Source organism: Gobio gobio (assembly GCF_949357685.1).
Source record: "Gobio gobio genome assembly, chromosome: 3".
NCBI classification, from domain to species: Eukaryota; Metazoa; Chordata; class Actinopteri; order Cypriniformes; family Gobionidae; genus Gobio; species Gobio gobio.
This window is the reverse complement of record NC_137099.1, coordinates 58,189,204-58,254,803: the sequence shown is the minus strand read 5'-3', so window position 1 is coordinate 58,254,803 and position 65,600 is coordinate 58,189,204. Positions and strand designations below refer to the sequence as shown.

General features: G+C 39.1%; 3 protein-coding genes across 5 annotated transcripts; 2 read left to right on the top strand and 1 right to left on the bottom strand.

The window, feature by feature from the left end:
* Window positions 1-20,641: 20,641 nt before the first annotated feature.
* On the bottom strand, window positions 20,642-29,381 carry LOC307123137 (uncharacterized protein). 2 transcript variants are annotated; one of them, XR_013816133.1, is made up of 4 exons: window positions 29,297-29,381; window positions 28,169-28,254; window positions 21,869-21,961; window positions 20,642-21,161 (listed from the first exon to the last, which is right to left on the bottom strand). XR_013816133.1 is itself a non-coding variant. In XM_079811545.1 (3 exons), the coding sequence occupies exons 1-3, from the start codon at window positions 24,296-24,298 to the stop codon at window positions 20,859-20,861; spliced, it is 465 nt and encodes a 154-aa protein (XP_079667671.1). In that variant the 5' UTR covers window positions 24,299-24,353; the 3' UTR covers window positions 20,642-20,858. The 2 variants fall into 2 exon arrangements, 1 of the variants encoding a protein (XP_079667671.1); XM_079811545.1 differs by lacking the exons at window positions 28,169-28,254; window positions 29,297-29,381 and adding an exon at window positions 24,230-24,353.
* Window positions 29,382-32,616: 3,235 nt separating this feature from the next.
* Window positions 32,617-35,850, top strand: LOC307124206 (uncharacterized protein; the record flags this gene model as incomplete). The annotated part of the gene is made up of 6 exons (XM_079813254.1): window positions 32,617-32,638; window positions 32,918-33,223; window positions 33,297-33,467; window positions 34,733-34,846; window positions 34,958-35,007; window positions 35,151-35,850. The coding sequence occupies 6 exons, from the start codon at window positions 32,617-32,619 to the stop codon at window positions 35,277-35,279; spliced, it is 792 nt and encodes a 263-aa protein (XP_079669380.1). The 3' UTR covers window positions 35,280-35,850.
* A 2,539-nt stretch (window positions 35,851-38,389) lies between these two features.
* LOC307122948 (CMRF35-like molecule 9) lies at window positions 38,390-45,115 on the top strand. Of its 2 annotated transcripts, none has more exons than XM_079811291.1 (6): window positions 38,390-38,580; window positions 42,629-42,928; window positions 43,156-43,311; window positions 44,085-44,192; window positions 44,295-44,338; window positions 44,450-45,115. In XM_079811291.1, exons 1-6 carry the CDS (start codon window positions 38,538-38,540, stop codon window positions 44,603-44,605), a joined length of 807 nt encoding a protein of 268 aa, XP_079667417.1. In that variant the 5' UTR covers window positions 38,390-38,537; the 3' UTR covers window positions 44,606-45,115. The 2 variants fall into 2 exon arrangements, with proteins under 2 accessions (XP_079667417.1, XP_079667418.1); XM_079811292.1 differs by having other exon boundaries at window positions 38,405-38,580; window positions 42,729-42,928; window positions 44,450-45,111.
* The last annotated feature ends 20,485 nt before the right edge of the window (window positions 45,116-65,600 follow it).

Below are 65,600 nucleotides of genomic sequence, written 5' to 3'. Positions count from 1 at the left end.
AATTAAGTGATGATTGGCCATTAGTGACGAAAACCTGATGATAATGAGTAGAATCACTGAAGGAAAGAGAAAAAGAAAAACACAAGAACTACGACTGACTATAAAAAAGACATTAAATCTCTGAAGATCTCAGCAGAGGAGGATTAAACAACTCCACAAACAGCATTACCAGCTTCACACATCACTAACCAGACTGACTTTATTTCTGTCAGACGTCTCTTATTGAGAATTAACAAATGTTTTGTTTGATTTTGTTGTGAAAATTGTTAGTTTTTAATGGGACCATCATGGTGATCAGTGTTTTCTTTAGTTGGGCAGTTTGATGACTTTTTAACATTAGTGTTTCTCTGGCTGCTGTAACTGAGTTTGCTATAGCAAGAGTAAACACAATCAGATGCTGTCGGCTGCTCGATGATGAGAATATGATCATTGTATAATGATTTAATTCATTGATTTTATGACTGAGTATGAGCAATATACTATTCACTTTTTTTATTGTGATTTTAGAAAAGATCCAACACTGTTTTAATCAGAAAAGCTGAATAAGTTTTGCAACCGATTGTACACTAATCGTTTCTAACTCCTGCGAGATGAACTCACACACAGACATCAAGAATCTGCCTATGAATCTCAACAATGGTGACATGCTTCATGCCACAATGCATTCTGGGAGCCATAGATGAGTTTTGCGTGATGCACCCAGAATGCATTGTGGCATGAAGCATGTCACCATTGTTGAGATTCATAGGCAGATTCTTGATATGTGTGTGTGAGTAAAGCTCGCAGGAGTTAGAAGTGCTTATTGTGTGATGTGTTATTAAACCGCAGTACAAATTTTACGTAAAAAATGTTTGATAATTTTTTAGTTTCTCTGATGATAACATTGCTGGATCTTCTGCCCTAGAATCACAATGCTCCTATAATCAATGACTTTCAGGGGATCAGCAAATAAGGCACTATATGATGATAACAACTGTATCATAAACAACAAGCGTCAAGATTTTCTTGCCATTTTCACCGTAACAAACAGTTACAGCAGCCAGAGAAAAACTTATGTTGGCAAGTCAAGGGTCAAGAGCCCAATTAAAGCAAACACTAATCACAATAATGGTAACTTCAAACAACTTTAATTTTCAATAAAACATCAACATCTAAACCTCAATAAGAGCTTCTGTAGTCATCTGATAGAAATAAAGTCTGTCTGGTTAGTAATGTGTGAAGCTGGTAATGCTGTTTGTGGAGTTGTTTAATCCTCCTCTGCTGAGATCTTCAGAGATTGAATGTCTTTTTAATAGTCAGTCGTAGTTCTTGTGTTTTTCTTTTTCTCTTTCCTTCAGTGATTCTGCTCATTATCATCAGGTGTTCACCACTAATGGTCAATTATCACTTAATTAATCTCTTAATTATCTCATTAACTTTAACACTGATTCAGTGTTACTTTAACACTCTGTAGAGTGGGACCAAATGTTCTCTGAGCAGTGTTAATTTAACTCTGGGGATTTTACTGTGTATTGAGAATTAACAGAGGTTTAGATGTTGATGTTTTATTGAAAATGTTTGGTCGCTATTATGTTGATCAGTGTTTCCTTTAGTTGGACGGTGGTTTGCAATACAGATGATGTCTTATTTACAACATGACAATGGGCCCTGTCATACACCGTGTTTTTTGCTAGTTTCAGCCTGACACAATTATCATTTTCACGTCCAGCGCCCACGTTGTCCAAATAGCAAATGTACTCGCGCCCATCTGTTCGCCCATGCTCGTGCTGGTCTGAAAACCAGGTGTGTTCAGGCGCATTGTTTGAGCGTTGCTATTTTGAGGCAACTGAAAACAGAAGTATTTTTTGTTATTTAAAGGGTGTAGTAATATGTGCCTATAGGCGGGAGCACACCGAGCGATTATTACACACACAGGGATGCGCAGCAGCACACAAACTTTTTTTAATATGAAAAATAAAAGGATTCCTCTCCTATGAAGCGTTCTGTCTTTCGCTCGCAAATTCCGGCATGTGAATAGCGAATCTGCCATGGTGCGAGCACGACTGTCTTTTAAAGGGAATGAGAAATGAGACTCTGATTGGTTTATTGCATGTTACGCTCAAAACACACCCATGACTCATTAAGAGACAATGTGCAACCCTTTTGGACCATGCTCCTGGCACGCAGAACGTTTTTTCAGTCTAGCAAAAGTGCACCGGCACCATGTGCTTCAGACCATGAGCTCAGATCTTTAAAACAGGGCCAATTGTGTAGCTGCCACACTGGACTACGGCGTCTTCTGAGGCAGTGGAGGAACCATAGGAGGCTGGTTTGAGCGACTTTATTCCGTGCTGTCATTTCCAAAGGTTTCAAAACACCACTTAAACCACATGAAATCTGATCAGAGCTGTCAGACTGAAACGGATTTCCAGAAATGCATGTGATGTTTCATGTGATGTTTGGCAGGTCAGACTTGCTAAATCTGATCAGATTTCAATCAGATATGCACAAAAATCGGATTTGGACTGACAGTCTGAACATAGCCTTAGTGCCAGGATGAAAAAACTGTGTTAGATAACGTAATATCAGTTTAGTTCTTTTCTATCTGTATTTTTTGTCCCACATACTGGATGTCACCATGTTATATTCATTGATCTCCATCAAAATAATTAATTATTAAAATATCAGGCATAAAACTGAGAATGACATCTCCCTTGTGTTTGATATATGTTATGTTGTTTACTCATTCAGCAGGAATTGGGATTTCAGCAACAGATGGGACTGAGATACATGGATACAGTGGAAAACACATCATCATCCCTTGTTCTCATAAATGGGCATCAACCAACAAAAAGTATTTCTGCAGAGATCCATGTAGAGACAGCAGAGATATTTTAGTTAAATCTGACTGGTCTCCTGAAGGGAGATACACACTGAAGGATTCTGGGACAGGAACCTTCACCGTGAACATCACTGATCTACAGGAGTCAGATGCTGGGATTTACTGGTGTGGAGTGCAGAGAGCTGGTGTAGACACATATCACAAAGTCAATCTGATAGTATTGAAAGGTTAGAATGATGTATAGCAGGGGTTTTCAAACCTGTCCTGGAGGATCCCCAGCACTGCACATTTTGTATATGTCTCCCTCATCTAACACACCTGATTCAACTCACAAGCTCATTATTAGAGACCTGCAAGACCTGAAGTGGGTGTGTCAAATACGGGAGACATACAAAATGTGCAAGGGGGTGCTCCAGGACAGGTTTGAAAACTACTGATGTGTAATATTTGGTGTAGATTTACTGAAGTGTAAAATACTCATCTACATCTTAATAACTATTACACACTTACAACACATATCTCCAAAACCAGGGGCAAATTGTGATTCTCAATCCACCATAACAATGAGTTCATTCTCGACATCTCCATCACCTGACAACATCATAACTAACACATCTTCAACAACAGGTAACACTGAGCTAATCACGATGTGTGTTTAACTGTGTATCTGAACAGATTAGGGAGTGATGTTGTTCCTCTTTTTCATTTAAAGAGTTTCACGGGTGGCAACCCTAACACACACACACACACACACACACACACACACACACACACACACACACACACACACACACACACACACACACACACACACACACACACACACACACACACACACACACACACACACACACACACACACACACACACACACACACACACACACACACACACACACACACACACACACACACACACACACTGTTCTCTACCTGTCCTGCCTATTTACTAGTATACAATGTGCCTGACAAAACAAGCTTGTAATAATGTCTACTGCTTTTATCCAGAGCCACTGTCCTGCAAAGTTTAGCTGCAACTTGCCTCAACACACCTGCCACTTTTGTCTCCTTAAATGCTCGTTTTTTTGGGTCAACAGCTTATAAAAAGTTATTTCTGAGGTTTTTTTTAGCTTATTTGCTGTACACTTTGTCACATATCAGCTTTTAGACATTGTTCTGTTTTTTCTTATAAGTCAGAAACGACAAGGAGGCGCTTCACCCAATACAAAGTCAATGAAGAGCGTTGGATTGTACTGCTTGCACCCCCCCACACACACACACACACACACACACACCACCACCAACAACATTATAACCATATATTAATTATCAAAGCTCTTCAAGCAGTCTCTGTTAATTCCGATAAACATATGTGTATTTATCATTGCTATGGTTAGCATAAGTAGCCTTTAGCATCGCATATAAATATATAATTCTGCCTCATATGATGATCAGAATCCCCATCGGATCACAAGGAAGTTATTTCAAACACTCACTGATGTCTGACAGCGGGTTTGAGCTGAACATTGTTTAAAATGTTGAGGTTAGCAGGCAGGATAACATGAGAAATGAGCAGCAGTGTTGACCCTCTCCTGACTCAAGTAAACTCTGCCTTTGTTCATGACCTCTCCTCAAGCCCCCGGCGGGCCATAAGGCCTTGATTGGCTTGTTCAGGTGTGTTTAATTGGGGCTGGAGCTAAACTCTGCAGGGCAGTGGCCCTCGAGGAGCAGGACTGAACATGTCTGGTTTACAGCGTACACAGACTGTCTCTGTATGTTTTAGGTTCCCTAATGTTCACAGCCGTCACTCTGTCTGTGATGGTGATCATATCTGGGGTGTTTCTCTGTATATGGAATATGCGCATTAAAAAGTCACACAGTTCCAGAGGTAAGTACAAATACACTACATTTTTTAAACACAATCTAGCCTTTAGTCTAGCTACTAAAGTGTTTCCCTGTTTCCAACTTAAGTTTATGCTGAAATCCAAGACACCACATGTCCCACAGAGGTAAGACAGAAACCTATTTTTATAGTTTTTAGGTGTAGTTATACAATAGTGTGGGTTTTTTTGTCAAGATGCATGTTGACTAAATTCAAGCATTAAAGAGAAAACAGTGTCTTCACTTTTATCTTTTTACACAGTCATTTCCCACATATAATTGAATGAGGAAATGAAAAACAAAAGAAGACAGCCCCAACAGACTAGCATGTTGACTATGCTCTCCTTTCTTGTGGCTAGCAAATTTCTCAATGACTCTCTGATTAAAGTCAGTCATCTCAGTAGTGTCATGACGTTTGCATTGTTCAGTCAGATATTTGAGGTCTCTTACCCCCGTTGTTGTCCACAAAACTTCAGTACCGACACTTTGAAATAAAAGGCAGGGAAAGCAATAAAGGGCATTGCTAACAACACATCCAGCCAGCCACCTCCGTTTCTCATAACAAGCGTGTGAAGCTCCGAGTGCAGCTGCGTCCTGTCACTGGCTTGCTGCTGGATTTGTAAATCGCCTTGGTCCAGTTCGGGATCTTCCCTACGAACGCCTTATGAAAGAATTTGGTTTAACTTCTGCCATCTCTACGAAAGTGATCATCCTAACAAGGTTTTGGCGGAGTCGGAGTGACTGTGTCGCCCGCGCACTTTCAATTTAGTGGCCAAGAGCGGAAAGCTGAATGACAGGTGACGAGAACCAATCAGATTGGATAAAATAACACGCATCCAATTCTGATTCGCCAGGGATGCGGCGACCTGCGTCCGGAGGAGGATCTTTAAGAACCAATTAGAGACAAGCTTCAGGTCACATGCTGCCCGTATATTTTTAGACTCAGATAGACATCCATTTGTCCGGCGTCCCTCACACATGAAACTGCATGAAACATATTGAAGAACATATAAAATAGTTAACCGATAGAAGCCAGTTTTTATTAAATGCTGAGGCTCTTACTAACAGCCAGCACAACGTATGAGTAAACTATTTTATTTTTATTTCACTTTTATATCATTTTTGTATACATGTATATTTCTGGAATTGTGATGGGGGCGGCGCCTCAGCGCCCTCTATTGACCAGCCGCTACTGCTCCAAACCATTGCACAAAGCTCGGAAGACGACACAGCACAGGAAAACAAAATAGCAATGCAACTGTCGGCTTTGTAGGTGACTGTCAGCAAAGTCTTTTAGCTACCAAATAGTTACAATGCTATGTAATGCTAGAAAACCCATCCTTGGTCAATTCTATTGCACTTTTCCCAAGTAGAATACATGAAATCAAAACTTTCTACGAAACTGTAATAGGGAAATGTACAGATATTTCCCTCTAGTGGACATTTGTGTAGAATATTTATTTATTGATATATAGTGAACTGACTTAACAGTAAAATATATTGTATATTGTACTATGAAATGCCAAATACACTAATTTCTGTAATACAAAACCATAATCCGTTTGTTTCTTTATTAACATTATAATAAACCATCACTGAATCCACAGACTGCTGGTGATTACGAGGAGGTCACAAATGTCACCATTTATTCTACTGTCAATAAAAGTCCTGCAGCCAATGAAATCCAAGATCCTCCCCTATACTCCACCATCACCTTCTGATCAGAGACCAGCTGCAAACAAACTGCAAACTCCAGTGGTGATAAGAGTAGAGTCATTTACAGATGCAGCCATTAGCATACATTTATTGGGTCAGAAGACAAACAAAACCAATGACGCCGTGCATTTTCCAAATGCTGCTCTTTAACGTGCTCATATCAGTATCATAGACTGTGTCAAATGTGTGTTTGCTGTAAATAGTTGAGGTATCATGTCTGAATGTGGTTTTGTCATGTGAAATAAAATATACCTTTCGGACTGTTGAATGTCTCAGTGTCTTATTCAAACAGTAAGGCTCAGTAAAGAGGTACTCATGCATACTCTTCAGGCATTCCCAATATCCAAAGCTCATTCAAATTACAACAGCAAGCACCAAGACTTACTGTACCTTAGATGTGTGTAAAAAGGTTAACATGTACATGTGAAGCGTGAAATCAAGAGGAAGTAATTTCTCTATTTAAAGACATCCGTGAATAGTGTGACGCCACTATGGTACTCGTTTAGCAGCTCTTACTTACATTGCACGGAAACCAGGCTTGCATTTTTAGCAGGCAGTATTTGAAGTTTAGCTCATTCTGTATTCGTGATGACTGAAAGTACTAAATTGCTTGGAGACTGATGAAAATGAAGACCTTTCATGTGCTGTGGATCTGGATCTTTCTCTCAGGTCAGTTTTTGTTTCATACCTTGACTTTTGTTCTACAGTACGGTCAAATATAATTTGTAAGTACTTTTAAATGCACAGATCTCAGTTTGAACTCATTGCAAATCACCATTTTATTAAGGAGCATGTGCACAATGCCAACTCTAATCCAATGTGCACATATTTAGTACCTGTTATTCCAAAAACTGAAAAAAAAAAGAAAAAATATATCAATTATTGCCTTAGTTTGACTGAAATGAAACTTTTAAAGTGCGTAAACTGTTTATTTTATCGACCTGAATGATCAACTTAAAATACTGATCTGGCATCAGCTTTTCAGCACAAATTCTGAATACTCTCATTAACAGCAACCATTATACTGATCTCTGGGTAATAACTACACACGTGACAAGTGTGAGAAACAAAGGATGTAGCTCTTTTTCTGTCAGACAGGAGAGTGTTTCTAAAGTGCATAAAAGACTAAAAGAGCATAAATTTTTTGTTGCAGACTAGAACACTAGTAAGTGCTTTGCTTTGTTTGTCTATCCACATAATTCATAATTCAATATATCACAACAAATCAGAACATATTTGCCATTTAATAGCAATGTGAAACAGGACTAGTGAAATTTCACTGTGGGCGGGGCTACCCAGCAAGATGCTGTAGAGGGAAAAAACCTAAATGAGCGACTAGGACTGTGTTTAAAGGATTAGTTCACTTCAAAATGAAAGTTTCCTGACAATTTACTCACCCCCATCTCATCCAAGATGTTCATGTCTTTCTTTCTTCAATCGAAAAGAAATAACGTTTTTTGAGGAAATCAAGTTAATCGTAATCACATCGGAAAGGTCACGCTAGACGTAGGCAGAAGTACCGCCCCTGTGTTTACAAAGCGCATATGCTAAGACTAATACAATTTTCTTTTAGCAAAAAAGGGTTAAACAACGATGTCGGACTATTTTGAAGTTGAAGATTGAGTGTTTTTTGTAAAGGGGATTTGTATTAGTCCTCGCACGTTCGCTTGGGGCGGTCTACGTCTAGTGTGACCTCTGCAATGTGAGTACACAATCTGTGGCGCGTCGCAGAGCAGCGCAAGATGAGCAATTTAGGTTAAAACCATAGACTGTAAAAAAATATGGACGTAGTGTCCGTGACGTCACCCATAGGATTCTGAAGAGCAGTTTTGAAATGTAAAGTCGGGTCGAGCTGGCCGTTGCCATCTTGGAAGCGCGTAATCGTGCATCACTCCCGGATAATAGAAAATGGGCAAAGAGGCGGGACGTGGGCGGAGCTGAGGTGACATGATGACTAACAGACAGCAGATAAATGGCTATCCACCTGTCACTCAAAGTGGCCATGCCCTTAATTATGCAGAACTTTAAGGCTTTATATAAAATGAAAAAGAATGAGTTATAAACACCCCCCCCCCCCCCCACAGTTGTCATAAAGGGCAAAATTAGCCATATAGACCAAAACCACAATTTGTACCAAGTTGTATGTTTTAATCTGCTGTAAAGTTGGGCATTTTAACATGGAGCTCAATGAGATTCTGCTCCCGCTGGAACCTGTCCCTAGCGGCCAGTCGATGAATTGCAGTTTAAGTCACTTCTGTATTGGCTTCAAGAGAAACTGCGGGAGGTTGGAATGTTTTCCTCAAAAAAAGAAAGAAAGACACCTTGGATGAGATGGGGTTGAGTAAAACATCAGGACATTGTCATTTTGAAGTGAACTAATCCTTTAACTCAACTTTTAGACTTGCCCTCACAAACTTTCCTAAGCATCTCCCCTTGTGGGAATCCCCATTGCCATTTTGAAGTGCGTTCAACTTCATCAAGTGGATGAGGGAAGTTTATTTGTACAGACCCTTGACCAAGGGAGTGAGCCTACTTGATATGTACACTTCAGGCAGATTCATAGACCACAGTGCAACACAATTGTGACATCACGACAGATCACGCTTCATTTACCCCCACCTTAACTGGCGCAAAATACAGTACATCACAGATCACATTAGGTCATCTGTAATGTATTAGCTTGTTTTACACTCTTCGACCACCAGGTGGTATTGTGAGCAAATGAAGCCTCGAGAAATGAACCCTTCTGTGAACCACTTGGCTGAAAGGCTTCATTAGGCTTCATCTCACCACCACTAATAATCAATAATGTAAAAATAACGCATCACCCACATAATTAGCAATTAGGTTTTGAATTCAAACATTGATTCAGGCCACCACATGACATTTACATTACTATCTAAACATAACCAACACATGATCACATTTTCTCTGTATTTGCTATAACAAAGATACCTTGAAAAACACCAAATTAAAGCAAAAATACTAAAACGAATATTAAAAAGTCAAGGGTCTAGAGCACAACTAAAGCAAACACTGATCTCCGTAATCGTGACTTCAGTGATTCTGCTTGTTAACAACAAGTCTCTTTACTAATACTCAATCATCACTCAATTAATCACTTAAGTATCTCATTAATTTTAACTCTCTTGTCAATGGAGTCAGAGCAGAGTTAAAGATGAGGTATGCAGGATTGGCAGTGGTTCAAATTCAAAATATTGGAGTATAGGCCTATATTGTTTCCCCCGCCCCCTCCTCCCCCTTTGAAGCTGGGCATACATTGTGCGATTTTTGTCCGATTTCGAGCCGAATTCTGACTCGTGCGACTCTTTTTTGGGTCGGGCCGATTTTCAGCTTTATCGTGAGGTGTTCATGCAGTGTACAGGGGAAACGAGACGCGATAAACCTCTCTCGATCGGTAATGAATTTCTGGCATGTCAGAAATTCTGGTCACTCCTCGTGAGGTTATCGAACAGCTGAAGCAGAGCTATGAACTGATTGCCCTATTTCTCATCACTGCGCCTGCGCGAAAGCAGAAGTTGAACCATTTCATCTTTAATGCAGCAAGAAAGAAAACGAAAAGAGGAAGATCTTTAAGTTCTGTAGACAGTTATCAAATAGCAGCAATTTAGCAAACTGTTGCTTGCCTCCAGTTCATGTTGCAAAATGGATAATCTAAGACGTTCAAACCACCGTGTTTAGCCTATTAGTGCCTCTTTTATTAATTTAACTTTGAACATTAATTTACTATTATTTAATATTTACTTAATTTTATTATTATGGAAAAACGTAAACCATTGTCCATCATTTGAAAAAAGAAAAGAATGACAAAATGTCACGGCGCAATATAGATTTTTTTTCTTTTCGTTTTAAATCATGAAGGCAAGTCAGTGAATATCAGGTAAAAACGCAATGTGCGCGAAAGTCGGTGAAAGTGAAAGTAAAATCTGACGAGCTTCCGGCGCATATTCTCACAGAGACAAGATACATCTTCTTTAACATATGCTGATAACATAGCCTATAACTGTCTTAATTTATATTCTTAATATTCTCTTGTGGCCCATATTGTGAAGCAAATTAGAAGAGAAATATAGGCCCATTTCATGTTAAACAAGTTGTTTTTTAAATAAAGCTGCTCTTACTTTCTGATAATACTGATATTATTGTAGTGTTCTGACATATTATAGACTGATAATTATTTTAATTAAAGGCCTATAATTCCTTGTTTAATTGGGCAAAATGTATTTAAATAATGAGGAGTAAGCTAATCTATCTATTCTTTTATTATGCAGCGTGTCGTTTATGCATTGATGCGTTATAAAATTAGCGCGGGGGCAAATTAAATGTAATATCAATTTAATAATAAAAGTAGGCCTACCCTAATAATAATGTTCATTTATATACATAAATTGTAAATGCTAAATGCTCTTGATATCGATAGTTGATGCATTTGATAGGCTATCCCTCTATTAAAGTTTTTTTCACGCATATTACACTCGCACAGTGTGAGCAGGCAAGTCACGCTCGACAATCGGACCGCACAGTGTGAGCACATAAATCGTGAGCTTTGTCTTTTCATCGCATGTGATCTACTCGTACAGTGTGAGTAGGTAACCTTGCTGAAATCGCACAGAAATCGCACAGTGTATGCCCAGCTTTAGGGCGGGTAGAATCTGCAATCTCTGACCCAGTTTGTTTGCTGGCTATATGGTTGCAATACAATGTGTTCTCCGCCAACTGGAAACCTGTGGTGTCGAAATACTATTGGATAAACTGACAATGTGCCTTATCGCACAGACCAAAACAAAAACAGACATTCCGACATGGAACGCACGTTTCAAAGTAGAATAACTGGCCGTAGCATTGTTTTTCAGAGAAACAAGTGGGTGAAGTGAAGTGATCCAGGAATGTGGTTGGGAACCCCTGATTTCACAGATAAGGCTTAAACTAGTCCCAGACTAAAATGCATGTTTGAGCTGTTTTAACTGAAAGCAACTTGCACTGTGCACTGTGTCGGAGGTAAAAGCGGGGCTCAGGCAGCTCCTCCACACACACAGCTCAGACACCCGACAGCTGAAGAAAAGGTGTTACAGTTACTTTTTTCATTGTTTTTCTATGTAAACATGCACTAGACGGACATGATTGAGCATTGCACTTGTGCATGGCAAACACACGTCTCTAGAAAAATAGATTTGGCTGCAGATATGGCCTGGGGCATCTATGCCTTTGTTCGTATGAACATCTGACTGCTAAGGTTTGTGTTTTTCATCAATAGTGTGCAACTTTACTTTACTTTAAGAAGGTCAGGGATACTATTGTGTGCACACCCTTTTTCCTTTGATAGCAACAGCACTAGAGATGACATAAACAAAACCTCATGATCATGTTCTCCAGCATTATTGTAGATGTTCCAAAGAGCATCCAGAGTTTTGGTGAAAACGCATACTCTTAAATCTCACAGTATATTCAAATTTTTTTTTTTTAGACAACTAATATTTTATTTCATCTATCAGAATTTAGGGATTTCGCAACGGATGGGACTGAGATACATGGATACAGTGGAAAACACATCATCATCCCTTGTTCTCATAAATGGGCTTCAACCAACAAAAAGTATTTCTGCAGAGATCCATGTGGAGACAGAGATATTTTAGTTAAATCTGACCTGTCAACTAAAGGGAGATACACACTGAAGGATTCTGGGACAGGAACCTTCACCGTGAACTTCACTGATTTACAGGAGACAGACGCTGGGATTTACTGGTGTGGAGTGCAGAGATCTGGTTTAGACACATATCACAAAGTCAATCTGAAAGTATCTAAAGGTATCTATTTGGTTTCATTTTAATGAAGTTGAAAAATCCTCATCGACATGTTAATAAATATTATACACAAACACGCAACAATGCAAACAGACACATTCTTAGCCCTCTGGTGCTCTTTGGTCAATTTCAACCAATCATTTTTTACGTTTGTTTATCTTTAAAAAAATCTTCATTAGAATGGTATGACACTTGGTGACTTTTGTGGCTATGTGAACACAAAAATAATAAAAAATAGCATGATTCGAAAAGGTTAAATGGTCTAAAAAATAGTCAAAATAGTCACACTTTTACTCCTTACGGTCAAAAATGGCCACCTTAGAGATGAATGGGAAATAAATAGATAGATGTTCAATCTAAAATTCAGCCATGTTGCACAAAAAGCACAGCAATGAAGGGTAATTGAGAAAAAAAATTATGGATGAATTCTATTGTAATTTTTTTGGAAACAAGTGGATTACTGCATATTACTCAGTACCACAAAATTCCCCTCAAAATACAAAAATATATTACATTAATTTGAAAAATTTAACATACATATATATATATATATTTTTCTTTTTTGCATGTTCTCTGAGGTCAATTTATAATGTTATCAAGATTTTTACATCAAAAAACATCCTAATTTAGTAGTAATATGCTCAACCCTCTCTTTCGATCAATCTGCTTAGATAGCATTAGGAGACTTGGAATTAAAAGTCCAATGATTGGGTAACAGTTTTGCATATTAAAATACTTTCAACATTCCCACTTAAAACGTGTGTAATTGTTTTGAAAACTACAGATTTTGAAAATTATCTTGTTACATATTGAAACATTTGCAAACAATATGAAACATTTATGCATATTTTATAATCTTGGTTGTGAAAAATAAAGTTTAAGTAGGCCAACTTGGAGTTACCACAGCTGACAGAATAACTTGTGGCATTTCATGTAAATAGAATTATGAATGAATTGATCATTGTTTGTCACACTGTTGTTCTTAAAGGCTATTCATTTTCGATAAAGTGAAAAACATACACATTGTTGTTCGTGTTTTAAATAAAATGAAACATGTTGTAATGTCTGACAAAACAGATGTCGCTCACTGAAGCTTTTATTCAGGATTACAGCGAATGGCTTCGATCAAAACAATAACAAAAGCAGCTTTCGATACATGCTTTCTTCTGTATCCAGGAATCCCGACATTAAAATGCCGAAGCAAAGGAAAGAACGGCAAATCACAACTATTCAGTTTGACTGGCTCTATAAAGTATAAATACTCAGTACATATCAAATGAGACAAAGCAATAGTGACACATGGTAAAAACACTGTTACTTACACTTGTGTGTTGCGACATTGCTGTCCGTCCAAATATAGCTGACACTTCATCATCTTTTATTTTCAGTCTCTGAAAAGTTTGCGTCAAACCGTCTTGTTTAAAAACAAAACCACTGTAAAAAATGAAGCGAACAAACGAACAGCCTTATATATGCAATCTGACAGGAACTTTGTTAAAAACAAAGTTAATCTACACTGTCTTAATGTTAGGATCACAAGGAAGGCAATGAAAAGACTGTTTTTCCACAACTTAGCACTTCAAAACGTCTTGTAATCCTAGGAAGCGTTTCTTTGGATTTGTTGCTGCACAACAAAAGTGGTTCCCCTATGATTAAGACCAAGAACCACTTTAAGTGCCATATAGCACCATTTTTTTAGAGTGTGGAGTTATCCTGTGTTTGCGTTGGTTTCAATAATAGCTGTTTTTGGATCTGAAACTTACAGGATATTTTTTATAGTACAATGATCTCTTGTATGTCAAAGGATCAAGAAAAATGTGATTTCTCAATTCATGACGCCTTCAATGAAAAAAAAAAAAGTGTGTTTCGTCCATTTTTGACTAGAGAAGAGTGACTCCTAAATGAGGATTTGCCCAGCAGTAAGTTCTCAATCCTCCTCAACAAAAAGTTAATTCTCCTCACCTGATGATGCTGTAAAATATAACACCTGATCTTTGTTTCTGGCTTTCTTTGCAATAAATTATGTTTTTTTGGTAATAATGTTACAAAGACCAAAGCCTCACATATAAAAGCAGAGAGTCAAACTGCCCAACTAAAGCAAAACTGATCACCATAATGGTGACCAAACATTTTCAATAAAACATCAACATCTAAACCTCCTTCTTCAGCGATTTTGCTTGTTATTACCAGGTGTTCATCACCAATTCTCAATTATCACTTAATTAATAATCTCATTAACTTTAACACTGCTTCAGTGTTACTTTAACACTATGTAGAGTGGGACCATATGTGCTCTGAGCAGTGTTGATTTAACACTGGGTTTTTTTTCTGTGTGGTGACATCATAACCTCATATTCAACAACAGGCAACACTGAGCTACTTTGGGAATTGCATGTATTTATCTGTATCAGATTATGGGATGATTTAAAGGTTCTGTCGTTTCAATGTTTCTTTGCAGTATCTCTCTTATTCCCAACATTAATGTTTTGTTTTGTTTTTCTCACACGCAGATCCAAATGAAAGCATCACCACATCGACACAACCACACAAAGACATACAAACTTCCACAGATTTACACACAACTACACCAGCAGTGCTTTCAGAATCTCCGTCTACCACAGCAAGCAGAACTGACAGATATTTGAGCCCTGATTCCCACATACTTTCACCCTCAGTAACAGGTAACAACATCATTAGAGTCTTATTTTATTATTAAATTTTCGTAAACATTAAAGCTACACTGTGTGATATTTTCCCCCATATGGCGGTGAAAAGGTATATGACCATCCAGTGAATTTTAGTTTCTGTTCCTCTCAATTCCGATTTCGTTTTAACTCCTACGGTGGCCGATTTAGTCCAAGATTAACATGGCTTCCAGTTCGACCTCGTCCACATTCGACACTGCCTTAAAAGGAGCGGAGCTGCCGCTGCTGCTGCTAACAAGCGGTGTCGGATTACAAAAGTGTGTGCGCAGCTTTAGCACTGCAGTGCGCTCTGTATAACAATTGTTAATATGCCGATCGGTCTGATCGGCATATTAACAATTGTTATACAGAGCGCACTGCAGTTTTGATACATATTTCCATCAACATACATTACAAGCAAATATTTTCTATAAACGAATAAACATTGTTGATAACAAAATAACTGAATGATTATTCAAATAGGTGAGCATTACGCTAGTGTATGTTGACACAAAAATACTTCTGAGGTGACATCAACTGAATTACGCGATGACACACTCTGAAACACATCTACAATGACAATAACTATTATTACTTACGGAGTTATTAACGCACAGAAATACCACACAAGGAAAAACAGACTTTTGAGGAATAAACAAGGCCAGGGAAACTCCGTATAACTCTGTTATTGGACACTGCTGAGATGAAAACTCTCTGCGCATGCACCAGACAAGTCTGAACAAGTCTGCACATGCGCGAGGCAGGGAATTTTGTACAGTGCCATCGAGTGTTAAAATGCGAAAGGCGAAGCTTGAATTTACGGGTATGTCCCTCTTTGGCTAATGTACTTTCAAGATGGAGGGGCAACATAGCGACCTGCATTTGAACCCCTACCCGCATGTATTTTAAATGGCATATTATAGACTTACGAGAATACTTTATTACTTGAAAGAAGTAAATATACATTAATGAGCACATATATTTTTGAAAGAACTAAGTGATTTTAGCTAAGAATAAACTAAAAAAGTTACACAGTGTAGCTTTAAGGAATAGTTGGCCCAAAATGAGAAATGATGCATACAATGGCTATCTGACTTTAATGATACAAAAAATCTATTCCTCAGCACGCCCGGATGCTATAGTATCCATTCTATATGCTCTCGGTGGTCTGGTCATAGCAGTGATCATATTTGTAGTTGGATTGGTCACTGTTCATCAGTACAGGAAAAAGATATCAGCAAGTACAGGTACATGCATAACCAAACCATGTCTACAATCTACAATTAATTTAAAACAATTGAAAGGTTTGACCAATGTCATTTTAAAATACAACTGAATAATGCTTTAAATATTTCCATAGGCTATGTGACGCCTGTCAACAAGCCTAATGAAAGCAGAGATGAGCAGGTGAGTGATGCCAAAGATTTTGTAAGTCGCTCACTGCCATTAAAAAAAAATATCCTAAATACTTAAAGGAACTGTATAAGAAATGTATTTCAATTAATCATAAAATGCCCCTGATATGTCACTAGATATTAAGAAATCATGTTCATTTCAAATACTTATATCACTGACAACATTTGTCCGGCCAGGATATTGTCATTTAAAAGTGAAGTTGCAGCCCTCAACTGATGTTGATGTTGACATGTTGTGTTTTGGCCTGAAGCGCCACCCTCCACCTATCTACCAATCACGAAGTCAGTAGTGTTTCGGCATCGGGGTTGCCAGCTCTGCTCTAGTTACCACAGCTGCAGCTACAAACTTTTAGCTGCCTACGTTCCTGCTGGATACTGCAGCCTATCTGGCAACCTCAAGTCAGAGGGGGGGGGGGGGGGGGGGATACCCCGCTCTATAGTAATTTGAAAGTGATTGCAGTACCAGTTTTGACCACAATCCTACATACAGTTCCTTTAAGCAGACATATTACTACAGCACTTTTTTTTTCTTGATGCAGGAAGATTGTGTGTACGAGAATAATCTTCCTAACACAGACATGAGCACTCAGATGAAACCTATCAACAGAACTGAAGTCCAAAAGAGCCAAGAACATTCAATCTATGCGAATGTACACCTCAACATGGGCCAGTCACATGGAAAACTCTAATCAGTATTAAAGGTCATGAACTGCATTTTTTAATGTATAATGTTCTCTGAGGTCCACTTATAACGTTATCAAGATTTTTACATCACAAAACATCTTAGTAATAAAGTAGTGAGCTATTTTTTATCCTGTTTTTGACCCTCTCTTTGCTGCATTCAAGACTTGGAAGTAAACTCCCACTGCAATGGTTGGGTAAATAGTTTTGCATATTAAAATAATGAACATCTCGCAAAATTAGTAAATGAGTAAATACCACAAATGTTTCGTTAAAAAATTTTAGGATCACAAGGAAGGCAATGCAAAGACTGTGTTTATCCACAATTTAGCACTTTAAAACATCTTGTAATCCTTAGGATTCTAGGCGTTTCTATGATTTTGTTGCTGGAGTAATCCTGTGTTTGTGTCTGTCGAATTTACTACCACATACATGCATGAATCAGTGTGCGGGGCTAAAGAGGCAATTATGTAGAAGTAGGCTTTGATCTTCTTCTGCAGAGGCAGTCTTTCATCACACTATGATGTCATAATGTGACAGATTCCAAAACGAGTTGTTTTGGGTGCTTGGTTTCAATAATATATATATATATATATATATATATATATATATATATATATATATATATATATATTGATATATATATATATATATATATATATATATATATATATATATATATATATATATATATATATATATATATATATATTGATATACATATATTTATATATATATATATATATATAATATATATATATATATATATATATATATATATATATATATATATATATATATATATATATATATATATATATATATATATATATATATATATATATATATATATATATATATATATATTGATATACATATATTTATATATATATATATTTATATATATATATATATATATATATATATATATATATATATATATATATATATATATATATATATATATATATATATATATATATATATATATATTGGACTAATGAGAAAATTTTTACAGGATATTTTTATAGAACAATGACATCTTACATGTCAAAATATCAATGGAAAATTGATTTCTGCCCCACTTTATATTAGGTGGCCTTAAGCACTATGTACTTACATCAAAAAATAAGTACAATGTACTTACTGTGTTCAAATTGTATTGCAAAACACATTTGCTGATATTGAGGTGGGATACGGGTAGAGTTAGGTACAGGTGTGGTGGTATGGGTAAGTTTAAGGGTAGAGTTAGGTGTAAGGGAAGTGTCAACTGTGTAGTTACAAATGTAACTACAGAAAATAATTACAGATGTAATTACATGCAGGTATTTTTTAAAATATAAGTACAATGTAAAAACATGTATGTACACAATAAGTGCATTGTATCAAATGATTAATTCAAATATTAGTACATAGTAGTTAAGGCCACCTAATATAAAGTGGGTCCTGATTTCTCAATTCATGACCCATTTAAGCAAGGATATTCAGACAACCAGTGAAAACCTAATATGTATAAGATCAAAATCACAGGACCAAGGTATTCAGGAAGATCAAAACTTCCTCATATGTCCACAAGGGGTGCCAAGTTGGATTTTGTATCTCATTTTATATCAATTTTGCCAGCTTTATGTTTATAGTTTGTATAATCATATTTTGCATGGATTTTCTAAAATATTTCTTCATATTAAAAATACTTCTATATGCAAATATTGCCAATATGCCACTGAAATGAATCACTGTGACTTCATAATCATAGCTTTTAAATGTGATTAAAGAATTGAACATGAAAAAGTATTGTGTTATGATTTTGAAAGTTAATAAAGCTAGTGAAGCTAATCGCCCCCTGTGTTTCTTAATGTCATCTTTAAAGCAGTAATTTTGTGAAAATAATTTTACCTATACCAGCATAATATGCAGAATATTATAACAAAGCCCTTAGAGAGATGGCCTGTCTCAAAATGTACCCCATTCACCAAAAAGTGGAGGTCTGCACCAGCCAGTGGCCGCTGCTGGTTTTGAACCAAGAACCACTAATGTCAAAAGCAGGACATGCAAATGTCCTAGAACAAGTTTTCAATAGAGGTCAGCGTGCTTACTCGAGGATGTATTGAATGCAGACTTGAGATAATCAAAATGTTAGAAATCCCGTAAACGCTGCGGGCGGTCGACGTACGGAAGCCTGCAAGCTTTAAACTTCTCACTCTCACTTATGAGAGTCCCACTACGAGCTCGCAAATTTGTGGCGGCTCGTGAAAGTAAACATTTGTCTGTTGCTTAATTTTAATAAAGTGAAAACCTGAAGAAAGCCTGCAGTATTTTTATTGGCATATTAAAAAGAATAACATTGAAAAAGCATGTTAGTAATTTTCATAAATAGACGAAAAATAAAAAGATACAGCATTTGATTAAAAAAAAGATAAAACATTGCCAAACGTTTTTGGACATCTAAGTCTCCACGATAACACACGGACTTGCATTCTTGGAATCAAGCCAATATTTTTGAATTAATCTCTAGAATTAAAGGAACACACTGACTTTTTGGAACTTTAGCTTATTCACCATATCCCCCAGAGTTAGATAAGTCCATATACCATCCTCATCTCCGTGCATGCCAAAACTGTGTCTGACACATCCACTGCTAGCCTAGCTTAGCACGAAGACGGCTCCAGCAAGCCTACTGCTCAATAAAAGACAAAATAATCAAGGAACTTTGAGCCATACCATGAGTGCAGCGGCACAATGATATTGCACAGCGCCTGAAAATAGTCTTACTTCCATCAACATAACCAACGTGACAACCTGCTTGCACAGAGAGTGCTGGGGACTATTTTCAGGCGCTGTGTAATATCATTGCGCCGCTGAACCCATGGTATGGCAGCAAAGTTCATTGAAGTCCCAAGTTACTTTCTAAAGGGGATTTACTCTATTTTGATCGCTTCCGTAGACATCAATGTTTATATCCGAACTATAAACTTTTATCCTAGTTCTTCTGTGATTAATATGAATATCTACACTGTAAGCCCGGATAAGTTGAATTCACTTAAAAAATTTGAGGAAACCGGTTGCCTTAAAAACTTTAAGTAATGGGTTATGAAAACTTGAGCGCATTGGACTTATTATTTTAAGTTCAAAACACTGAATGCCAAGTTGATTTCACTTACAATCTCTTGTAATATTAATTATCTTGTCACATGAACTCCACTTACTATTTTAAGTTAAAGTAACTAAACCTTTGTATTCATTGAATATGCTAAACTAGAACATTTAAATTAAGACAAATACGCAATACAAAAGTAATTTTTTTACTGTTTTATTTGAAAACAGCATTAACTTGCAGGTTGTTGTCCCCTGCTTTAACAACCTTGAATCATGAGCCTGAAACAGTGACAAAATGTGTCATTCATGCCCTGAACATTGCATAAAACAAAGCACCATCATGCCAACAAAAACACTTATTGTGCTCAAGCATGTGTAGATCATTATCACAACAAATCACATTAAAACTGTATTATAACTAAACTCCTGTTAGAGAAATGTTTTATATAGTTGAACATTCCCATTTATATGACTAAACATGACTAAAATATCTATGTACCTATACATCTTAAATCTAAAATGCACCAAGACATCTGCCTTTTAGTGGGTAATGTAACTAAAATACCCAACTAATTTGAAATGAAAAAGCCTGTGTCATGGAATCTTGTGCAAAAATCAGTGCAAATACCACAGGACATGTACTCCAAACCATACACAACAGTAAACATTTTTATAAAAGTCCAACGTTACAAACTGTGGCAAACAAATCTGGAACAGTAGTAGAGCCACTTCGAAACCCCGTTTTATGCTTCCAGCTGATTTTTCAAAGTTTGAATTTTGGGTACCAGCTCACTTCTACCCAGTTTGAGCATTACTTGCTGAACAAAGTTGAAAGTGTTTTTCATGCACTTGGGGTAGTCCAGATGCAGGGCGTAGATCAGTCCAAAAAGGACACAGAAGGCCTGAGGCAGGTTGGCCAGTTCATCCATTACCACAGACCCTTCCAAGATGATCCCTACTCTGGATGGGTTGAGCTGGGTATTTTCTTGACCAAGGCAAAGAATTCCCACTGGAGTTTCAATGTACGAGTCCTTGTCAGTTACATCCTAACAGTGAAAGAAACGTTTTGACAAGGAGAGAACATAAACATGGCAGTTAGACAATGGTGTTTTGTCCACCAAAAATAACCTGTTTATAATGAAAAGCATTGTACAATATAAACCACACTGAAAGTAATTTATATTAAAAGGATGATACCAGTATTAAATTTCTATCAAATGCCATATTTGGATCTGTACAGTTTGCAACACTTTGCCCAAAATATGGAGTTTACCCACTTTCAGTCACAGTTGTGCTGAAACATTTTTTTATGACTCTCAGTACCGTTCACCTTAATTGTTTTTGTTTTTTTTACTTTACCAGTTGAAAGTAACATACAAAATAATATATTTGATGACTGGAGCAACCAGAATCTAACAAGTGCTCCCCATTTGAGTCAGAACTCCCCATTTGAGTTTTAGACCCAAAAACAATTTCACAAGTTCCAACCGGTGACAGTAAAGTCAAAAACGAATTGGGCAATTGTAAAAAGATTCATACAACCTTAGTTATTGGGAGAAATGTTTCTACTTTTTCAATAGGACTGGGACTGAAAGTGAGTAAACTACCTTTGTTCGGCCATAAAATAAAGACCTAATGGAGACACTGATGCTGATCAAATAATTCTGAAAATGAATGGAAGTGTTCATTAACAGCTAAAAATGAGACAAAAGGAGCATGCACCAGCAACATTTACAAAAACAAATTAACTTACAGAGCATGTCTTGAAGAAGGCAGAAGAATCATCCGCCAAGATGACAGGCAGTCCCCGAAGACATAGGCACCTGATGTCTGTTGGCTCAGTGGTCTGCAAGATAGTGGACACAAGAGTTAAAACAGATCTTGCCAAGGATACTCACATCAGGGTTTCCCATACATTCCTTAATTTGTGGTGGCCCGCCACAATATCAATAGCAGTGTGTGTGTGTGTGTGTGTGCAAGTCTGTGTGTCTGAGTCTGTGTCCACCTCCAGGTCCAGGATGGTGTGTGTGTGCGCGTGTGAGCCTGAGTCTGTGTTTGAATCTGTGTGTGTGAGTCTTTTTGAATGTGTGAGTGTGTGTGAGCCTGTGTTTGAGTGTGTGAGTGTGTGTGAGCCTGTGTTTGAGTGTGTGAGTGTGTGTGAGGCTGTGTTTGAGTGTGTGAGCAAGTTTGTGTGTGCGCGTGTCCACCTCCAGGTTGGTGTGAGTGTGTCCACCTCCATCTCCAGGTGTGTGTGTGTGTGTGTGTCTGAGTGAGTGAGTGAGTGAGTGAGTGAGTGAGTGAGTGAGTGAGTGAGTGAGTGAGTGAGTGTGTCTGAGTGAGTGAGTGTGTCCACCTCCCTCTCCAGGTCCAGGTCGGTGTGTGTGTGTGTGTGTGTGTGTGTGTGTCTCTGAGTGAGTGTGTGTGTGTGTGTGTGTCTGAGTGAGTGAGTGAGTGAGTGAGTGAGTGAGTGAGTGAGTGAGTGAGTGTGTGTGTGTGTGTGTGTGTGTCTGAGTGAGTGAGTGTGTCCACCTCCCTCTCCAGGTCCAGGTCGGAGTATGTGTGTGTGTGTGTGTGTGTGTGTGTGTGTGTGTGTGTGTGTGTGTCTGAGTGAGTGAGTGTGTCCACCTCCCTCTCCAGGTCCAGGTCGGAGTATGTGTGTGTGTGTGTGTGTGTGTGTGTGTGTGTCTGAGTGAGTGAGTGAGTGAGTGTGTGTGTGTGTGTGTGTGTGTCTGAGTGAGTGTGTGTGTGTGTGTGTGTCTGAGTGAGTGAGTGAGTGAGTGTGTGTGTGTGTGTCTGAGTGAGTGTGTGTGTGTGTGTGTGTGTGTCCACCTCCCTCTCCAGGTCGGAGTGTGTGTGTGTGTGTGTGAGAGAGTGAGTGAGTGAGTGAGTGAGAGAGTGAGTGAGTGAGTGAGTGAGTGAGTGAGTGAGTGAGTGAGTGAGTGAGTGAGTGAGTGTGTGTGTGTCTGAGTGAGTGAGTGTGTCCACCTCCCTCTCCAGGTCCAGGTCGGAGTGTGTGTGTGTGTGTGTGTGTGTGTGTGTGTGTCTGAGTGAGTGAGTGAGTGTGTGTGTCTGAGTGAGTGAGTGAGTGAGTGAGTGAGTGAGTGAGTGAGTGAGTGAGTGAGTGAGTGAGTGAGTGTCTGAGTGAGTGTCTGAGTGAGTCTGAGTGAGTGTCTGAGTGAGTGTCTGAGTGAGTCTGAGTGAGTCTGAGTGAGTCTGAGTGAGTGTCTGAGTGAGTGTCTGAGTGAGTCTGAGTGAGTCTGAGTGAGTCTGAGTGAGTGTCTGAGTGAGTCTGAGTGAGTGAGTCTGAGTGAGTGAGTCTGAGTGAGTGAGTCTGAGTGAGTCTGAGTGAGTGTCTGAGTGAGTGTCTGAGTGAGTCTGAGTGAGTCTGAGTGAGTGAGTCTGAGTGAGTGAGTCTGAGTGAGTGAGTCTGAGTGAGTGAGTCTGAGTGAGTCTGAGTGAGTGTCTGAGTGAGTGAGTCTGAGTGAGTGAGTCTGAGTGAGTCTGAGTGAGTGTCTGAGTGAGTGTCTGAGTGAGTGTCTGAGTGAGTGTCTGAGTGAGTGTGTGTGTGTGTGTGTGTGTGTGTGTGTGTGTGTGAGTGAGTGAGTGAATGAGTGTGTGTGTGTGAGTGAGTGAGTGAGTGAGTGAGTGTGTGTGTGTGTGTGTGTGTGTGTGTGTGTGTGTGTGTGTGTGCACCTCCCTCTCCAGGTCCAGGTCGGTGTGTGTGTATGAGCAAAACTTGCAATAAGAAGTCTGTGGAGCAGTCAGAGAAAGTGTAGCAATGGCAAAGCAATGTCAAGTTATCTGACATTAAGTGTTGGCAATGGAAATGTGTACTTGTCAATAAAAATATATGATATTTAACCTTTTTGTTGTGCCTTAATCACCCCCACCACCACCACCACCACAAAAAAAGACAAATTAGGTAATGAAGAGAGAAAAGGAGACAATTAAGGAAGGGAAATGAGATGGAAGGAAGGAAAGAAAGAAAGAAAGAAAGAAAGAAAGAAAGAAAGAAAGAAAGAAAGAGCAGGGAAAAAAGAAAAAGATAAAGAGCAGAGAAGAAAGAAAATACAAAAGAGATGAACAGAGAAAGGAAAGATATAGTCAAACCCACCTTTGTGTGACGTAAAAGCTCAGCCAAAAGCTGGCCGGTCAGGCCTTTCTTCTTCCTAAAGAGGTCCATCAGCCTTGGAGAGAAACGATCAAGTTCATCAAAGAAATTCTCTTGCAGACTTTTCCCCACCACTCTGGTGAACTCGTAAAAAACCTGAAACAAAACATGTTTTGCATAAGAAGCTAAAAACAAGAATCTATGGACAAATTGTATTCAACATTACAGTAACACATACGTCTTTTCGAAACATTCAACAGTAATACATACCTGGCTTTCTGTGAAAAGAGCTGGCCATCGATGTACCATCTGGCTGATGGCAGGCTTGTTTTGGACAACTTCTTTTCTCCGAAGCGCAAACGTCATGTCCATCTCTTTCTTAACAAGGGACCCATTTGGCTTTGTCTTCATCATTTCATTGACCAAAACCTGGCGAGCTTCTTCCAGGTTGTGCTCATCCCTCCCCTCTGGATATTCAGGTAAGAAATTGATTTCCCCTTTCCTTGGCTTCTTTATGCCTTTGTGAGGAGGGTCTGCATTTGCAGTGTACCTTCCACGTTTACCACCATTGACAGTGACATCAACTCGTCCAATCTGGCGCATTTTAGTTCTATAATTACCCATCTTGAACTTCAGACTGTTCTTCCATCCAATCCAGCCAGAGGATGAGCCTGATTCTTGGAGACACGGGTGGGTTTGTACTAATGCTTTTGCAACGGCTTCAAAATCGTCCTTTTCTGGGTATGCTTTAAATTTATACATGGTCTCAGCCAGTTTCTCTAGGATATCGTGTTTCAACTCTTTTGTCACCTTAAGATAGGTTCCATCCCTGAGATACAACAGGTTACCTTGACGAAGTCTGTACTCAACATCAACCGAAAATTTGGGAACGTCAAATACCTCTGGCCACTGAAAACTTCTATCCAGAGGGGAGCTGGACAGGATCTCGGTGTCAGCCTGGCTGCTTGTGTCACCATATGATTCAGTGTTTGGTGAGATTGGTACAAGCTCAATCATAGGGATGATTTTGATTGTTGGCTTCTCTGGGAGCTCACATAGACTGGTGAGGTTACACAGTTCATTGTTAAATTCAGGATCTTGGTACTGTAGGGTGAAACTATAGTTCGCTTGGAGAGTGCCTTTGAGCCAGCCAATCAAATCATCAAGTGTGTCAGGTCGTTTTGTCGTCATCTTTCTTATATCTCCCTCAGAGACAATAACCCTCATGGTTATATTCTGTTGCTCAGCCATCTGTGAAACCATGATAAAAGACAGGTATTTAACAAATAACATATCGTCTCAGTGTTACCATAAGTTCTCCTTGTACCCTATATGCTGATAATGGGAAGACATCATTCAAGTCTGACATCTGAACCACAACCAAAGAGGGGACCTCATTACAGACAAGTTGGTAAGATCTTAAATGCTCACAATACCATGCTGTCATTTTGTGGCAAACAAACATAATTTCTGTGTTAACAGCCACAATCTTTTGAATCTGGGCAAATTCAGGGAGACCTGAGCATGAGCCAGTAGAGAGTATCATGTTGGGATGATATTTGATTCCATCTACACAGACAGATGATGCATTAAGAACTGACCCAGGCTTTGTAAAGTTTTGCGCAATTACTCTCTGAACGTTCAAAGGGAAAGAGGCAAGCAAAACTGGGGTAACCTTTGTCATCTCAACTGATGGTCTGAAAAAAGAGCTACAGTCAAGGTGGTAACTGACTGCTTTCTGGTGTTTGGTAGCAAGTGTCATGGCAACATTTTTGAAGTTTTGCACATTGCGAATTGCCTTTTTAAAGAACTTGTGCTTCCCCTCAAAGCGCATCGTCCAAACATCAGACAGGGGACCAAATCTCCTTACAAGCTGAGGGTAATGTTCCACAAAGTGATGCTTTGGCCTTAAACGAAAATCTGGAAATGTTGACTGCAGCAGCTGTCTGTGCTCTGCTATTTTACAGTCCAGGAAATGCAGTGTCTCCTCAGTATGCCTTGGTGCAACAGCTAGCTCAACCACATCTTTGAGAAGCATGACAATTTCCCAAGTGTTGTCACCCTCAGGGACACAGTGACCAATAAGAAATGGAAGGAGCCTTATGAGACACCAATTCTCATGGGCATTTCCACCAATGGTCCCTTTGGCGGAAAATCCCTTTCCAATAATCTGAGGTCGGTCTGTTTTGTCAGTAAATGTGTAGTTAAAGTTTCTGATGGTCTGATTTAACATTTCTAGTGTGAAATACCCCTTGCCTATCAGGTCTTTAAGACAAAGGGACAACTCAGTTGGAACAATGCCTTCCAATATATCATGCAAGATGTCAGGGGGGTAACCAGTGACTGCATGAAAGTGCTCAAGATTCTCAGTTAAAGGACATGCTCTTTTCACACCATAAGTCCGACTCAAAGCTGGGTCCTCTCTCACCTCCTGCACCTGCTTATCATGGGAGTCTTTGTCTCGGAGTTTAAAGAAACCAGAACATACCTCTTGGTGTTGTGTGTCAATACTGCTTGCCGAACAGAATCTGCAGAACTTGTCAGTAGTGAAGCTCTCCAGGAATCCTGCAAGGGAGTGGGCACCAAGATTATCAGCAACAACATATAAGACTGTGCCTTTCACACTCTCACCTAGTTGCTCTAAGTAAACACCATTTTGCTCCAATGACTTTAGATCATAGATAAGAGGTTGCAGAACTTTAGCGTAACCACACTCTTTGACTGTTGAGGTATTGCACAGTAGTGCAAGTTGGATTGAGTTAAGGGTTGACCTATATTTTGCAGGTATGTTGGCAATGACCCAGTATATGGCACACATTTTATGTTTTAGCTTTGATGTTCCTAGAGGATTGGCTACTTCGAAGTCATCAATGTAAAGTCCAAGAGCAATTGTGAACTCGTCCCTTGCAAGAAGAGAGTTTTCATTAAAGCACTGGCCATCTACATATGATCTATATTCCTGTGGGACATGTACTTTTTCTGACATGGCTTTATCTAATATGTCAGTTTTGTTCAGCAACTTCTGTAGCATGGGAACAATAGGGACATATGCAAGTGTTTTTTTGCCTTTTTCCACACAGTATTCAATGGGGTTCACCAGTGGAAACTCTCTACGTACATAGGCCGCTCTCCTTTTAGCAGTTCCTAGGGATCCATCTTTGGCACAAAATGCCATTATGTTACTTTCTGACACTACACTGGTAAGCTCTCTCACAACTGTTTCATTGATGTCAACATAATATTTCTTTAGAACGTCCCTCACTCTGTTATGCAGAAGTGGCTGTGACAGCTTATTGATTTGACAAAGTTGTTGTATTACTTCTTGCACAGAGCTCTCTGGTATGTGCAGGACAGTTTGCATCTTTAACAGAAGAGATGCTAAGTTGTGCTCAAGCTGTTTTTCTAAATCACGAAGATCAGTCTCACTGGCTTCTACACTGACATCTTCTAAATCGTCCATATCATCAGCATGTGACATTTGGTCTTGTGTAGCATCACTGTCATCGCTTACAGTATCAAAACCAATGATTTCTGACTTGAACCTTTTCCAGTTCTGGTCCTGGTGTTTTTTACTCTTGTGTGCTTTGAAAGTGGAGTACATACTGGTTTCAAAGTTACAGTCTATATATGGGCAACTGACTTTATGGTTTACTTTTAAGTGTGCAGTATGCAGGTGAGTAAAGTAGTCGGTCTGAGAACAAGACTCAGCAAACCCACATGACAGACAGCAAAATTTAACTGGTGCATCTGGTTGCTGCTGATCAGGAGTTTTGGTGTGAAGGCGGGATAAATGTACTTTTAGTGCATTGAGTGATTTAAATGTACATGGACATTCCTGATGTAAACAAGGAAAAGGCTCTGTTCTTGCATAACTTCCATGTTTTAGCCTATAATGCTTAAATAGCTGTGCTCTCTTTTCACAGCGAAGAGGGCAATACTTACACTTCCAAAGCATAATTTTCAGAGATTGATATTCAGTTTGTTGCTAATCTCAGGATATTGGGTTCAAAAGAATCTCTTTCCATGACCTGCAACACAATAAAACAAAGAAAATAAGAGACAAGGGAACTTTTAGCTACAGTATTCTATTGCAACAATATACCTGTATTTTCAAGAAAGCTAACATTAAAGCCGTAATGTCATTATTAGGGGTGTGTATTGCTAATATACTCAAGTTTGCATAAACCGGTTGCAATTCACTTTCTCTTAAGTGCTTGAAGGTAAAATAATCACTAAAGCGGAGCCTATGTCATGCACAAGACAATAATAAAATGAATGGTCAAAGTTGTCATCACATTTAATACTAAAAAAACAATCAAATGTGGTCGCTAACACTCCTCTTCCCACCGAGTGCGTGTCCCTCGTTCAGCGTGGATCGGGCGGTGTCACCAAGACGCTAAAGTTACAGGTTAAAAACATCCAGTTGAACTGGTTTTAACAACGGTTTTACACGGTTCAAAAAAGCCCCTCCAGTAAAAAAAGAAAGTTAGCAATGTTACAACGTGGTTGCGCTCTCTTTGCCGCCATGAATGCGCGTGGTTTTCGTCGGCAGCGTTTAATCTGCCGAGAGGCGGTTCAAAGCGGGGTAGCGTATCCGCCAATACAAGTGAAAAATGTCCCGTTGAACTGGTTAAAACGACAGTTTTCCAAGTTCACAAACAGTGCGTCAATATGGCTAGCTAAGCCATCAAACCGGTGGCTACAGGTGATGTCTGTCGACCTTGACGTTGAAAACGTCTGTCAAGTCAAGCACCGTCACAAAAAGCCCTTTCAGTGATAAAAGTAACTACTTAACTTTTAGATAGCTAGCTAAGTACCTTAACGGGTGACAATGTTAATCTCCGTCGACGTCAAACTGCTTCTCTTGGACTTTTCAGAAACAGCGCATCAAGTGAAAAAAACTTTCAAACTGTAACGTTAGCCAGTAGGTGAAAATGGCGGCCAACCTAACGTTAGTTAAGGTTATAGCGTCCCACTACTCACCAACATCCCCTTATATCCACACACAAACACATTAAATTGACATAGCTAAACAATGATCATCGGGAGGGCGAGACCAAAGCTACTTACCGTCTCTGGCGAGTTTTAGCAGCAACTGGACCGTCCGGTGCGCGGCAGGAAAATGACGTCGTCTTCTCAGCAAAAAACTTAGACACGGCGGCAAAGTGGCGGCTTTCACGTTCCCATCGTGCATTGCATGACTAAAACTTTGGAATTTTAAGCTATTTCACTTAAAGTTATTCACAGACTCAACTAGGTCTACAAATTAGTTTAACATACTTACATTTGCTAGTAATGCAATCAAAACTTAATCGATTTGAGTCATTTAAGTACATTATACTTTAAATGTTTGATTACATATGAAATCCGGGTTTACAGTGTATAGCACAGAAATGATAATACAGAGCGGTTGAAAAGACCACTTTTTTGTGAAGCTGTTTAAAGTCGGCGTGAAATGGAAGTTGAGATCGTCCTTTTCTCCTTATTGTGACGTATATCCGAGTGAAATGGCTTCTGAAATCAGAAAAAAAATGTAGGGCGGGGCTTGATTTCCAAAATGGAGGCTGATTTGAATGCCAGTTTGCACTCAGTTGTGGAAAAAAACTCGATCCATCTCTTAAATAAATGTATTTTCTCTCTAAATCCTTTCTATATGTTACTGAGCATGTTTCCTCACTTTTCGCTGGTTTATGCTACAGATTTCACTCATTTTAAGCCTTTTATGACTTCTTTTCTCTCCCTATATAAGGGGGGCGTGCTGTAAGCGTGTTCACACATGCTGCATTCCTAAGTGCGAGCCGTCACGACAAGCTGATTGTCTGACTATATTGAGTACTTTTTACATAAAAAGCTTTTATTTATCATATATTTCTCTCTTTTTGACTCCAGTCCTTCCTGAAGAAGGTATTGTGTATACTGAAATAATGCACCTAACCACCATATTGCTACGATCAGTGACAGGTTTCTGAGAGGCGGCACAGAAACTAGACAGAGCGCGATAGGCCCGCCCTCGCGCCATAGCAAATGACAGGAAGAGAAGTCGTTTCAGGGGGAGGAAAGGTTGACATATTTGATTAAAGATAATAAGGGTAAAAAAAAAATTTTTTTTAATTATGAAGTGCACAGATAAATAAGTTATAGTAAACACTACAATATTAAATATAAAAATACCAATTGTAAAATTTGATTTAATGTCGACTTTAATACATGACAACTACCATCTCAACGCAGATCTAAATGTTTCAGAGTGATTTTGTCAGGTTTAATAGACACAGGAGATTCGCTGTCATTTTGCAATAAGATCGCGTGGGTGTTTGAATCGAGATCGCAATCTTTTAATGATAAATCATGCAGCTTTAACTCAGACCAGTGCAAAACAAACATTAGGAACAAAGGAAGTGGCCATTACACTGTGCATGCGTTTGTGGTATTTCAGGACTGTGAAGACACAAACGTGTATCATTATCTTCAAATTAAATCTTTTCAGTTGGAAACTTAAAGGCTACTCAGTCGAAGCGGAAAGCTCTTACACGACAGGATTACTGCTCAAAATGAAGTTATTCTGTGTTTTTTGGCTCTGGATCTTTCTGCCAGGTCAGTTCTCTTCATATCTATGACTGTAAATAATGAACAGTGGGAGGAAATACACTCCTTTTCAAGAGATAATTCACACAAATATAAAGATTCTGGCCTCATGTTTCGCAAACTTGTATGACTTCCTTTATGTTTCTTCTGCTGAACATAAGAGATATTTTAAAAATTGGTTCAACTGTTTTGTTCAGGCAACGGTCCAAAATAAGACTGGACCCCAGTGACTTTCATTTGAGGCTTTTTTTCAAAATGTCTTCTTTGGTTTTCCGCAGAAGAAAGAAACGCATACAAGATTGGAACAACGTGAGAGCGAGTAAAAGTTGATTTTTTTTTTTTGTTTGGCTGAATAATTCCTTTAAGGCTCCTTTCTAATAAATTACTAAATTTGATATAGAGTTTTTCATGTTTCTTTTCTACAGTAGGTCACCATAATAATATAACTATTGGTCATCACTCAAAAGTAGGGCTGGAACTTTTTTTTTTCGATGAATCTATTGATTTTATTATTATCACAATTCTATTTACTATTATTATTATTATTATTATTATTTGTATTATTATTACTATTTTCCGATTAATCAAATAATCTAACGATTATCCCCCCACATTCTCAGATAAAAAGGTACAGTGGAGGTACAATTTTGGTCCTTAGGGAAAAAAACTTATAACTGACAACCAGTGTTGCCACAGTTACTTTGAAAAAGTAACTTAGGTACTTTTAAAACCAAGTAATCTGTAAAGTAACTAAGTGACTTTACAGATTACTTGATTTTAAAAGTAACTAAGTTAGATTACAAGTTACTTTATTAGTTACATTCATCAGTTGCCGACAACACCCCTGCAGCCTCAATATAAGAATGACAACCGTTTTTCCCAACACTTTATTGGAAGTGCATTTTTAACAGTAACGTCAACAATGTATCTCCTGAAATTGTATCTCCAAAAAAAATATTTTGACTAATTTTATAAAATCTAAACATGTTAATGAAAAGGTACAAATTACTTTGTGTTCTTATTAAATACATTTATGAAAAACAATTTATATTTAATTTTTTAATTTATATTTATATATGAATGTAAATAATTATATGGGCCTACACAAATAATATAAAATTACAAGATTTATAGTTTATTGTAAACCTAATGTGCAGCTCTGTAAAGGGACAAATTACTTTAATCTGATTACTGGTTTGGAAATAGTAACGCGTTAGATTACTCGTTACTGGAAAAAAGTAGTCAGATTAGAGTAATGCGTTACTAAGTAACGCGTTACTGGCATCACTGCTGACAACTGGTCCTTAGGGTACAATTATAACATTGTGTTCCTCACTTAGAGCAGGGGTAGGCAAGTTCGGTTCTAGAGAGTCACTGTCCTGCAGAGTTTGGCTCCAACCCAGAAAGACATCTATTGAAGCTCTTATTGAGAATTAACAGAGGTTTAGATGTTGAAGTTTTATTGAAAATGTATGGTCACCATTATGGTGATCAGTGTTTCATTTAGTTGGGCAGTTTGACTCCAAAAAAATTAAATAAAACACTTAGAGGCACACTGATATCAAGAATCAGCATATGAATCTCAACAATGGTGACATACTTAATGCTGCAATGCATGCTGGGAGTCATGAATTTTATACTGTGGTGGCTTATTAGGGTTGGAGCTAAACTCTGCAGGACATCAGCTCTCTAGGACCGAACTTGCCTACCCCTGACTTAGAGGTACCAAAATGTACCCTTAAGAGTACCACCCCAGTGACGGCCACTTGTACCTTAAAAGGTACAATTTTGTACTCTTTTGGAGAATGCAGATGCTCTTGAATAGAAGTTAGTTGTACTGCTGTGATTTGCCATTTCGGTTTTACAGAGCATGCATAGTATCCTTTTACTAGTCTCTGTTTCGAAAATGTCCATACTTTAGATCTGGCTCTATATTTTTGTAATAACGGCTGATCCCAGAAAGCCGCCAACAGCACGATAAATCGACCAATTTACGCGTCATTCCAGCCCTGATCAAAAGTGACGCTAAACTGAAGTGCATTCAAGTGAAATATTACATTTTTGATATTGAGTTTTTCATTTGACATTCAATTTTTCCTCCAACAGAATTTAGGATCGTATTCACCTCAAATATTAATATACATGGATACAGTGGAAAAGGTGCGATAATTACATGTTCCCATAAATGGGCAGCAGAAAACACCAAGTATTTCTGCCAAGATCCATGCAAATATGAAAATTATGTTCTGGTCTCATCTGATCGATCACGATACACACTGGAGGATTTTGAAAATGGCTCATTCACCGTGATCATCACGGATCTACAGGAGTCTGATGCTGGGATTTACTGGTGTGGGGTGAGGAGAGCTGGTTTAGACACATATAACAAAGTCTATCTGACAGTATCTAAAGGTAAGAATGACAGCATTTCTCCAAAGCATTTCTCTTTTTTCTGTGTTATTTGTTTTTCTTTTCTTACACACAGATCCAAATGAAAAAATCCCCACATCCGCACAACCACACAACGAAATACAAACAACCATTGATTTGGACACAACTACACCATCAGCACTTTCAGAATCTCCATCTACCACAGCAAGCAGAACTGACAGATATTCAAGCCCTGATGCCCTCATACTTTCACCCTCAACAACAGGTGATAACTTTATCTATCTTAAAGGTGTCATGAACTGGCTTTTTTATTTTTGTATACTGTTGTCTGGGGTCAACTTATGACGTCCGCGTGGTTTTTACATTCAAAAACCATCATAATGAATAAGTAATACATTTATTTTATCAAACAAACACAAAGATTCATCTCTCATCCACCGATTGATTGGAATGATATTTTTGTATTTTGGCCCGCCAGATCGGTGAATAACCGCGACCCGTACACACACACACGCAAGAAAGAAATGTTATTTCACTATTTAAGATAGCCCGTCGGCAGGCCGGTGATACGTTTTGGTAGCCCGTCTGAAAAACACATAGCCCCGGGACGTTGGGCTTTGCGAGCACTGGCGTTACAAGTCCGAGACTGATCACGAATGAACCAATAACACCTTCTCCAGCCTGTGACCGCGTGCTAAGGTATGTATTCAATAGATATCAACCAATCTGTAACAATGCAATACTAACACATATAAAAACATGTTTTACTCACATCAGTGTGTTGCACCGTTCCAGTCGGATCCAATATAGAAGGCACAGCATTGTGTTTTAATCTCAATATGTCTGCAAATCCAGTCTCGACCTCTATCTTGTTTACAATCGATTCTGCAGTGAAATGAAGCAAACAAACGTGCAATGTCGCACGTGAGCTGCTTGGTAGCGCGATCCGTTTAGCTCCACGAGTCGGTGGGCGGGCTTGAGGCGGCGCTTCTGCATCCTATTATGTCAGTGGTCGACGTATTCTGAGATCTCTTGTTTTCTGGGCCTGGTGTCAATAAAAGCTTTTCTTTGACTAACAAGGGCGTTTTCAGCTCTTAAACTTACAGGATATTCTTATATCACAATGAACTTTTATATATCAAAGGCTCAAAGGAAAGTTGATTTCTCAATTTATCACCCCTTTAACTCAATCCATGTACATGAAAATGAGCCATGTGGGGTATTATGACACTGTGTAGCTTTGCTTTTCATTTATTACTTGACTCAACTGCGATCCGCTGCACCCCTAGTTCTTAACCCTAGTCATCCCAGCACTTCATATTTTAGATTCGACTCTTGAAAATTCGAAAATTGTACATTTGCAATGATGGATAACTCCAGGACAAGAGAAGATAAACTCTGATTTACATAATTTTGTGGTTTAGAGTGGTTTCGAAGCAAATAAGCAACCACTTGTACCCATTGGTGCAGACATCAGCAGATCTTCAGATATTTTACACCAATTAAAGACCTTCTCTCTCACTTCCTCAGTGTCTGTACACACTTTAGAGTATGCTGGTGGTGGTCTGGTCATAGCAGGGATCGTATTTTTTGTTGGATTCTGCACTGTTTACCAGTACAGAAAGAGAGTCAAGACATCAGAAAGTAAGTGCACATATGCACACAGACACTCTGCCAATTATCAAAATAACTCAATGAATGAACTCTATGAATAAAATAAAAAAATAAGCCAATACTTTTCACTATTTTTTTTAGGTTGTGCATCAGCAACGCTTGCCAACAGAAACAAATGTAGAGATGAAGAGGTGAGCGAGGCCAGCAATTCTGTGTGCCAGTCACTGACCACAAACAGGAACTAAATGTATCTGAGCTTGTCGAATGTCTAATCTTCACATCTTTTTACAAAGGCCTGACAGCCTTATTAACGGTGTGCTTTTGTTTTCTTCAGGATGCACAAAACAGCACAGAAATGAAATCAAGAGACAAGACTGAAGTTATGGAATGCCAAAAAGATTCAGTCTATCAGAATTTAAACATTCGCCTGGGCCAACTGGATGAAGTATATGTAAATCTCTGATTGCAGCATCAATTAATAAGATTCAAAGTAGCCTACTAGTCTCTAGGCCAGGGGTGGGGAACGTTGATCCTGGAGGGCCACTCTCTTGCAGAGTTTAGCTCCAACCCTAATCAAACACACCTGAAGCTAATCAAGGTCTTCAGGATTACTAAAGTCACAGGCAGTTGAGGGTTTTTTTCAGGCTTGGAGCTAAACTCTGCAAGAGAGTGGCACTCCGGGATCAGCGTTCCCCACCCCTGCTCTAGGGCAACCATCCCAGGCGAGTACATTTAATTCAATAAGCCTGAAGCTTTAGATGTCGGTATACTGTTCATTTTACTCAATCAATTGCCTATATTACCCAGCGTTCATTTAGAAAGTGTTTCACATTCTGTCTGCGTGTCGTCCTTGTTTACCGCTGTTTTGTTTGTGTCTTGAACCATGAGTGCTGTTTTTTAAAAAGCTGTGTCAAGTTAAGAAGTGAAAATTTGGTCGAAAAAAAAGTCCATTGATATACTGCTTCTGTTGTATTGGTCGTCATTTGTATCTGGCTTTGGACAAAACTGTCTGCTATATGAATAAACATAAATGTAAACAAGTGGGTTATTCATGTTACGTAGCTTGCCAACCCTTACAGAAAGAAAATATATTGCCCTATATACATGAATGATCACTATATTAAAGGTGCAGTGTGTGATTTTTAGCGGCATCTAGTGGTGAGGTTGTGAATTGCACCCCACCGCTCACCCCTCCCTTTCGGAGCACATAGAGAAGCTACAGTGGCCGACACACAGGACAAAAATGCCGTCGTTGGAGAGAGCAGAGAGCGACTAGCGCTCTGTAGAGAAGTTTGTCCCTTTAGGGCTACTGTAGAAACACGGTGGCGCAAAATGTCGATTTCACTGTAAGGAGACCCACGGTGTGTGTAGATAGAAATGGCTCATTCGAAGGTAATAAAAACATAACGGTTCATTATGTATGGTCTTTATACTCCACTGAAAACATAGCTATGTTATATAACATTTTCTGTCAATAGATCCTCATAAATACTACGCACTGCACCTATAACGGTGTATTTGAAAATATATTGAACAATACACAAGGAATTCCCTGTTTTCATAAATTGAAATTGAGTATATATTTACTAATATATCATAATGTATGTAATTTTATATTCAGTAATACATTTCATAATATATAGATATGTGATCAGATATGGTAGTGCATGTGTTGTCAGGATCCTGCCCTGACAGTCTTATCTGTTTTGTCCTTGTTTAGTGTTTCTTTGTTTGTCTTGTGCTTGAGCACATGGCTGTGTCTTTGTTTGTGTGTTCCTCTTGTCCCGCCTCCTTGTTTCCCTTTACCACGCCCCCTTGTTTAGTCCTTGTCTAGTCCTCATTTCACTAATTGTGCTCACCTGATCCTCATGTGCTCTGGTCCCTTTATATTGTGCTACTTCCCTCATGTCATTGCTGGTTCGTTGCGTTTGTTTGCATTCGTTGTCTGGCTTATCTTGTCCTTGTGATAGCTGTTTCTCTTGCCTAGTTATTGTTCTTAGCCTTATTTTCCCTAGCCTTATTTTTTGGGTTTCTCTAGCTTAGATTTTGTGTCCCTCTAGTTTAGTGGTCTTATTTTTCTCTGTCTAGTTTCCTGCAATTTTGTTTTATTTTTGTTTCTAGTTCTAGTCTTTTATTTCTAGTATTTATTTAGCTCCTCTTGTTTGTTATAGTTTATTTTTGAATTATATATTTATCTCTCTTTTGTTTTCTTTTTAGATTTCTTTTTCTTCGTTGCATTTTCCCTATTCTTAGTTTTCATTTTTTGCTCTTGTTTATTTCTTGTTGTCTTGTCTTGTGTTGGTTCCTGCCCTGTGTCCTGAGTCTCCCTTGGCCACTGTCTCCATATCCCTGGCAATCAAGACTGGAGCTGATTCTGGGAGAGGACATCAAGTCTCAGTTTCCTGGTGTTCCAGCCTGGGTTTTCCCACCATCTGCCTGGTGTTGCCTTCCAAGCATCCTCTATTTCATGTTCTCCCTGGACTGGTCTCAGTGGTCGTCCTCCCTGCCCGTCATCGTGGTGTCTGTCCCCTGCCCTGCTGTTTGAACTCACACCTTACCACTTCCTTGTTGTGCCCTGTCTAGTGTCTTGTTAATAAAGTCTTTGTTGTTCAATCTGCATCTGGGTCCTCAGTTTTAGAAACCCTGACATGTGTATAATATTTATGTATATACTTCTTATATTTAATTACATTATAAAGCAAAGCATGCTGGGAACTAGAAATCGTGTGTGTGTGTGTGTGTGTGTGTGTGTGTGTGTGTGTGTGTGTGTGTGTGTGTGTGTGTGTGTGTGTGTGTGTGTGTGTGTGTGTGTGTGTGTGTGTACATTTATACGGGAACATGTGCAATATACAGTATGTACACAAATAAAGGATAAAACTTTAAGTTGACTGGTAAAGTGGATAAAACTTTATTACATGTAATGCTATTTTTGTCTTCATTTCTAAATATTTTATATGTATCAATATATAGCCACACATGGTCAATGCATATATTGCAGTATATTGAAAAAATATAAGCACTAGTATATTGAAAAAATATAAGCACTAGTTTCCCATATATGGCAATGTAATATATCGCATTATATTTTGCAGTATATATTTTTGTTCCGTAAGGGACGCTACTCTTTTGATCTGAACAGAGGAGCAGAACTGAAGCAACCAAAACAATCTTCCACAAGAAGTAGGCCTATGCAGTTTTATTTTTTAACCACTAGAGGGAAAAATGCATAGTGTATCTTAAAATGTTGTTAAATTGACACAAATTCTTATTGTAGTTGTTTAGTGTAGTAATTGTAATGGTCACCCTAACTGTTTTTTAGTATTGCTACTTCCTAACACCTGAAATGACTAGTGAGTGACGATGTACAGGCAGGATGTGACTCTCTGAAAGAGGTTATTTCACATTGGCCTAGAATCAGACTGCACTCTTCAAACCTTACATTATTAACGAAGACGGGCAGAACAAACCTGGCCCTGGTCCCTCATAAAAGGGGAATGTCCATTAAAACCAAAAGTTAATTAAGAGGAAGCGGTCAGGTTCTGGATAGGAGTGTGTGGGTGTCTTGAAACCAGCGAACATGTGAGAAATAGTGCACAGGAGGATACAGGGATACATGTTACTACTGCATTTGATGGTATAACAGAGCTCCTGAGCTCCTCAATATTAAAGCTTAGAAAGCTAAAACTGGACTAAACCACCCATAATAGGATCCTTGCTCAAAATGAAGTTCTCCCGTGTTCTCTGGCTATGGATGTTTCTGTCAGGTAAGTTCTCATTAGATGTGCGGTAGAAACTCTACTGTCTATGGGAATCATTCATTCAAGGTGTTTTGATTCATTGATCGTTATCGGCCAATAAAATAAAGGCCGAGCTAAAGAGCTGATCAAATGACGCAAAACTTGCGAGCCAATTTTTCTATGCACAGCTAAAATTGCTTAACTACTTTCACCGTTCTGGCAGCTCTACCAACTGTCTGAAAAGGACAATAAATTTGCAACGTCTTTAGTTTAGGGTTTTTCACAGAGCGATTAACCCTGGTTTATCATGCTATTCAATTTTAAAACAGGGTAAAGCAACATTTCACAATTGTAATTTTGAAAGAGGTTTAGCATTTGACCTTTGTGTTATGAAAATCTTTTGCAGTGCTAACACAGATGGCCAGTGGGATACAGTGTGAAATGACGGCGAGTACACTGTAAAATCCAACAGTGATTCTAACTAACAATTTTTAGCTAACTTTACTTAATGTCTTTACTTAAAAATCTAGTAATATTGTGTCAAAGCTTTGAAACAATCTGACACCCGTCTCCACGGTGTCCCCTGCTGGTCAGAACAGTGTTAATGCAACACAAACCTAGGCCAAACATGCCCTTATGAAAGGAAAATATATTTACCAATATATTACTTGAAATATATTATAATATATTGTTAATATATTGATGGTACATATATACAATATATGATATATCCGTGTAATATATTGCAGTATATTACAAAATATACAAATGATTGCCGCTTTCAATATATTGCAAAATATTGGAAAATATAAATATTAAATCCCATATATGGGAATATATTGCCTAATATATTACATGATATTTTCCAATATACTGAAATATATTTTTGTTTCGTAAGGGATAAAAACACATTTTACAAATCTATTGCAAATGTTTTATTGGAAGTAAAAAAGTTAAAATGCAATTACCTAATCTAATAAAATTAAATATCAAGTGTATAGCTATGTCCGAAATCGAATACTTCTCTACTATATAGTATGCGAAAAACAGTACGGCAACAGAGTAGTATGTCCGAATGTATTGGAAAAACAGTAGGCGAAAAGTACCGGGATGACCTACTACTTCCGGCGAGATTCTGAAGTGCGCATCCGATGGACACTTTAGGCCACGGGAGACGATTTAGAAATGGAGGTGAAGGGACGCAACTGACACTGGTAGGTCACATGACCATGACAACATGGCGGATGTAGTACGTCCGGATTACATTCATACTACATTCTTTCATACTATATAGAATTTTTTTTTTTTTTAAGGGTCGCTAAGTTCATTCAAATTCAAATGTAGTACCTATTCACATAGGACGCGATTTGGGACGCAGCCTATGTGTTCTTTAATCAATTGTCAGGGCTAGTTTGGTTTGATCCATGGATGGCTCAGATTAACAGGCCAATACGGGACTATTAATTACTATTATTTCTTTTAATTATACTAATGTCTAATTAAAATGTCTACTAATGTATAATGTAATGTATAAAACCCACAGACACTTGTTCGTTTTCAGTGACTGCTCATGATCCATGGCTTCACAGAGAGCATTTAAAATATGAAATTGAACATTGATGGTAAAACGTTAACTGGAGTGAAGAAGAGCCCATATTGTTTGCTTGATTTTGTGCTTTATTATACGTTCAACAGCCAGAGCAGACATGACAATATTTTATTATTAAAACAGGCTGCATTGCAGTTAATGTCATTAACCTCATAAATATGCAAATAATAATGTTAACAAGATAAAATGACTTTACGTTAACCCTAATGGGTATGGATGTGTCTAAATGGGTGAAAAACAGAGGCCTGTTCCCACCAAGGACAATAACTATAAAGATAACGATACAGATATAGTACTAAAAATTGTTCTCAATATTAAAGAATAACAGTTCACACCACACAGCTATATCGGCACAGAGAAACGATATCATTGTAATCACTTTCAGAACGATTTTATCCAGCTAATAAATTATAAAAACAATGACAGCCAATCAGAATCCATTCTGCTGTAACAAGCTCAAGCATTTAAAGCAACAGACAAGCACACACGAAGAATAAACAGTCCACTGGTGTGGACGCTAATATAGTTATCTTTATAGTTATCGTTCTTGATGTGAACAGGCCTTAAAGGATTAAACTGATTAAAGGAGGCCAAACTAAAAAATACTAGTTTTTTTTTAAACACTACACTCAGAGAAAGGTACGTGTTTAGTCAGATCTCTCTGGCCAAATCATTTCTCCATCGATTATATATTTGTTTGCACTTGTGCTGTAAATGTAATACACAGCAAAATCCCCAGTGTTAAATTAACACTACTCAGTGTACATATGTGTCCACACTACAGGGTGTTAAAAGTAACACTTAAGAAGTGTTAAAGTTAATGAGATAATTAAGTGATTAATTAAGTTATGATTGACCATTAGTGATGAGAAACACAAGAACTACAACTGACTTCAGTCACAGTTTTAGATGAAATCAACTGAAGATAAAAGAAGACATTAAATCTCTGAAGATCTCAGCAGAGGAGGATTAAACAACTCCACAAACAGCATTACCAGCTTCACACATTTATTTCTGTCAGACGTCTACAGAAGCTCTTACTGAGGTTTAGATGTTTATGATTTATTGCAAATAATAGTTTTGTTTGACGCCACCATTATGGTGATCAGTGTTGCTTTAGTTGGGCTCTTGACCCTTGACTTGTCAGCATTTTCTCTCTGGCTGCTGTAACTGTTTGTTACAGTGAGAACATCAAGAGAAAATTGATGATGACAAGTTGATGACAGATGATGTTGGCTTGTTGTTGGTGATACAGTTGTTATCATATACTGGCCTTATTTGCAGATATCCTGAGAGTCAATGATTATAGTAGCATTGTGACTCTACAGCAGGAGATCCAGCAGTGTTTTCATCAGATAAACTGATCAATGTTTAAAACATGTACATAAGTCTTGTTTTCCGGTTTAATAATACATCACACAATAAGCACTTCTAACTCCTGCAAGATTTACTCACACACAGACATCAAGAATCAGCCTATGAATCTCAACAATGGTGACATGCTTCATGCCGCAATGCATTCTGGGTGCATCATGCAAAATTCATCAATGGCTCCCAGAATGCATTGCGGCATGAAGCATGTCACCATTGTTGAGATTCATAGGCTGATTCTTTATGTCTGTGTGTGAGTTACTCTCGCAGGAGTTAGAAGTGATTAGTGTACAATCTGCTTTAAAACATATTCAGCTTTTTTGATTAAAACCGATCTGGATCTTTCCTGGAATCACAGTAAAAACAGAGTTAATCAGTGATTTAAATCACTATACAATGATCATATTCTTATCACTGAGCAGCCAACAACATCTGATTGTGTTTACTCTTGCTTTTCTTGCCATTGCAAACTCAGTTACAGTAGCCAGAGAAACACTAACATACAAAATTTCATCAAACTGCCCAACTAAAGAAAACACTGATCACCATGATGGTGACATTAAAACAGTTTCAACACAAAATAAACAAAAAAGTAATTCTCAATAACAGCTTCTATAGTCGTCTGACAGAAATAAAGTCAGTCTGGTTAGTAATGTGTGAAGCTGGTAATGCTTTTTGTGGAGTTGTTTAATCCTCCTCTGCTGAGATCTTCAGAGATTTAATGTCTTCTTTTATCTTCAGTTGATTTCATCTAAAGCTGTGGCTGAAGTCAATTGTAGTTCTTGTGTTTCTCATCACTAATGGTCAATCATAACTTAATTAATCACTTAATTATCTCATTAACTTTAACACTTCTTAAGTGTTACTTTTAACACCCTGTAGTGTGGACACATATGCACACTGAGTAGTGTTAATTTAACACTGGGGATTTTGCTGTGTACTTTCATAGTGTGCACTGGTTGTGAAGCAATCGCACTTCCTAATATTATGTTAATAGACAATAAGTGTAAGTAAGTTACGTTTACAATTGAATAACTGAAACTGGAGCGTCATGAAGAGGAACTGATAGTACAAAACCTATTTTCCTTAAAACAGGATTTAAGACTTCAGGTGGAATTTCTGAATATGTAGGAAGATACATCCTCATTCCTTGTTCTCACAAATGGGCTTCAACCAACATAAAGTATTTCTGCAGAGATCCATGTGGAGACAGAGATATTTTAGTTCAATCTGACCGGTCTCCTGAAGGGAGATACACACTGAAGGATTCTGGGACAGGAACCTTCACCGTGAACATCACTGATCTACAGGAGTCAGACACTGGGATTTACTGGTGTGGAGTGCAGAGAGCTTGGTTCGACACATATGTAAAAGTCAGTCTGAACGTATTGAAAGGTAAGAATGACAAGCATGCATTTCATTGCACTGCCAGACTATTAATGGCTTATATTCCTAATGCTAATGTGTGTGAGACCACAATGAAGGGTAGCAGCACTACTATGTTTGTTTCATATTAAATGGCGAAGTTAGAAGGCTTATACAACAATTTAGACAACGCAACTGCTCTTTAAAATGATCTCAGAAATACAGACGTGTCTTTGAAATTTCTCTACAACTAACAGACAACACAAAGAACTTGGAAGAAGTGACCCATCTTAGGACGAAGGAAACACGAACCAATCCATGGAGAAGTGGTGAAACACAACCGACTACACCAAGACACTCAGTTTCCATATCTTCAATCACTAAGGACAGCACACACTCACCGACATCAACAGGTAGACACACATCTTATTGTAATTACTGCCTTCCTACCTGAAGGGTTAATGCATTTTGATATCTCCTCCCAGCAGGCACAGGATGTAGACTCCAGTGTCAGTCAGACGTTGGATTTTGGTTGAAAATGAAAATAGGTTTGACGTCTAAATCCAACGTTTGTTTGACGTCAAGCACGAACGTTGGGCAGACGTTGAATTTTGGTTGGAATAAATACCCGCCCAAAAAAGTACACTTATTACTAACCAGATTGACTTTATTTATGGGAGACGTCTACAGAAGCTCTTATTGAGAATTAACAGAGGTTTAGATGTTTCCATTATGGTGATCAGTGTTTACGTTAGTTGGGCAGTTTGACTTGACCTTTTATCTTATACCAAAATTCAATGTCTGTCTGACGTTGGAGCTTGATGTCAAACAAACATTGGGTTTAGACGTCAACTTGACTTTCATTTTCAACCAAAATATGATGTCTGACTGACGTGGGATCAGTTGGAGTCCAGTGTCTTCCTGACGTAACATTGACGTACTGTGCCTGCTGGGCCCTTTTTGAAGGTTTTGTGAAAGCATTTTGACCAGTTTCAAACTGTTTCCATTGTATTTCTTCATTATATATTAAGTAAATAAAAACGTTATGACCCAAAAGTCCTCTAAATAATATACAGGTGCTGAAAACAGATGAATAGGGATTGTCAGTGCATGCAACATGTCAGTTTATCTAGATGAAAAATGAAATCTTCTTTTAAATGCACCTCATCTGTCCATATATTCCCAGTGCCTGTGTATTTTATTCTCTGTGCTGCTGCTGGACTGGCTGTCATGTTGATCATATCTTCAGTTGGACTGGTCACTTGTCAGTGGAGAAAGAGAGTCAAGAAATCAAGTGGGTGAACATTCAAATACGACACGCAAAAAACTCTAAATATATTTTTCTGTATTATTTTAATTTCCAAGAAAACATCTGGTATTCTTTGCTTTATTTCAGGAGTTACAGATAGATCTATATACAATGAGCGTCACAGCGAGGAGGTGAGTGGCACACAGGAACATCATAAGATCAAACACACAACTTCTGCTTACTTTATAAACCATTTCAACAGCTGATTAGCAATTTAATGACACCTTCTGTTTGTGATTCAGGCAATTGGTGTTTATGCGAACACTCCTGATGACAAACCCTACGCCACCATAAAGAAATCCAGTATCATGTCTAAGGACAAGAACCAACCAGACCCAATCTATCAGAACCTACACTTCAACACTAGCGAGGGAGAAGCTATTTATGGCAATGTATAAAAAAAATGCTATCCACTATCCTCAACCTCAAACACTCAACATGTTCTACATTACAACCCTTACGAAAAAGAAGTTTATTCAAGTGTGCTATTACTTCTTTTAACCTAAAAAATAAGAGTCTACTTTCAATCTACTTTGTATGTACTTCTCAGAAATATACTTAAATTTGCACTCAAGTATACTTGACTTTTAATGACTGAAAAGTGTAAGTATATTTGACATATACTTGTACTCAATCTTTTGATCAAGATATACTTAAAACTCCTTAAGCTTCATGAGCACGTGCACGGGTTGAAGCGCTATTTTTAGCACGAGTGTAATGTTTGTTAATAGATTTAACGTAAAAAAACATCATTAATCTTGACAAACTATATATCATTCTAAAGGTCTAAACCTCAAGCATCGAGGACAGACCACTGTTTTTCATTGAAAAGCTTATAACGGCTGTATTTTTGCATCAATGTAAGCAATACACATCAACGATTTTATAAATAAAAACAGAGTACATACCTTTAGTGTCCTAATTACGAGCCACACACGCATCCATTGCAAACAATTCCAGAACGAATGGAAAGGTGAGGGTCCACTGAATAACATCCCATAGAGCATTTTAATCCAACGAAACAATAACGGTGTAATATTGATGGTTAATCCTTTGTTTACATTGCATTTCTGCGGAGCGAAGTATCATACTAGACTGTTATGCAATAAAATAATGCACCAAAAACAGTCTCCCGGTAGAATAAAGTGGCATGGGTTTAAAGCTTAGAATGTTACGAACAAAATCCAACTAACCCCACTCAAAAACATGCAAAGATAGCCGCGATATAGTCAAAAATATCCAACCATAGCGATCGTTTTATCTGATGTCATGACGTGCTCATCCAATGATAATGTCTGTTTATCTGGAGCCAATAAAAGCATTGAATCGTCATGACTGACAGAAAATGTAGCCAATGAGCACACGATTCCAACGAGACCTTGCATGTGTATGTTTGTCACATGGGCGTGAATATTTATTCATCTGAATGTGCCAATGTGGCGCTATCTCCGACGAGATGCAGCGAGCCTGACACCCCCCATCTGACAGCTAAAAGCTAACGCGCTAGTAAACAAACAGAGGTCTCTTTGTAGTAACTGTTTGCTAATCTTACTAACTGGACGGAATGTATTATCCAATGGATCGTCAAAAGAAGTTTTTATTGTGCTGAAGATGCTTTATTTGAGCTCACTCGAAGCAGCGATGTGAAAAAGGAGAGTGAACACAGCGATGACGGTGCTTGTTGACAGAGAAGTTGATCCAATAACATACCGGTGAGTTGCTATGTGTAGTTGTTTATGTATATTGAGAATGTGTGTGAGAATGTATGTATTTTATTGTTTCTGTGTGCTAGAAAAAATGCAATATACCAGTATGCATTATACATATGCTGATATTTTGCATTTTTCCTAGCACACATGGGGAAAAAGTATATAATTTTTCCCCATGTGTGTGTAAATAAAACATATATATATATATATATATATAACACATGTAATTGTTTATATATATATATATATATATATATATATATATATATATATATATATATATATATATATATATATATATATATATATTGAGACTGTATTTATTTTATGTTTTTCCTGTGTGCTAGAAAAATTACAATATACCAGTATGCATTATACATATGCTGATATTTTGCATTTTTCCTAGCACACATGGGGAAAAAGTATATATAATTTTTCCCCATGTGTGTGTAAATAAAACATATATATATATATAACACATGTAATTGTTTATATATATATATATATATATATATATATATATATATATATATATATATATATATATATATATATATATATTGAGACTGTATTTATTTTATGTTTTTCCTGTGTGCTAGAAAAATTACAATATACCAGTATAGATTATACATATACTGATATTTAGCATTTTTTCTAGCACACACAGAAAAAAAAAATATATATATATATAATATATAAAATGCATTTTTTTCCCCTGTGCTACAAAAACAAATTGACGAAAAAAGAAAAGTTCTGGACGGCCGACCATCTGTGTGATTGTTGAATGCTCACTGTTTCACCGGCCATTATATTGATTGTAGGACTGTGTGCGAATGTATGGGCCGCCGTCAATATGAATGCTCACTGTATAGCCGGCCGTTAGATTGATGCTTGGGCTGTGTGAGAATGTATGGGCCGCCGTCAATATGAATGCTGTCTAACCGACTGCCCATCAGTTTCATTGTTCATGGGATGGCCTGTAATTAGAGTGAATGATGACAGTGTGATTGTTGATTGAATGGGCAAACTATACAGAAATAGGACATGCAGTGCTAATTCTCATTCCTTTCCTTGCCATTCTACAGGCATCAGGTTGAGTCTTCAGATGAGCTATGGCATCCAAGCACCAGCCAACCAGCAGAAAAGAGAAGAACGCTTTCAGATTCTTCAAGATCTGCACTTGCTGTTGTAGACCTGAATCCGCCAGTAAAAGGCCAGTAAATGTTTTTTTTTTTTACATTTGCAAATTGTGTGTGTTTTTATAGCTATATATTTATATTATATTGTTATTTATATTACTAGTTATATTTATAGTTATTATACTTATATTACTTGTTGTATTTTCAGTTGCAAAGAAGTTTAGCTCTTTTTTATTAATATTTCATTTTTATTATATTTTTATAAGTTCTGTTGTACAAATAAATCACTAATACAAAGTCTTATGGTTCTGCCTATTATTTTATAGTTGAAAAAGCATTCAAGCATCATATATGATGGCTAAAACAGCTTGCAGTACACTTCATAACATTAGGTTATCAAGTCTCCTGTAGGTTTCTTGGCACCTGGACATATTCTTAGAAAAAAGCATGCAGGAACCCCATTTTTCATGATATCTTCGTCAAATTTTAAATATAAACTGATGAGACTTTTGCCTTTCAATTCATTAACTAACTGGATTCCTCCAGGCTTATTTTCATATATTTTTACATCAAATAATAAAGTGTTCATTGTAGCACAAATCATCTTCAAGACACTTCAACTTCTATAACTGTTTGTCTTTCTAAGTTTTTTTCTACTTTAATGTTTGGGTAATAAACTGTAAAGTGTCTTCTTTTTAAAGATGTCTAAATTGTGCATGTAGTGCAAATTGTTTAGCAACTGCAATTGTTTTAGTTGGGAGATGTCATTTCTGGGGATGTGCCTCAAGCAGGCGGAGGGAGAAATGGAACAGACATAGTCTTGGAAAAAAGCTTGCAGGAACCACATTTTTCATTATATCTTCCTCAAACTTGAACTATAAACTGATAAGTCGTGTGGCTTTCAATCCATAACTGAACTGGATTCCTCCAGGTCTATTTTCATATATTTTTACATGAAATAATACAACATTCTGTGTAGTGCAAATAATTTTTGAGGCATTTCAACTATTATAATTTTTTATCTGTTTGAGAATTATCAACTCTGATTGCTTTTTAGTAGAGTCCCAAGTGTCTTCTTTCCAAAGATACCTTAATTGTGCCTGTAGCACACTGTTCTCAGGAGCTATAATTGTTTTAATTCAGGTAGGTCGTTTTCAGCTGTGAGCCCCAAAGTGGGGTTGCAGTTTAACAGGTTAAAAGTATAATTAAGTATTCTAAGTATACTTGGCTTGTAGTTGTGTTTACTCTTTTGATTGAGTAGCCTCTTGTAGTGTACATAGGAATTTACTTCAAATCTACTTTACTATTTCCCCGTTATTGAGTGATATTTCCGGCTATCCATGTTTTCACTGTTATACGGTAGGGGGCGCTATGCCACATCTAATACAGAAACTCTGGATCAAAATACAGGAGAAGAAGAAGCTGAAACAAGTGATAGAAGATTGTTAACGCAAACACGATCATAAAAAATTAAGCAGCATCATTTCAAAACTGCCTAATGTTACCAAATGAAATGTGAAACCCATGAAGAGGAAATGACTGTCAAGATTTGGAGGTGTTGATGGACTCGATTTACTCAATATATGTTTTGGTCATTGTTCTGAATCTGACCCGGATGAATTCTTTGACTAAAATGCAATTTTGTTTAAAATGTTGCTTTTCTAAAATTAAACTTGCACATTCAAGTGTTGGCAAAAAGGATGCATGAAGCTACAATAAAATGTTTTTAAAATGGAAAGAGTTAAAGGTATTTCAAGTATAAAAAATAATACCTAAATAGGAACAAAGCAGTACTTAAAGTGCAAAAATAATATATACATACTAAACTATAAGTATATCGTTATGTTCACTTAAAGAAAACTTATAAGTGTACTTGCAGTATAAAACTACTAAACTAGAAGTTGACTGAGAGTGTATTTCAAAGTGTACTTCCATAAACAAAAACAAAAAAATACTACAAGTATTAAAATAGTAAACTAATAGTATACTAATAAGTTCACTTGTAGCACAGATGCAGTACAAATGAGAAACATAGTTGTGTACATTAAAGTTTACTACTGTTACACATAAAGCACACTTAAACATATACTTTTATATACTTAAAGTGTTATTGCAACACTTTGTAGATGTTATATTTATGTGTATGGCGTGTCTCTAAACGTTGACTCCCATAATTGAGTCTTTCATTGTTTTACCTTCTTTAAAATTCACTTAAAACCATTTTTTCCATTTAGTCCTTTTAATGACTTGGTATTTTAAATTAAAATACAAAAAAATCACCATGTTGCCTTGTCCTGACAGATGATAAACTTACAGTAATATTTAACACTCAATATAACATTCAAATTACTCACCATTACAAAGCTTAAAGGTGGGGTAAGTGGTATTTCAAAAATTCTTTATAAAAGTGTCTCGTGTGTACCAAAACAAACTGATAGCCAATCAGCAGTAAGGGGCGTGTCTACTTATGACAGGGAGATGAGAAGAGAGCGCTCAGTGCACGTCATTATTCAAAAGACACGACACAGGACGGACATTAGCCGAGTGACGACAGATAGAGAGAGATGGCAGATTTAAAACACATGTGGAAGATGTGGAACAAGAGAAGGCTTACGATCAGCTTTCCAGCGCTGGAGAGAACTCAAGGAGCGAGCGTTAATTTATTTCTTCTCCAGAGGCGAGTAACATTGATTGTGTTTCACAGAACTAATATATGCTGGCTTTTGCTTGAATATGCTCACGTGTCATGTTTGCTTGCTTGTCCATTTGCGATCGTATTGTTGTTTACTTCAGCGATGATAAAGACTGGATCATGTAAACCTGGAGCGTCTAAACCTCCTCACTGTCTGTTTCAAGCGTCAGCTCCCAAAGTGTGTCCGAAGAGTAAGATAATAAACGCCTAATATATGTTTCTTTCCTTTGGTTCCTCTTTTAGTGATCGATATAACCCTCTAATCTTGTCATAATTGTAATATGTTTGTGCTTGTGCTATCGAGTTGTTCATGAAAACTCTGTTTGTGTTTTTGGGATGTAAGGGATAAATTTTTCACTGAACATTCGACCTGGATTACCCTAGTAACACACATTGCTTTCACTTATTGATGACATCATACCCTCGGCCGTCTGACCCAGCAGATTCCGCCATAGTCGTTGCCTGGGTTACATATGTGTGGGGCGGAGCTATCAAAATAGGGGTGTGTTTGTTTTGGTGATTTGAAATATCATCATCGGTTACCAGAAAGCACTCACCCCACCTTTAAGAAACATCCATCCGAGTTTTAACACTATTTGGATTAAACAGAAGTGAAGATATGGAACGCACACTCAAAAAATAAAAATGATAATGCAAATTAAGTTAAATGGAAATGCTAAAGCAAAAAAAAACACTGTTCTTTTTATGGCATGAAGATATTTAGACTTTCAGGTGGTCAAAATGAAAATCTAGATCATTGGATCCTGCTCTTGATCCGCAGTAGATCTGTAAAAAAAAAAAAAGACAAATATATGTGGACAGTTAAGCCGTGTTTCCACCGAAGGAACTTTCCCCAGGAACTAGGAATTTTGGGGTGGTACTCTGTGTGTTTCAACCGCAGGAACCAGGGTCTAAATGAAGTTCCAGGTAAATATTTCTCCCTCCGAAAGTCCCTGCTCATGAGGTAGTATTTTTTCAAAGTTCAGGAACGTTCGGGGGTGGGACTTGGGCGCTGAACATGCTGATTGGTTGACTCCACACATTTTATTTCAACCGGCATTTTTAAAAATCTTGCGAGGTTCGTTCTGCGTTCAGTAAATATCAGTCTTGCTCTTTCTGTCCGATGGCGCGCGTTCGTCTCAGCAATCGCACGGTCAATGTCCGTAATCGCTGATAATAACATACGTTGTCTTATTTTAAATCTAGCTTTACGAGCTTTCAGAATACGCTTTAGTATCAGTGCTCGTCTCTTTTCCGCCGTTTTGTTTATGTTTTTTCTCTTTAGTAAACCAATACATAACCAGCAAAAGCAGCGCTGCTTGCATCTCCTCCATACTTGTTATTGTTGCAGACAGTATCACGCAAAAATGATTACTGTCCATCGCTGACTAGGAGGAGCAGCCGTGAGCAGTCCTACAACACCGGCCTAATTTGCCTAATCTTCACGGTACTTTAGACCGCAGTGGAAACACAGACAATAGCAGGTCTGGGGGAAAAAAGTTCCTGGTACAAATTGTTCCAGGTAATTCCGGTGGAAACGGGGCTTTACATACTTTTAATGCATGTAGACAGTGAAACTTATTTTATATAAAGATCATAAGGTCTTAAGATATAAATAATATTGTCTCACTTGGCTTCAGTAGCAGGATGGTGAACATTAATGCTGGCATACTGGATCTCATCCTTTTCAGCTTTCTTTGCAGGTTTGTTTCTGTTATGTTGGACAGAAGCATAGAGGACCTTGTCATCAGCTCCAGATTCAGAGGCCTTTCTTGCAGATGTCTGCAATAGAATCAATGTAGCATAACTTTTATATTAACTTGTGAATTTACAGTAATCCATAACAATTCAGCTCTCCACTTTGAGAATGTTTTAAAAGTGTATGTATCTTCACATGCAGCAGTATAGATCAACAAAACCTGATCATGGCATTTTATGGGAAAGATGCAATGTAATCATTCAAGCAGTTATCAATGTTTTAATAACTATGTAAAAAAGCATTAATATCTCTATATTTAACATCAGTGATCAATACTTAGTTTTAAACAAACATAATATTATTTATCTGCTTTATTTAGTATACTGTGTAGATGTATCTCTACAGTCTAGGAAATATGACTAGTGAAATATGAAGTAATTTAACCTTGACTTACCTTTTTTTGCTCAATGTCCTGAGAGTCATTTAAATGGTTGTCACTGTCCTGAGGGTCATTATTTCTTATCTTCTTCCTGTTATTGAATACATATATAAAAGTTTGCAAAAACTTCAAACTGCGAAAAGTGGCCCCGCAATTGGTTAACCGGTCTTGGTTAAAATGTCACATATATTTTTCTCAGAACCAAGAATATCTACAAAACTAATTAATGTAGGATTTGAGTCAAGTGATCAAAAGTCAGAATATGTTTGCGCTGAATTATATACAGTATATACTGCTCACTGACCTTCTGCATACAATTATGAGGAGGAGGAGGACGAGGAACAAGCCAAATAAAGCCCCAGTTCCAGTAATGGCACACAAACCAGCGGCACACCCGAAACTCCAGCCATCTAATATAAGAGAGAGGGAATGTTGGTGTGACCGAATGCTCTCCTTTCCCCGCTGCCCACTTATATAAATTAAGCCAGAGATTTCCGCCGTACATTTCCCTTTAAGTATTGGGACACGTCATTTCCGATTGGCCATAAATAGCCTCTTTCAGCCTGTTAGGATACGTTGCTTCCTGTTGACTCGGGGGTTCCCTTTTCGCGTCCCACGTGCGGGCATTTCGAGTGGGGCATCACGCCAGCGGTCGCGTGCTTTTCTTACGCTTGTTACAGGCATGTGTGAACTCATTTATGCGACGCTGCAGAATCAAAGCGAGATCAAATAATCTGGTGGGCGGTTTGGTGCTTGACTGATTTCATCGTCGGCTTGTTTCAGAGATATACAGACCAGTTTATGCGGCAGGATCAAAGTGAAACCAAACCATCTAAAAGTGGTTCATTATGAGCGATTGACTGACTTCATTGCCGGGTGTTTGAGATCTGTTGAGCAAATCTTTTTGCTCTCGATTCAGAGGGCCTATTTAATGCGAGGAATCGCCGTTGTCCTACAGTCTATTTCTTTCTTGCCTGTTCACCCTGATTAATGACGATGTTATAATTTGTTTCTTTTGTTTTTCTTTCTTTATGTGGGAATTATTTGTTAGTGAGAGCTATTGTTCCCAGGCGAGTGTTTGGGTTTATTAGTCATTTATTGTGTATATTACTCTGATTTATTCTGGAATTATTTCTTTATTGTGTTTGAGTGTGTGTGTGTGTGTTAGAGTGTGTTTCTTTTGCTAGATGCTGGGGGCTCCAGTCAGGAATCCTCCTTTTCCTTTCCTGTGGATTGGTGATGGTTTGAACACAGGGTGTGGTGTGCAGTGAGACGCACGGATTTTGTGTGCAGTGAGACGCACGGATTTTGTGTGCAGTGGTGTGAGTTGCCCAGAGTGTGTGTGTGAAGCCAGGTATTACCTATTCTGGAGTCCTCAGCCAAAGCTCCTGAATGTACTGTTATTGTAGGTCATTGTGAGTATTTGTTGTTAAAACGACCATGTTTCCTGCCCTGAGTATATAAATGAGTAAATGAATCAGTTGTTGTGGCATGTCCTGCCTGGCACGCCAGTTGATTTTAAATTAGATTTTTATTGTTAATAAAGAATTATTGTGCATGATATTCACGTCTCTGCTCCTTCCTAATGCAACCAACTTGCGTGCCTTTAAGATAAAGGTATTAATTATTCTCTGTGTATGTCAGAGTGGCGTAGTCGGTTCTCTTAAAGCTGCCTGTTATTCGATTCCATAAGAAGTGCAGGTTTCCTCATGCCACATCGTGGCGCAGTCGGCAGGGTAATGCATTGGTGTGGGACAGAGATGTGAATTTATATATTATTCATGTTGTGGTGTCTTTTTTTGTTTTGTTTTACTTTGTTGAACAGGAATAGGACAACGGCGACCCTGTGCGGCCAGTAGTGCTCGGGTGGTGTAGCCATTATTTTTTTGGGATTTGGTCTCGGCCCATTCAGGTAATCCTGTGGTATGGAGGAAGAATTGCAGGAGCTGCGGGCACTGGTGGCCCAGCTGCGGACTGATAATGAGCAGTTGCGCCAGGGGACATCAGCCGGGCTCCCAGCCCCGAATGCTTCAGCTAGTAATCCGTCTACTGCGGCACCGACTTCAGCAGGTAGTGTTTTACTTCCTGATACCGGCCCACTCGAGCGATTTGTGTTTATTCCGAGGGATCATAAGTGCCCAAAATTTAATGGTAGGACCGGCATTGATATTAATGAATGGTTAGAGGAGGCACGTGCTTGTATGAGGGCACGTCATATGTCTACCGTTGACCAAGCCTTCTTTTTGATCGATCATTTGGAGGGCGAGGCACGCGAAGAGCTTCGTTATCGTTCGGGGGTAGAGCGGCGAGATCCAGACCAAATCATCGCAGCATTGCGCGAATTGTATGGTTGTACGCGATCATATGTAGCGTTACAGGAACTGTTTTTCTCTAGGCGACAGCAGGAAGGGGAGACCCTTGTGGAATTCTCCCTGGCCCTGATGAGCTTATGGGAGAAGGTTAAAGAACAGGCGCCACATGAAATGCCCAATACTGGGGCCTTATTACGAGATCAGTTCGTTGAAAATGTTAGCGATAGTACACTTAGACGTGAGTTAAAACAGTTAGTTCGACGTAGCCCCGATAGTACGTTGCTTGAAGTGCGTAGTGAGGCAATTCGTTGGGAGCGAGAGGGGACCCCCGGGGGTGCAAGGGGACGTAGCTATTCTGTTCCAACGGCCCACTGTATACAATATGGGGTGCATGGACAGTCGCAGCCTGGCGGTAACATTCCAGGAGGGTCATCCGAGTTGCGTGAATTAAAGGAGATGATGAAAATGCAACAACAACAATTGAATCAACTTACTCAAAGTTTAGCCCATATACAGAGAACTCAACTGGGGGGTGGAGTACAGCGATTTAGTCATATTATTTGCAGGCGGTGTAACCAACCGGGACATTTCGCAAGAGAGTGCGAGGGGGAGCGTAGAGCTACCCGGTTTCAGTCTACCATGCCGGCAGGTCCTCCCCGGGGAGGGGGACCAGCTCCATCCGGCCAGCTGCCGGAAAACTAATACCCACCGAGCGGTTGAGCCACTGCTCGGTTGGGGAAGGGAGGGGCTCAAGTCACCTGATTAGTCCAGACTCACTTGCTCGTCTGGTGTCGTCTTGTCCGCAGCTCGTCGTCCACATGGGAGGGGTTCCTGTGTCTTGTCTGGTGGACACTGGCTCTATGGTGACGACTGTCACAGAAAGTTGTTTTACTACTTATTTTAAACCTTGGGGACCAGAACGACTCCTTTCCTACCAGTGGTTGCAATTACGAGCAGCGAACGGTTTGTCGATTCCGTATATAGGGTACCTGGAGTTAGAGATTGAACTTTGTGGTCGGTCGCTCTCGGGGTGTGGGGTTTTGGTGGTCCGGGACCCTCCTGGTGGGTTGGCCGGCCGAGTCCCTGGGGTTTTGGGGATGAACGTTTTGGGCCGTTGTTACCGGGAGCTCTTTGGCCAGCATGGCTCCGCTCTCTTCGAGCTACCGGCCGTGTCGCAGGCTCCTTCATTTATTTCACAGGCACTGCAACACTGTCATCAGGCAGACATTAAGCCGGTCGTAACTGTCAGGGGTCAAGTCAGGGTACGAGGTCGCCATGTGAATCGTATTCCCGGGGGGACATTAAAGCTAGTAGCTGCTACCTGTTCCACCCGGTATTCCAGTGGGATAGTCTTATTCGAACCACCAGAGGTAGGTCTCCCGGCAGGTTTGTTAGCATCCCCTGCTTTGGTGAGAGTGGTTCGAGGAACAGTATATATACCGGTAGTAAATGTCGGTACCACTGATATCGTTCTGTATCCACGAGTTACTATTGGTGCGTTAAGATGCGTGGATGTGGTGAGTTTGCCTTCTGAGGTTAGCGAGGTTCAGCCAGTGGCAGTGTCAGCAAGCGTACAAGCGGCTCGAGTTACTCCGGTGCGGGATCAGATTGATTCCCTTGATCTGTCTGTACTGCCAATGGCAGACCAGGTGAAAGTTCGGGCCTTGCTGTTGAATTATGAGTCTGTGTTTTCCACATATGAGGGGGATCTTGGGTGCACAGGTCTCATTTCTCACGACATACCCCTTGTAGATCATACTCCCATTAGGCAGCGACATCGGCGGATACCTCCGTCCGAGTATGAGGTAGTGAAAGCACACATAAATCAGCTCCTTGAGGCACAAATAATTAGGGAGAGTAGTAGTCCCTATGCATCACCTATCGTGCTCGTGAGAAAGAAGGACGGTAGTCTGCGCTTGTGCGTCGACTACCGCCGTCTGAATGCGAGCACCAGGAAGGATGCTTTTCCGTTACCTCGTATCGAGGAGACCTTGGACTCACTGACGGGTGCCCAATGGTTTTCTACCATGGACCTCGCCAGTGGGTACAACCAGGTACCTGTTACGGAGGGGGATAGATACAAAACGGCCTTCTGTACTCCATTTGGCTTGTTTGAATGGAACAGGATGCCCTTTGGGCTGTGTAACGCTCCTAGCACCTTCCAGCGTTTGATGCAAAGACTGTTTGGTGACCAACAGGGACAGTCTCTCCTTTTGTACCTCGATGATATAGTTGTGTTTTCGGCCTCAGTAGATCAACATCTCTCTCGGATGGAGGTGGTCCTGAATCGTTTGCAGCGGGAGGGATTAAAAGCTAAATTGGGGAAATGTTCATTTTTTCAGAGGAAGGTAAAGTATTTGGGTCATGTGGTCTCGTCTGAAGGGGTCGCTACAGACCCAAGTAAGATTGAGGCAGTGACCCAGTGGCGTTGTCCCACTACTGCAGGTGAGGTGCGTTCCTTCCTGGGATTTGCCAGCTACTACCGTCGGTTCGTGGAGGGGTTCGCAAAAGTTGCTGCCCCGTTACATGGGCTAGTAGTAAGGCTGACAAATCCAAAACGTCGGAGGTGTTCAGAGCAGGACTTTGCCGATGCCTGGTCTATGCAGTGTCAACAGAGCTTTGAGGAGCTGAAGCAGCGACTGTCTATGGCCCCAGTGCTGGCCTATGCTGATTTCTCCTTGCCTTTCGTCCTGGAGGTTGATGCCAGCTATGGGGGTTTGGGGGCAGTACTGTCCCAGGAGCAGGGAGGAAAGGTACGACCGATAGCATATGCTAGTCGTGGTCTTCGGCCCACTGAGCGCCATATGGACAATTATAGCTCTATGAAACTGGAGTTTCTGGCGCTCAAGTGGGCCATGACGGAAAAATTTAGGGAATACCTGTTAGGCCATAGATGTGTGGTATTCACAGACAACAACCCTCTCAGCTACGTTCTTACAGCCAAGCTGGGGGCCACTGAACAGCGCTGGGCAGCCCAGTTGGCTGTTTTCGATTTTGAGATCAGGTATAGGTCGGGTCGCTGCAATAGGAATGCGGATGCTTTGTCTAGACAGAATCCATCCACCAGGGAGGACATTCAAAGTCTAGTTCCGGGGCTGGCTATCCCAGAAGAGATGGCTCAAGTAGCCCAGGCAGGACCGGTGGTCCAGGTGAGCCAGGTAACAGTGTTCCCAGGCCCATCTTTGGGAGATATGTGTTCCGGTCAGAGGGCTGATCCACATATTGGAGAACTTTTACGGTTCTGGCGACGACAAGCGCCCCCGACATCGGGGGAACGCAGGCAGTTAGTAAAGCCAGTGATCACCATGCTCCGGCAATGGGACCGCTTGGTGGAGCAGGATGGGGTAATGTATCGTCGGGTGAGACGCTCAGACGGTGGGGAAGAAACCTTGCAGGTTATACTGCCGATGGCTATGAAGGACAAGGTTCTGATGCAGTTACATCAGCAGCATGGGCACCAGGGTGTGGAACGGACTACCCAGCTGGTTAGACAACGGTGTTATTGGCCGGATATGGCCTCTGAGATTGCACGTTGGTGCCAGCATTGTGAGAGGTGCCAGCATGCAAAGGGCCTTCCCTCAGCACACCGTAGTTTTATGGGACACCTGTTGGCTTCCCGGCCAAATGAAATTCTGGCCATCGATTTTACAGTTCTGGAACCCTCCCGGTCTGGCATCGAGAACATTATGATCATGACGGATGTATTTTCTAAATACACGTGGGGGGTGGCTACCAGAGATCAGCGGGCTGAAACGGTGACACAGGTTCTGGTATCGGAATGGTTTTATCGACTCTGTGTTCCGAGTCGTATTCATTCAGACCAGGGTCGGAGCTTTGAGGCCGCTCTCGTCCAACAGCTTTGCCACTTGTATGGGGTTGAGAAGTCTCGCACTACTCCGTACCACCCGGCTGGTAACGGGCAGTGCGAGCGGTTTAACAGGACCTTGCACGATTTGTTGCGTTCTCTTCCCGATTCTCAGAAGGGTGACTGGCCGTCGTGTCTTCCTCAGGTGCTATTTTCATATAATAGTACCCCTCACCGGAGTACTGGGGAATCCCCGCATTTTTTGATGTTTGGCCAGGAGCCACGCCTACCAGTCGATTTTCTGCTAGGGAGAGTCCAGGAACCAGAGGCTGGTTGTGTGCAGAGGTGGGTCCTGGAACATCAGAATAGGCTTAAAGTAGCTTTTGAAGGCGTGCGAGAGCAGCTAAGAACGGCGGCGGAACGTCGCAAGGTCCGGCATGACGGGCACGTCCGGGAGGAACCTTTGCGGGAGGGTCAGTTGGTGCTCCTTCGGGCTTTTAATGTGAGAGGTAGACATAAAATACATGATCTCTGGGGCTCGGTAGTATACCAGATTGTGAAAGCAGGTGAGCAGGTATATTCTATCGCTCCAGTGGACAATCTGGGTAAAGTGAGGCGAGTGCATCGTTCGGCAATATAACCTTGGGTGGGTGAGAGTCCTTTGGTTAACGCTCCTGAATGCGATTTGGTGGGACCAATAACACCTGCTGAGGAAGAGGAGGAGGTCGGCGATTGGTTTGTAGTGGTACCCGACGCCCCTCAAAGGGGGCAGAGGTCAGTGCCACTGGTTGAGGTCTCAGTAGGAGGTTCCGGCGGGGACCACACCGTCACAGACAATCTCCCGGAGGAGGAAGAGAATGCAGGGGTTATAGCACCCACCACAGGTGAAGTGATGGCCAGAGTGGGGTCCCCAGAGCCTACTCCTCTTGAGCAGGATACGGGGGTAAGGCGCACCAGAAGGCTGATGGCAGGATGCCATCCTAATCCTCACCGCCTCCCTCGAGCTGTAGGAAGACCACGGCACGAGGGTGGGGCAGGTGATAGTCCGATATCCAGTGCGGTGGTTGCCTTGTTTCGACCGTGGCATTAAAAATCCTAGGTGAATAAGGTATCCATCGTCGGGTCGACAATGAAAAGGTCGGGGGTAGATTGTGACCGAATGCTCTCCTTTCCCCGCTGCCCACTTATATAAATTAAGCCAGAGATTTCCGCCGTACATTTCCCTTTAAGTATTGGGACACGTCATTTCCGATTGGCCATAAATAGCCTCTTTCAGCCTGTTAGGATACGTTGCTTCCTGTTGACTCGGGGGTTCCCTTTTCGCGTCCCACGTGCGGGCATTTCGAGTGGGGCATCACGCCAGCGGTCGCGTGCTTTTCTTACGCTTGTTACAGGCATGTGTGAACTCATTTATGCGACGCTGCAGAATCAAAGCGAGATCAAATAATCTGGTGGGCGGTTTGGTGCTTGACTGATTTCATCGTCGGCTTGTTTCAGAGATATACAGACCAGTTTATGCGGCAGGATCAAAGTGAAACCAAACCATCTAAAAGTGGTTCATTATGAGCGATTGACTGACTTCATTGCCGGGTGTTTGAGATCTGTTGAGCAAATCTTTTTGCTCTCGATTCAGAGGGCCTATTTAATGCGAGGAATCGCCGTTGTCCTACAGTCTATTTCTTTCTTGCCTGTTCACCCTGATTAATGACGATGTTATAATTTGTTTCTTTTGTTTTTCTTTCTTTATGTGGGAATTATTTGTTAGTGAGAGCTATTGTTCCCAGGCGAGTGTTTGGGTTTATTAGTCATTTATTGTGTATATTACTCTGATTTATTCTGGAATTATTTCTTTATTGTGTTTGAGTGTGTGTGTGTGTGTGTGTGTGTGTTAGAGTGTGTTTCTTTTGCTAGATGCTGGGGGCTCCAGTCAGGAATCCTCCTTTTCCTTTCCTGTGGATTGGTGATGGTTTGAACACAGGGTGTGGTGTGCAGTGAGACGCACGGATTTTGTGTGCAGTGAGACGCACGGATTTTGTGTGCAGTGGTGTGAGTTGCCCAGAGTGTGTGTGTGAAGCCAGGTATTACCTATTCTGGAGTCCTCAGCCAAAGCTCCTGAATGTACTGTTATTGTAGGTCATTGTGAGTATTTGTTGTTAAAACGACCATGTTTCCTGCCCTGAGTATATAAATGAGTAAATGAATCAGTTGTTGTGGCATGTCCTGCCTGGGACGCCAGTTGATTTTAAATTAGGTTTTTATTGTTAATAAATAATTATTGTGCATGATATTCACGTCTCTGCTCCTTCCTAATGCAACCAACTTGCGTGCCTTTAAGATAAAGGTATTAATTATTCTCTGTGTATGTCAGAGTGGCGTAGTCGGTTCTCTTAAAGCTGCCTGTTATTCGATTCCATAAGAAGTGCAGGTTTCCTCATGCCACATTGGCATAATTTATTTCCATTAAAGTCTTTAACCCTTGTGCTGTTTTGAAAACTGACATGGAAAGCCTTTTGTGTTCCCAGTCAAAAATGACCAGCCTTTTATAAATTGCTTGTAAATCGTTTATGCTATATGTGACCAGTCACGGAAGGTAGGGACACAAGTCGGTTCTGGAGCATTTTGAGTTATTTACAGATTCTGAAAGTGTAGTCTCCGAGCTTTCCAGTGATGTGTAACACATGGAAATCTGATAATATTTGGAGAAGTTGTGGCCATTTGAAAGTAGGCACTCAAAAAAGCTTTGCTCTCTAAAGATTTTGTTCTCACCTGCTGGGAGGGACAATAGGGCTCATTTACATCTCATTTAGATAAGCCAAACCCCCTGTAAAGCTCCCCCTGTAAAGCTGCATGGTTACAATCGGACCGCATACTATTAATAATAAAGGATAATGTGCATTGTAAATGTCAGTAATTTATCTTTTTTGACTAAAAATGATTTAGAGGCTGAAATATGTGAGTTTTATCTTTTTATAAAACCTTTTTATTTGTTATTTGCTGGTTTTCTACATAAAACTTGGTGAATTGATTTCATTGTGTAGCATTGGGACTTTTTAACAGGATTCTGTGATAACCGTCACGATCAACTATGATAAACTAAAATCAACTATAATTATGTGTTTTTATAGTATAATATGCAAAGTACAATTTTCTATAAGAAAAAAAAAATCTGATTCTGTTCTTTTCTCTCACATTTAAGGGTAACATAGGCCTACAAAGGCTCTTTTATGTCTAAAACAGTTTGGATAGTTGTTAATACAGCGTTCCCACAGCTTGGTTAACTTCAAATTCAAGAACCTTTCAAGGACTTTACTTTTGGCCATATGACAGAGGTCTGATATTCTATTTGTCATATTTCTGTTTTGCATAAAACTGAAGAATATTCGGTACATCCTATACTGTATTCTAAAATGATCTGATATTAACTTTTGCATGGATTTTATTGAAAAGAGCTTAGGCTCATGTAACCAGTCTATTTTTGCAATATTTCACGGTGTGTCTGTGAAACGCTGAGGTACCGTAGTGGTTTTGTGCGCGCGTGAACATCATGGCAATGTACAACACAAAGTACCTCACGCGGGAAACACTTAAAGTAACGCGTTAATGCAAGTAACAAATGTAAATCAAGCATAGTCCACGAAGTGTTGGCGAAATAACACATTATAGGACCGGAGAGAATAATATGGAATTTCATTACGCGTTGCAGTTTCTCCCATTCATAAGTAACCGCACCCGACCGTCTTTCTATATAGTATTTTGACTATATATGAGTTGCCAGTTCCTGTGTGCTCATTTGTCTTGAAAAAATATCTGTAAATTTGGCACATTTGGCTGCGTCATCCTCCAATGCCTTTTTTTTTTTTTTTTTTTTTTACTTGGCTTTTTCAGCTCCCCCTGGCATCTTTTTACTACACTGAAAAAAATTATTATTGCCCTTATTAAATTAAGCTTAATAAAATTTAGCTTGCTTAAATCATTTAAATTTAGTTTTTGAATTTAATTTAAAAAAAATTTAATTACATGTGTTTTGAACCAAGCTAAGTAAATTAATTAAATCCAGTATAAAAGTTGGTCCAGTGGCTTAAAAAGCAGAGGTGGACAGTAACTAAGTACATTTACTTGAGTACTGAACTTAAGTACACTTTTTGAGTATCTGTACTTTCCTTGAGTAGTATTTTTTCTGGAAACTTATGACTTTTACTTCACTACATTTGAAAGACAAATATCGTACTTTTTACTCCACTACATTTCTATCAAGGCCCTCGAAGTAGAAAGTTGCAGCCGTTTCAAAACATGGTGGATGATTTGTTTTCTTCTTTAAAACGTTGAAAGTTTTTTTTTTTTTTTTGCAGAAAGCCTATCAGTAATCATTCTTGTAGGATCACATGAAGTTCAATGATTTCCAAGTATTTTTTGAACACTAATCAATTGATGGCAAAATAGAAGGTGGCAGTTCCCAGACGCAGTGCACGCAACCATGGTCATACTTAAAAGTTCAAATTCAGAAGAGCAGACGTGGATAAGTCTGAAAAAGTATGACGACACGAAAGTGCACACAGAAAGCTGCCTCTCAGACGCCAGACCACAAGTACTGAATTTTAGTCTATTGAAAACTAAAATCTTATTATAGTCAAAAGACTGAATAAAACTAAATCCAAATTTGCTGTCAAAATTAACACTGGTATGAAGTATGATTGGTCAAATTATTTTTATATATTTACCCGCCAAGTTGCCATAGCCTTGTGGAGCGCTAACACATAGGTAACGTTCGACAATGATGTTAGTTAGCATGCAAAAGCGTAGTTGGGCTAATAATGTTAACTGAAGTCCTTTCAGAAATATGTTTTTACATAATCCTGTCAAATAAACACAATGTAGAAACCTTTCTTTTCTAGTATGATTTTGACTTTGATAAGAGCTTTGTAACTTTTAAGCAAGTATTTAAATGAGTTCAAGATATGCTAGCATGTCAGATGGAGCATGAATGCATGCTTAAACCACCATGATGGAACAGCGTGCATTCATACAACAATGCAACAATAATAAAATAATGCGTTTACTTTTACTTTTGAGACTTAAGTACTTTTAAAAGCAAGTACTTCTTTACTTTTACTTAAGCAAAAATCTATCTTTACAACTTTCACTTGTAATGGAGTAATATTTGACCAGTGGTATTTTTACTTTTACTCAAGTAATGGAGTTGTGTACTTTGTCCACCTCTGCTAGAAAGTAAATATTGACATTAAAAAATAAAACGCATAACAAGAACAACATTGATCATGTTAAATGTTATGTTTTTTTATATTTTCTTCCCCTCAGGTGTTGCATGTTGGAAAAATAAAAAAATAAATTGGAAAAATAAATCTTCAGACTACAAAATCTTCTGGAAAATGTACTCAATCTCCACTTGTTTGGAGTGCCGTTTTGAGTACAAATGCGGCACACCAGGTATGTTTTGTGTAAATTGGTGATGAATAAACTATAGTTGTTAGTCTAGTTGTGGCATTTAAAAGGAATACTAAAAATAGTAATAAAGTCTAATTTACTTATGTCATCCCTTGGAGTTTAAAAGTTCTGGACACCATTCACTTGCATGGCATGGACCTACAGAACTGAGAAATGATTCTAAAAATCCCTCCCACTTGCACATTTGTGAAATCCCTCCTACTTGCGGCGTAAGATCCTCCCACATACAGGTCTCCGGGCTGCAGCGATACATACATGACCTGGCGGGCTATTGGCAGGTTTAACACGATGACAGATAGAGAAGCGATGGATCATTGGTCTGATTGGTTGAAGGACTATCCAATTGTGTACAGAATCATTTGAATTATGCTCATTGATCACGCCTCTTGTGCAGTGAAAATACAGAGCAGACTCCCCAGACCAATGTTCAATCTTAAATTTAGCTTGGTCTGGTGATAGCCAGACAACTTATAGGCCTCTTTAATCTGAGTTTGTGCACCTCAGTTGTTGAGTAAAAAAAAAAACATTATTTCTGGGTAGCCAGATAGAAAGCCACCATCGAAACAACGTCAAATCAACGTTAATGTGTCAATGTTGACTGCATTGCATCAACATCCCTTTTGCACCCGCAATTAATGTTGAAAAATTTGACATTTCATCCAAAAATCAATGGTAATGCATTGAATCAATGTTACAATGTGATGATGGTTCAACATCAGGCTTGCACTCTCAGAAAATGAAACAACAACTACAACTAAAGCCACACAGCCTGAAACCAACTGAAGATAAAAGAAGACAATAAATCTCTTAACCCTTGTATGGTGTTCGGGTCTGTTGGACCCGTTTTCAATTTTTTATCAAAAGAAAAATGATACGATTAAATATTTTTTCAAACTGAGACTCATTGGCCGGGGCTCATTTTCTGTGTGGAATATATATCAGAACACATTTTCAATGACCACACACTGTACACCCCCCCTACACATTTATATTACACACAGGATGTTCGGGTCCACTGGACCCGGGACTAATAAAAGTGTGGAAATTGTAGGTCCTGTGTACCTTTACTCTGTCCTCCTCCTGTCAGGGCCTGCTGTTAGTGTGTGTATGTTCATGTATATGGTTTATGAGGAGACAAATGTGTATAATGACATGGGTATGACATAGGTATTACAAAAAGAGGGTGAAATATGAGGACGTTCCCCATGTCCTCACTTTTCAAAATGCTTATAAATCATACAGAATGAGTTTTTTTTTTCACAGAAAGTAAACTGCACAGTCTCCTGTGATGGGTAGGTTTAGTCCCAGCCAGCACAGTCATGTGGGGCCCATATGGGCGTCACCTGGGCTGTCTAACTGGGGCCCAGCCAGTTTATTCCTCAGTTTCCATGTAGGCCCCACATGGGCTAGCCCAGATGAACTGAACACTGCTCAGTGTGCACACTACAGGCTGTTAAATGTAACTGAATCAGTGTTGGAGTTAATGAGATAATTAAGTGATTAATAGAGTAATGACTGAATATTACTGAAGACTCCTGATGATAACAAGCAGAATCACTGAAGGACAGAGAAACACAACAGACTTCAGACACAACTTCACAAAAGCATTATCAGCTTCCCTTTTTACCTATTAGATTGACTTTCTGTCATCTTAGTTCTTATAGATAATTAACAGAGGTTTAGATATTGAAGTTATATTGAAAATAAGAGTTGGTTTGATGTCACCATCATGGTGATCGGTGTTTTCTTTAGTTGGGCCGTTTGACGACTTTTTAATGTTAGTGATCCTTTGGCTGCTGTGACTGAGTTTGCTATGGCAAGAAAAGCAAGAGAAAACAATCAGATGCTGTCGGCTGCTTGATGATGAGAATATAATCATTGTGAAGAAGCTTAATTCACTGATCTCATGAGTTTAGCAAGAGCTATAGGATACTATTAACTTGTTTTATTGTGATTCTAGAAAAAAGAAGCCAGTGTGGTTTTAATCAGAAGAGCTGAAGAAGTTTTAAATCAGACACTAAGCACTTTGAACTCCTGCGAGATTAACTCACACACAGACATCAAGAATCAGTCTATGAGTCTCAACAATGGTGACATGCTTCATGCCGCAATGCATTATGAGAGCCATGGATGAG

Bases quoted from the DNA above. Each gene is read 5' to 3' on its own strand.
- LOC307123137 (XM_079811545.1), bottom strand. From the start codon at position 24,298: ATGGACCTCTTTAGGAAGAAGAAAGGCCTGACCGGCCAGCTTTTGGCT. The intron at 21,962-24,229 runs GTGGGTTTGACT...ACTATCTTGCAG, and splicing joins AGCTTTTACGTCACACAAAG to ACCACTGAGCCAACAGACAT. The intron at 21,162-21,868 runs GTAAGTTAATTT...TTTCACTGTTAG, and splicing joins CCTTCTTCAAGACATGCTCT to GATGTAACTGACAAGGACTC.
- LOC307122948 (XM_079811291.1), top strand. From the start codon at position 38,538: ATGAAGTTCTCCCGTGTTCTCTGGCTATGGATGTTTCTGTCAG. The intron at 42,929-43,155 runs GTAAGAATGACA...TACAACTAACAG, and splicing joins CAGTCTGAACGTATTGAAAG to ACAACACAAAGAACTTGGAA. The intron at 43,312-44,084 runs GTAGACACACAT...ATATATTCCCAG, and splicing joins ACACTCACCGACATCAACAG to TGCCTGTGTATTTTATTCTC.